The 72089-nt window shown below is 32.7% G+C and overlaps 9 protein-coding genes across 9 annotated transcripts in view; 2 read left to right on the top strand and 7 right to left on the bottom strand.

The window, feature by feature from the left end:
• HELRODRAFT_190880 (hypothetical protein) overlaps positions 1-1305 on the bottom strand; it is a gene marked incomplete at both ends in the record, with an annotated part of 6685 nt that extends 5380 nt beyond the window's left edge. The window contains one exon of the mRNA XM_009015627.1: positions 1-1305. This exon is cut by the window's left edge and continues 378 nt beyond it. Coding sequence (XP_009013875.1) covers positions 1-1305 — 1305 coding nt within the window.
• A 10036-nt stretch (positions 1306-11341) lies between these two features.
• On the bottom strand, positions 11342-14185 carry HELRODRAFT_169815 (hypothetical protein; the record flags this gene model as incomplete). Its single annotated transcript, XM_009015626.1, has 9 exons — positions 11342-11401; positions 11644-11838; positions 11999-12154; positions 12302-12306; positions 12555-12631; positions 12882-13000; positions 13211-13510; positions 13910-14017; positions 14159-14185. The coding sequence occupies 9 exons, from the start codon at positions 14183-14185 to the stop codon at positions 11342-11344; spliced, it is 1047 nt and encodes a 348-aa protein (XP_009013874.1).
• Positions 14186-23397: 9212 nt separating this feature from the next.
• HELRODRAFT_110329 (hypothetical protein) lies at positions 23398-26698 on the bottom strand. Its single transcript, XM_009015625.1, has 6 exons — positions 26567-26698; positions 26186-26336; positions 25696-25889; positions 25099-25467; positions 24648-24934; positions 23398-24218 (listed from the first exon to the last, which is right to left on the bottom strand). Exons 2-6 carry the CDS (start codon positions 26313-26315, stop codon positions 24011-24013), a joined length of 1188 nt encoding a protein of 395 aa, XP_009013873.1. The 5' UTR covers positions 26316-26336; positions 26567-26698; the 3' UTR covers positions 23398-24010.
• Positions 26699-29066: 2368 nt separating this feature from the next.
• Positions 29067-32576, bottom strand: HELRODRAFT_185424 (hypothetical protein). Its single transcript, XM_009015624.1, is given in 6 exon segments — positions 29067-29667; positions 29683-30038; positions 30296-30391; positions 30632-30795; positions 31065-31185; positions 32157-32576. 5 exon segments carry the CDS (start codon positions 32454-32456, stop codon positions 29979-29981), a joined length of 741 nt encoding a protein of 246 aa, XP_009013872.1. The 5' UTR covers positions 32457-32576; the 3' UTR covers positions 29067-29667; positions 29683-29978.
• A 1007-nt stretch (positions 32577-33583) lies between these two features.
• HELRODRAFT_110322 (hypothetical protein) lies at positions 33584-35647 on the bottom strand (the record flags this gene model as incomplete). Its single annotated transcript, XM_009015623.1, has 4 exons — positions 33584-34566; positions 34758-34965; positions 35133-35281; positions 35375-35647. 4 exons carry the CDS (start codon positions 35645-35647, stop codon positions 34303-34305), a joined length of 894 nt encoding a protein of 297 aa, XP_009013871.1. The 3' UTR covers positions 33584-34302.
• A 569-nt stretch (positions 35648-36216) lies between these two features.
• On the bottom strand, positions 36217-44523 carry HELRODRAFT_110320 (hypothetical protein; the record flags this gene model as incomplete). Its single annotated transcript, XM_009015622.1, has 27 exons — positions 36217-36513; positions 36701-36738; positions 37032-37124; positions 37342-37476; positions 37646-37815; positions 37994-38101; positions 38229-38277; positions 38386-38433; positions 38595-38785; positions 39005-39116; positions 39207-39281; positions 39471-39572; positions 39873-39986; positions 40240-40373; positions 40495-40621; positions 40743-40860; positions 41037-41173; positions 41399-41497; positions 41614-41707; positions 41947-42080; positions 42361-42450; positions 42603-42717; positions 43003-43064; positions 43191-43313; positions 43407-43578; positions 43972-44063; positions 44413-44523. The coding sequence occupies 27 exons, from the start codon at positions 44521-44523 to the stop codon at positions 36405-36407; spliced, it is 2952 nt and encodes a 983-aa protein (XP_009013870.1). The 3' UTR covers positions 36217-36404.
• A 165-nt stretch (positions 44524-44688) lies between these two features.
• On the top strand, positions 44689-49263 carry HELRODRAFT_190875 (hypothetical protein). Its single transcript, XM_009015621.1, has 10 exons — positions 44689-44989; positions 45149-45266; positions 45411-45538; positions 45720-45802; positions 46719-46781; positions 46944-47041; positions 47150-47261; positions 47475-47670; positions 48104-48301; positions 48677-49263. Exons 1-10 carry the CDS (start codon positions 44752-44754, stop codon positions 49204-49206), a joined length of 1764 nt encoding a protein of 587 aa, XP_009013869.1. The 5' UTR covers positions 44689-44751; the 3' UTR covers positions 49207-49263.
• A 586-nt stretch (positions 49264-49849) lies between these two features.
• On the top strand, positions 49850-57345 carry HELRODRAFT_190874 (hypothetical protein; the record flags this gene model as incomplete). The annotated part of the gene is made up of 12 exons (XM_009015620.1): positions 49850-49895; positions 50276-50635; positions 52138-52925; positions 53022-53333; positions 53660-53737; positions 54099-54284; positions 54419-54535; positions 54754-54846; positions 55918-56142; positions 56541-56629; positions 56808-57133; positions 57269-57345. Coding segments are annotated over exons 2-12 (2628 nt in total), but the record flags the coding sequence as incomplete, so codon positions are not given.
• An 8311-nt stretch (positions 57346-65656) lies between these two features.
• Positions 65657-70991, bottom strand: HELRODRAFT_156647 (hypothetical protein; the record flags this gene model as incomplete). The annotated part of the gene is made up of 13 exons (XM_009015619.1): positions 65657-65719; positions 66023-66169; positions 66359-66672; positions 66915-66987; positions 67203-67330; positions 67454-67547; positions 68093-68208; positions 68446-68536; positions 68757-68882; positions 69136-69231; positions 69448-69567; positions 69816-69905; positions 70908-70991. The coding sequence occupies 13 exons, from the start codon at positions 70989-70991 to the stop codon at positions 65657-65659; spliced, it is 1542 nt and encodes a 513-aa protein (XP_009013867.1).
• Positions 70992-72089: the final 1098 nt, after the last annotated feature.

Raw genomic sequence — 72089 nt, 5'->3', positions numbered from 1 at the left:
ACAATTAATGTTAGCACCCAGTGAATCGAAGTAAATGTTACTGTTGTGTGCTGTTACATGCTTGTGTGTTGTTGCAGTATTTGGATCATAAATGTCGCATACGTGTTTGCTTTGATGAAATGTGTTGCTGCTGTTGTTGTTGTTGATGATGTTGTTGTTGATGCAGGTTCCATTGTTGTTGGACGGTGCAATGGTACTGTTTGAATAGAAAACTTGGTCAGATGAATTCATAACATCGAACTGAGATGGACGGCGTTGTATCTCATGTTGTTGCGGCTGCTGATCTTGATGTTGGTAGTAATGTTGTTGTTGTTGTTGCTGTTGACAATGTAAATTTTGTGGCGGTTGACAATAATTTTGTTGCCGTGGTTGTTGCTGCTGTGGCTGTCGTTGTTGCGGTTGCATCAGTTGCTGCACATAGCTCGAAGCTGCATTCAGCTGCTGGTAATAGTTGCTGCCATTTATGTTTTCAATTTTGATACTGCTGCTGTTGGTTAAGCTGTTGATGTTGTTGAGGTTTTCGTTGATGTAATTGTTGTTAGCATCAATGTAGTTGTTGTTGTCGGGACAGAAATCAGTCAACAACTGCTGATCCGTAGGGTTTATTATCACGTAACCTCCTGTGAAGTTGTTTGCCGTTTTGTTGTAATCATTTACGGTAACTGGAGTTTGGTATACGCACGAAGAGTAGTAGTAGTTGTTGTTGTTTTTATGTTGCGTGCTTTGTTGTTGATGATGTTGTTGTTCGTACTGATGCATTGGCTGCTGCCACTGCTGCTGCTGTTGTTGTTGGTAATCTCGCTGCTGAAGTTGTTGCAGACGTTGTTGCTGCTGTTGCGGTCTAATTTCTTGATTTTGAAATTCAACTTTACCATCATCAACTTTGTCGTATGGCTTGTTTGAATTTTTATTACTCTTCTTATTATCCTTACCCCTGGCCAACAAATCGTCACCTTTGACCTCTGACCCGTCGAAACTTTCTTGAGAAAACTCACCCCTGGTACTACTCTCTCGCCTGCATGAAGCTTTTCTTTTCACATTTTGTGTAGCTTTGTTGCTCTGCTGAATGTCAGGTTTCTCAATATAAATTGCTATAACATTATCATTGATCCTCTCCTGGTTTTCCGCATGTTCCTTATCGGTTTCGAACTTCAGATCGCTTGCGCCCGTATCGGTATAATCGTCGTCGAGGTTTAGACGGTTTAACGACTCTTCGATGAGAACGACGTCTGAGATTTTATGGACATGGACGTTTCGAAATCCACGGTCGTCGGAGTATTTTCTATTTTCAACTAACAAACTCATCGTTGATTGTGATTACGCTGTGGTTCTTGGGTTGTTAGTACTGATGATTTTGAATTTATTTTTTGGTAACAGTTTTAAAAAAAATAATTTTTACATTTTTTCTTCGAAAAACGTAATGCCAGTTTAGTCTATTTGTTATTTTCCTACTTCCCTGATTTCATTCAAGCAACATTTTACATGAACTTTCTTCAAATATTTATCGAAAGTTTTCAAAATTTTCACGATAAATTAAAAAAGGACAATCGCGTCCGCACAAAAAAATAGTTTCAGTCATGATCGAACGAAAAATTAAATTTATATATGGAGTAAATAATGAAAAAAAAAACAACTCCACTTAGCAAACGAAATAATAATTTTCCTAACAATCTATTAATAAATAGCAAAAGATCATAAATTGCAATATTCAATGTAACCCAACAATGCACTATTCATCTATTAAAATGTGCAATTATATATTATAATTATATTATAATTATATATATATATATATATATATATATATCCTTTTCTCTCTCTCTCTCCTTTCTCTCATTCTTTCTTTCTCTCTCTCTCTCTATATATATATTTAAACATAATTTATTGAACGTCTATTGAAAATAACATTACCATTTCGGTTGCTATCAATATTAATTTTGTTGTCGTTTGTCTTGTTGTTGGTGATATTATTATTAATATTATTATTATTATTATTATTGTTATTGTTATTGTTATTATTGTTATTATTATTATTATTATTATTATTATTATTATTATTATTATTATTATTATTATATTTATCTGCTCAATTATAGAAGATTAATTGTGGGTAAGACGTAATAGGTTCTGTTTTGTACGAATGACATTTAGTTGTGTAAGGTACATGTGACATTTTTAAAATTGAAAAAATACAACAATAATAATAACTAAAATAATTATAATTAATATTATTTTCATCGTTACTATTGTTATTGTTGTTGTTTTTGTTGTTGTTTTTGTTGTTGTTGCTGTATCTATATAGATAGTATTTCGTCTTAATGGGATAAACTTGATAAAAATAATTAGTGTTTTCGTCTTAATGAGGAAAAAACTCTTAATCAAAATAATTTGTGTTTACAAAAATCAACTTGCCATCAAATACATATATGGAGATATATAGAGACACTGACAGAGACACACAAACATACAGAGAAAGAAAGAGATAAACCATTAAAGAGACTGACAGGCAGAAAGAGAGAGAAAAAGAAAAAGGAAATTGAAGAGATTGCTAAAATCAGAAATAAAATAATGGCAAGAATCGTATGCAATAAAACTCCTTACTTGAAAAACTAAATAAAATAAACATTTGATCGCTTCGAGGCGCTAACATAATCAAGTTTGTCAGTTTGGTTGGAGGAGAACGGTCATAGTAACTTGTCGTTTATTACTCTATGTTATTAACAACTTCATAAGTATTTGTTATTGTTATGTGGAGGTGAGCATGGGAACGGGAATTGCTTGAATTCCATGTTTGGCTCATGCTTATTTTTATTCATCGAATGACTGTGCCTGAAACAATTGAAACTTCTAATTTATTAATTTAATCTAATTTATTTATATATCTATTTATAGGTTTGTTAATTAATGCACTGCACCATTTCGACCAAATGTATAATTTAAATATTAAAGTTTTTTTTATTTATGTTTTATGACTTATTTTTAGAACATTTGAATTTTTAAATTGTTTGGTAATGAAGACGTGTTTGTAAGTTTGCTTTTTCGAAAAAAAAATTTGAAAGTTGGAAAAATGGGAAACAATGGAAGGGAAAACGCGGGAATGAGTTTAAAAATAAGGAATGGGAATTTTCAGAGACGTTGTCGTAAAGGGGAAATCGGGAGTGGATCGGGAATGAGAAAATAATATTGGAGGAATCTGAGATTAACTTTCAATTCTCGCTCACCTCCATTGTTGTGTATAGGCACTGTTTATAAATTTCATTGCATGCATGTGCGTGCATATATCTATTGATGTATCTAAATAGATATATATCTATTCTTTTTAATGTACAATATCTCTCCGGCTACGCATCTCGAAACAATATTTAAGGATGTGTCACACATACAAGTATTCAATTATTTATTTATATATTTCTCTCCCATTCTCTTTCTTTCTCTTTCTTTCTTTCTTTCTCTCTCTCTCTCTCTTTCTTTCTCTCTCTCTCTCCCTCTTTTTCTCTTTTTCTCTCTCTCTCTCTTTCTCTTTCAAAATATTTTGAAGATATGTCAAGAGTTAAGAGAGGTTGATACTTGAAATTGATACTACTGCGAAACTATTACTGCTGCAACTACTACTAATGCTGCTACTACAAAACTACTACCACAACTACTGCTGCTGCTGTTGCTACTACTACTACTACTACTGTTAAATAATAATAATAAATAAAACTATAGCCTAAACAATAATGAAGATAAATGAATTTGTGATTTACATTACAACTGTTATCAAAACGAATCCATCGAAGTTTCGAAATATCATAAATGACATATTTCGCTATATGGAGTTTTTCGGTACTTCGATATACCGAATTTGTCGAGACTCTGATATATTGAGACGATAATTTAGCCATCCAATCTTGTAAGCAGCTTAACTTACGTAACTAAATTAGCCTCGACGATCAGTCAGTGAATCAACCAACAACAACCAACAACTGCATTCAGGTAGATAACGTTGTTGACATTGTACAGGTAGGAGTTCTAAAACCTCTCTCCCTCTCTCTCATCCACTTGTTTCTTCAATCGTTCATTCGTTTGTTTGTTTGCTTGTTTGTTCATTCATTCATTCATTCATTCATTCATTCATTCATTCATTCATTCATTCATTCATTCATTCATTCATTCATTCATTCATTCATTCATTCATTCATTCATTCATTCATTCATTCATTCATTCATTCATTCATTCATTCATTCATTCATTCATTCATTCATTCATTCATTCATTCATTCATTCATTCATTCATTCATTCATTCATTCATTCATTCATTCATTCATTCATTCATTCATTCATTCATTCATTCATTCATTCATCCATTCATTTATTCATTCATTCATTCACTCAATCGTTCGTTTGTTCGTTAATTTATCTATTTATTTATTTATTCATTCATTCATTCGTCCGTTTGTTTTTTTGTTGGTAACTTTCAGTTTATTAGCTTGCTTGTTTGTCTGCCTACTCATTCATCCATTCATTCATTCTTTCATTTACTCATTTTTTATTAATTCGTTCAATCGTTCACTTCTTTCCCCTCATCCCAAACGAAAGTTGAGACCAGCCGTTCACAAGCGAGGAAATGGCATTTTAAATGAATTACGTCATTCTATCGAATATGTATATACCAATCGACTGATTGTCTCTCATTGATTATAATGACGTCATTAATAATAATAACAATAATAATAATAATATATTATAGGCATTAATATTACAGCTATAATAGAAAAACGCATCATTGATGATGACGGTGATGTTGTTTATGGAGATGATGATGATGATGATGAGGAGGAGGAGGATGAGGATGCTGATGATGGCCGTAGTGATGATGACGATGATGATGAAAAAAAAATTTGGCAATAAATCAACAATAGCATTGATAAAATTGATTAGTTTAATAAAAAGTTATTATTATTACTATTATTAGTGGTAATAGTAGTAGTAGTTGTAAAAAAGTAGTAGTATTAGTAGTAATTGTAGTAGTAGTAGTAATAGTAGTAGTAGTAGTAGTGTGTAGTTGTAGTAGTAGTAGTAGTAGTAATTGTATTAATGTTGTTATTGTTATACACAATATTTAATGGAAATCAAATTTGTTATCAATTAGCTTTCCCTTGTTGTATGTATACCTGTATGTGTGTGTGGTGTGTGTATTTATGCATGCGTGTGTATCTATGAATGTGTGTATGTGGTGTGTGTGTGTGTGCGCGTGTGTATAATTTTATGAGAATGATCTAATACGATTGTGTGTAATTCAATAGCATAAATAAGCTGTAACTAATCTCTGGAATAAATTTATTAACACGAAAACTACTGATGTGTGTATGTATGTGTGTGTGTATGTATGTGCGTGTGTATGCGCGTTTTTGTGCATGTATGCGTATGTTTGTGTGCCTTTGTCTGTACGTTGGTCTATAATACTCTGTATGTTCATGTTCATGATGTACTCATATTTCAATGATGACGCTGATGGGATAATGATGTTGATGATGTTGCTATTAAATAAAATAAAGTGATGTTGATTATGCTTGGGAAGATGACGACGACGATGATGATGACGATGATGATGATGAAACGTGTTTATACATGAAAGCCCAATATGTTAATTCATCGTCACAGGCCAATCAAACCCTATACATATACATACATATATATATATATATATATATATATATATATATATATATATATATATATATATATATATATATATATATATATATATATATATTGTATATAAGTTTATTTTGAATTTTAATAAAATAAACGTTCACCAAAAAACTGGTGAGAAAAATCGAAAAAACGAACTACAAACATATTAACGCCAAACATTCGGTAGAATTTATAGAATATTGTAAAAATTATGGTCTATTACCAACATATATATATATATATATATATATATATAGAGAGAGAGAGAGAGAGATAGAGAGAGAGAGAGAGAGAGAGAGAGATAGAGCATGCATATATCAAACAAGTAAATTTTTTCAATAGGGACTCTTATAAATAAGAAAGAGGTTAGGCTGTGGATTCGAACTGAGAGAGCAAGTAACACTTCAAATTTTTCTAAGCTAGTATAGGTAAGTGCCTGTATATATATGTCGGAGGTCTGTATGTGTGTGTGTATATGTTTGTGTGTGTGTGTGTGTGAAGTGTGTGTATTAGATGAATGAGTGGGATTGAGTTAGATAAATATTCGTTTTATTGGCCTGATCATGTAGCAATAATCAGCTTTCTTCCGTTAAAATGTTTTTCTACCGTCTAAGTTTTCTCCAAAATGGTTTGTTTTGTGTGTGAAATTTTTTATATTTTATAATTATTAATAGTTCAATATTATAACGTATCGTATTGTTAATAATTCATTTAATTCAACTGATCTAATTGAGTCATTTTTAAATTAACTAAAGAGTTACCTACGCGTACACAGACACACACAAACAAACACGTACACAGACACAAACACGTACACAGACACAAACAAACACGCACACAAACACATACACGCACACAAACACAAACATAAACAGGCACATATGTAATACAGCAGCCTATCAGTACAGGTATATTGAACCCCGATATTACGTTACGTTATTTTGATGGTTGCTTATAGCGAACTTTAAGTCAACGGTGAAAAAATTGATTAAATTGTTCTTTGAAGTGAGTTGAGTTAGATGTTTATTATTTTTTTTTTCATTTTTTTTCATTATTTATTACGATTATTAGTATTTAACATTTGTATTGTATGTCTTTGAAACTGATCGTCTTATAATAATTATTCAAAAAAGTAATTGTTCCACCACGCATACATACACACATACATGCATGCACACACAAACACACTCAGACACACACAGATACCCGAACATAGAAAAATAATTTTTTTGTGTTATTAATTTTCTTTGGTAATAGAAAACTCGTGTTAAGTACTTCCTCTTGATTTTTAATATCTTTGATTTGCCTCCAAGCGTTTAATAATGGATGCCTATATACTATATATAGGCATATATATATATACATATATATATATATATGTATATATATATATATGTGTGTGTGTGTGGTGTGTGTGTGTGTGTCTCCCTTAATAATAATAATAATAATAATAATAATGATAAATAAAAACACGGATGACAATAATGAACATCGCAGTTATCAAAAATAATTAAAATACGTTTAAATGTTTATTCAACTTCAAGATTAAGAGCTCATAAACAAATGGATGTCCTATATAATTATAATTATAGTTATTATTATTATTGTTGTTTGTTATTATTATTTTACAATTATTATGCGTTTACATATGTCTTTATTATGTTGTATTGCACAGTAATGTTTAAGCAAATATATTCCTTTTTTTGTGTTTTCAAGTGAGTTTGTTTGATCATGTCTGTGTGTGTCTGTTTGTATGTTTGTCTGTATGTTTATTTGTCTGTCGATCTATCAATCTATCTGTCTGTATATATGTTTGTCTAAATTTTACTGTGTCTTTTTGTTTAATTGTGTTTTCATATGATATATATTATATAAACAATCTATCTGTGTTTCGCTTTATTTGGGTGTGTGTTTGTGCATATATGTGTGTATATGTTTTGTTGTATAAGTGTGTGTTTTAGATTATGTGTATGTGTGTATATATGTGTGTGTGTTGTTGTGTGTTTGGTTGTTAGCATGAACAATTGAATGAGAAGTAGGAAATTATATCAAAAAAATTGACACGAAGAATTGCGGTAAAATAACATGGCATATGTTTGTGTGTTAGTGTGACTATGACTATTTGATCACATTTATGTGTGTATGTTGTGTGAATTCGTGTGCATATGTGAGTGTATGTGTGTGTTTGTATTTACTATACTGAATATCTTTTAAAGAGTAAATAAGTAATTATATATATGTGAAATTCAATCTTATAAAATATGCATGCTTGTGTGTGTGTGTGTGTGTGTGCGTGTGGGCGTGTGTATATATGTGTGGATGTGTGGATGTGTATATGTGTATGTACGTGTGTGTTTGTCAGGTGTGTACGTGTGTAAAAATACCTGCCTATGTAAGCGTATTTTATTGCATACACTTCAAGTTGTGTGCAATTCTAAATGTGTCAATATTCCCATATACTTGAACCACACGCATACACTGACACTCCCACAAATACAAACACACACAAACACAAACACGCACACAAAGTTACACAAAAACACACACGCACAGTTACACACGTACTGTGTTACGTTATATTCCGTACTTTGTTTCGGCCATACATATATGTGAATTCAATTAATTTATTTTTACTCTTCCTATTGATTTTTGTCTATGCTGTTTTCATTATTGTTATTATTATTATTGTTGTTGTTATTATTATTATTATTATATAATAGATTGATAACAAAATGTGATTTACACAGAGTCATTGGTTCCTTATCTTGTTTTCACCATTCGATAATAATTTAATTTTTATAGCGAGTACCGCACAAGCGGTATATATTTATTTGTATTTGGGTATATGCACGCACGCACACACACGCACACACAAACACACACACGCAAACACGCGCGCGAGCACACACATAAGATTCTAAGAGTCATTGAAATAAAGTTGTGTTGGACTCCGTATGTGATACTTTGCATGTTTTATTGCTCTTGGTATTTTTGTAGTACACAGACACACAGACACACACACACACATGCACACACAAGCGCGCACACACACACATTCACACACAAATAATCAATTATATTGAATAGGATTTTAATATTGATGAAATTTTGTTACTTTATAATAAGAAAGCAATTAACTTTTTAACTCGTAAAGCAATTAAACATTTTTTCATTCTGTCAAATTGTAATAACAGGGTTAATTATTGATAAAGCTTTTGGAAGCATACGTGTTTTTAACTAATCAGTTTCTGTATATAATATGCATAAATACATACATACACACACACACACATACATACATACATACATAAATGCATACATACATACATATATACATACATGCGTTCGTACACACATGCATGCATTCTCAACTCAACTTTGCTTACATCGGGCACTTGAAAATGATCATCCGACCAGCTTCATAAAATGCTTCAACTTTCTGCTAAGTTTAGTTAGTTAGTTTGTCTGTATGTATGTGTGTTGGTTTGTTTGTTTTTTTTTGTATTTTTGTTTGTGTGTATGTATGTATGTGTGTATGCAAGCATGTATGTATGTTTCAAGTTAACTGTATGAATGTATGCATGTTGTATAATGTTTGCACGTTATTGTAATTTTTATAAAAGCTTTCAAAATATGCTTTTAATTTTACATTTCAGATAACAACAACTAGAGTAGCAAACAACAACAACAACAACAACAATGAAACCCTAACAAACCAACAACAAATAGAGATTAAATTAACCTCTACAGTGACGACAACGATGACGTCAATGAATGTAACAACGAAACGACAACATTAATACGAACAGCAATGATAATGACGAGGAAACAACAACAACAACAACAACAGCAGCAGCAATAATAATAATTTTAATATCATTAACAACAACAATGATAACAATAGCAACATTAACAAGACGATTCAAAAAAGGACACTGATGAAATCAATGCTGAAGGGTTTTTTAAATGGATGAATGGATGAGTGAATGGATGAATGGATGAATAAATGAAATATTGAAGGAAGGAGTGAGTGAATGAATGAAGGAGTGAGGGGGTGAGTGAATGAATAAATAAATGGATGTGTAGATGGAACGGACGAACAAACTAACAAATGAATGATCGAATGATTGAAAAATTCATGACCAAACTAATGAATGGATGACTAATGCGTCTAAAAATACATAAATTTGTATTCATTTGCATTGAAACAGATCAAAGAAAAGAAACACAACAAAATATATGGACAAAGAAAATTAAATTAAAACACCAAAGAACAAGAAAAAAAACTCTCTATTTTCGCTATATGCCTGCCAGTACTGTGTCATTTACAGTTGGAGTTAAGCGCTACACAATGACAAACAAACTACCAACGGTGAACAGTAGTAATAGCAGTAGTAGTAAAAAATTACTCATCCACCATTTCTTCTATGGCATTCAAAATACATTGTGGCATACTACATTTCAGTAATTATACTTCTCCAATTAAAACTACCTCAGCCTATTAGTAACTTGTATATAATAATTTAGTAACGTTTGATTAGTAATAAAGTTACCATTACCTCTTTACTACTATTACAATAACTATGTAGTGAGACTACTACTACTATTACTACTACTACTACTACTACTACTACTACCACTACTACTACCACTACTACTACTACTATGTTACTACTACTACTACTATACTACTACTACTATACTACTACTACTACTATACTACTACTACTACCACTACTACTACTATGCTACTACTACTACTACTACTACTACTACTACTACTACTACTACTGCTACAACTACTACTACTACTGCTACAACTACTTTAAAATTGCTGCTACCGCTATTACTACCGTTTTTTTGGTGGTTGTTGTCGTCGTCAATTCAGCTCCAGGTTGTCCATGATTTGTAAATGCATGTTCTGGCAGACATGGAGGGCGAATATTTTCAACGGGATGGACGGAGAGAATTTATGAAAAATTATAAATTTTTTTCCTATTTGTTAGAAAATTGTTTAAATTATTTGTCTAATATGAATAGACACACACGCGTATCGAATAGACACGCACGCACCAAACCATACACATTCTCTCTCCCCTCTGTTTCTCTTTGTCTCTCCTCTCTCTCTCTTTCTCTCTCTCTCACACACACAGACATAACCAAACCAAACACTTACACAAACACAGACATAACCTAACACACATACACCCACACACGTCAAACCAAACACACATACATACACAGTAAAACAAACAAACACACACACACACATTTTGCTGTGTTTACATACTTACGGATCACATTAAATGTTACGAATTTTATAAAGATTTCTTATGGAAAAAAAAACATAAAAAATATACAGATATACAAAAAATATATACAAGCAAACATAAACAAGAAAACGTAAACATAAACCATAAAAAACTTAAACAAAAGAAACCTAAATTATAAAACATGGACCAAAAACTTGAAGAAAAGCAATATCAATATATTGAAATCTCTATCTACGTTTGAAAATGTTTAATCGACAAATTTAATTGTATATCGAATGTCAGGTATAAATTTTATTAGTAGAAGTAGTCATAGTTGTAGTAGTAGTAGTAGTAGTAGTAGCAGTAGTAGTAACAGTAGTTACTACAGCAGTAGTAGAGAAGTAATCGTTATTTCGTCTTCAAGTAGCTTTCTAAATCTTGGTCTTTGTTCGATGCTAGCATGCCGATCTAGATGATGATGAAAAAAATTGTTACGAAATGAGAGAGATTTAAAAACAATAACAATAAATAACAAATTTAACAAATTTAATAACAAATTATGAATTGTTGTTTTCAATTATAATTTGGAATCGTTTGTAAAAAAATAGAAAAATTATTAGTGATAAGTGCAAACAAAAAACATCAAAAACAAACAAGCGAACGGACGGACGAACGAACGAACAAACAAACGAACGAACAACTTCACTTACCGAATAAATGACAAAAACAAGAAAACACAAATTACACGAAATGAAAATCGCCATGATTGTTGCTGCGATCAAAAAATCATTCTTGAAGAACCAGTTTAAGAACGAAACGTCAACTTCATTGAGGTTTAGCAGTATGGTGTTGCAGACAATCAGATTGAAGAAGATGAATATCCATGTAAATGTATGGTATTTGTCCTGGTTGGTTGGTTGGTTGGTTGGTTGGTTGGTTGAATCAATATTTTATAAATCAATCAATCATTCAATGAATTATTCAATCAATCAGCTAACCTATTATTTAATAAACCAATCAATCAGTCAATCAATCAACCAATCAACCAATCAAGCAACTCCTCACCAAAATACTGAACCCAAGCCCTCTAGGTCTGATTGACTTGTACTTAATTTCGGCCACGAACTGCAACATAACCAGTAAATGTTCAGTAAGCAGTCTATAGTCACTGTATGAGCTGTGCATCGCGTAGGGCATCATCGAAAAACAGCATATCGTAAACTGCCGTGTAATTTGGTTTTCTTTTTAAGAAGATTAATTTGATTTTATAAATAAATACTTAACAAATAAATTGACAGCTAGTTGGTTTAATGGTTAAGGCGTTTGGCTCTGTTGTTGCAAAGAAAAGGTTCGAATGTAAAGAAATACCTGCACTGTGTGTGTGTGTATGTTGTTGTTGTTGAATTATGAATTGCAAATGAATTGTGAGTTATGAATGAATTGTGAGTTGTGAATGAATAGTGAATTTTAAATGAATTGCGAATTGTGAATGAATTGTGAGTTGTGAATGAATTGTGAGTCGTGAATGAATTGTGAGTTGTGAATGAATTGTGAGTTGTGAATGAATTGTGAATCATAATACGAACATCGTAAATGAAGTAGCTTAGATAGATAGTCGAACGTCTGAAGATGACCATGCTCAGATCTATCTGCTGCTTTCTCCAGGTTGTGATGCTGTGGTACTTCATATTTCCGATCCTACCCCAGATTGATTTCGAAATAATTTTCATGTATTTTGGAAATAATTTTAAATTATTTGAACAGTATTTTCACTAATTCACTTAGATCACTCTACTAATTCATTAAACAACTGATCTACTGGCAAATTTTTTAAGAGTATTTGTCCTAATTCAAATTCACTTGAATCACTTGTAACCATTGAGCCAGCATTTTACTAAATTACAAAAATTTACAAACATTATTCTTACTAACAAACTCAGATTATTACCTGTATTCATTTGATTCCAGAGAGCTAGTTATGGCTCTAGAGAAGTGGATCACATTATCCTTGACCTTCATGTACACTGGCAAAGATTTTTCGTAAGCCCCAAAAGAAAACACTATTACCTAATTGTGAAAAAAAAGGTGTATGCATGTGTATGTGCTGTGTATTTGCTACGTGATGAAATTTTTCGCAAAATTTTAAATTGGTTTTTTCATCGACGAGGTTGAAGAGCAAAGTTTTTATTGCGGATAACTATCGAGGAAATAAACTAAATAGCAAGAAATAAATACAAAAATAACAAAAAATAAATAGTAGAAAAAACATTTTAAAACCTGACTGTCAAATGGAAATTTACTCCAGTTAGTTTTCTGGGCGAAGTTACCGCGAAACTTTTTCCTTTCGTAAATGTATCTCTCACCAGAATTATTATCATTATCATTATTATCACTATCATTGAAACTATCATAATCATTGTTATCATTATTATTATTATTATCATCATTATTAATATCATTAATAGCCATGTATTTAACATCCCTTTTAGAGGTACCCATACTTGCTACCCAGACCCGTCCAAATGAATTTAAAATCTGAACGTGTGGATTCCAATTGGGCTCGCCACTCTGTAAACTCTTGAATATTTTATTTAGAAGAAGTATTAAAAGTATATTATTATTATTATTACCATTATTATTATTATTATTACCATTATTTTTATTATTATTATTAGTAGTAGTAGTAGTGATAGTAGCAAGAAGTAATAGTAGTAGTAGTAGCTGCAGCAGTAGTAGTAGTATTAGTATTAGTAGTAGTTGTAGTAGTAGTAGTAGTAGCCGTAGTATTAGTAGTATTAGTAGTAGTAGTATATTAGTAGTAGTAATAATAGTGGTATTGGTGGTAGTAGTAGTGGTGGTAGTAGTAATAGTAGTAGTGGTATTGGTAGTAATAGTAGTAGTATAATAGTAGTAGTAGCAGCAGCAGCAGTAGTAGTAGTGGCAGTAGTAGTAGTAGTGGCATTGTTTCATACTAACACTTTTTTCTTTCCACTTCGCCTGAATGATCACTTCGGCCTTCACGATATCATCTCTGTAATGCTTCTGTATTATGTTAACACTTTTTACGACAATCTCTACAACCACCTATTCGAAAAATTATTTGGTTCGTGTAATTTATTTTATAATAAAAAAAATCAATAAATCGACTTCTATTTTAAGCAGTAGTTTTAGTATTTATTATTGTTGGAGGTTTTTACTATTTAGTATTATATATATGTTAATCACCGTGCCAGAGTCATCAGTTTTTTCCATATCTTGCTTATTATTATAGTTTTTATATTTATTTATTTATTATTATTATTATGATTATTATTATTATTGTTGTTGTTATTAATTATTATTATATTTTTTATCTATAAAATGTTTACAAGACCAAAGTGTAACTGAGATATGATATTTGAAATTCAATTGTAAAACCGTTTTAAAACGTGAAATAAACAATAACAGAAAAATAATATAACTCTGACGTCACGTTTTGACAGCACCAAAGATTAATTATAATAATAAAAGATAAACTAGAATGAGTTATTTGATGGATGACGTATCAATGATTGATTGAGTAAACGAATTAATGATAGTATGAATCAATAGATTAATAACTGATATCATTAACTGAGTAAGTGAACGAATGATTGCAGAAAAAAAGGAATGAACTATTAATAACCATACATACAATGAACGAGTGAGTGAAGCTTGAATGACGTCAATGAGCGTTTGAACGAACGAAAGAATGAATGTCCTTATGAAAATGATCAACGCTAAAGTAGGGTGTCTGTGTGTTCTGTTCATCTGACATATCGTTCCTACCTGAACATATGACGCATACTCACGAGCAAATACCTGATAAGATGTAGAGAGAAAGAGAGAGAGATAGAGAGAGAGAGAGAGAGAGAGAAGAAAGAGGAAGAAAGAAAGAAAGAAAGAGAAATATTGATCTGAATAATTATTATTACCCTTATTAAAGATTGATATATACATAAATATGACAAATGCATAAACTAATGATACGAATGAATGATTGAAAAACTAATCTGAAGGAACGAATGAATGAACGAACGAACGGGTGAACGGATGAAAACGATATATCAGCAAACTATGTCCTCGTCAAAATGACTTCTAGTAAACGCTCGCAATTAAAAACCGTGCAACTATATCTACACACAGGTCTTCAACATATTCTTATCTTATCTCTAGATACCATAGTCCAACTGATACATTATATATCTGACTAAATTTGTCTCATAACTAAATCTGATATACTTGAAAATTATTTCTTAAATTAACAAAGAACTGTTGTTTTAGTTTTGTGAGGTTGTAACAAATTTTCAGATTTTCAAAACCGTTTAGTGTAATTTTTTTTAGAAATGTGCGTGAAGGTTGCTACATCTGTACTTTTCGTGGCCAGTAACATTGCTCTTGGGGTAGGATTGATGTCTGATGTGTCGATCATCCACGATCTTAATTTATCCTAAAAATTAATCCTACAAAACCCTAATAAATTTTCACTCTCAATCATTTAAATCATACCCGCTATTTTCAAATCATTTAATTTTTCACAGAAATTGAAATTAAAAGAAATTCACACATGCAGATAATCGGCATTGTCATCCTCATACTGGGAATCTTACTGGCAGTCAATCCAGGAATTTTTTATTACTATGTGGAAGAGACTTTTAATGGAAGCGTATTTAGTATAACTGACATGTTCAACCCGAAGGAATTGGGCACTGAAATGGCAGCTTTTATGATGACCATAGGTGGGATTCTAATTGCTTTGGCCATCCTAGGAGCGTGTTCTGTGATCTGTATCGGCTGTCTGAAAATTTTGGTGAGAGATTTTTGGTTACTGAAAATTTAAAATTCATATTTAGTTTTTATTTATTTTTCTAATTTTAATATAATTCTATTTTTTTGGTTACTGAAAATTTAAAATTCATATTTAGTTTTTATTTATTTTTCTAAAAAATTTCGTGAAATAATCTTTTTAAAGTATGCGATAGTTATGATGGTCCTCATCTTATTCACTATCAGCACCATCATCTACATGGCTTCAGTCAGTGGAAAAGAATCGGTACGCAATTATTATTTATTCATATTATAATAATTATAATTATAATAATTATAATTATAATAATAATTATTTTTTTAAAAAGATCCGCAGTTCTTTGGAAAGTGCCACGAAATATTCCTATGGAAAATACATTGAATACCCTGGTAATCTTTTTAATTTAAATTACATGTCCATGAAATCCCCAAATGACTGCTATACTGGATAATAAACTGTTATATATTATAATATATATATTATAATAAATAATTATGATTTTTATTTTTGTTGTTGCTGTTGCAGTTGTTGTTGTTAAAGAGTAACAATATATTAATTTTTTCATGTTTTTTGTTCTTTTAGAACGTTTTGTAGACAATGGCAAGCGGCTGGAAATTCCGAATGGGAAACACGCAGTGTGGTTTTACTTCCAAACTAAAGTTAACATAAATTATATTATTATCATCATCAACATCGTTTTCATCATCAACATCGTTATCTCTATCATCAACTTATCTTCGTCGTTATCGTCGTCTTCACTGTGTTGCTCTATCTGACAGCGTAGTGATCGGGTTCGAACACAAACATATCCTCGTCTAACATGCACATGTCTGATAAATTTTTTAATTCACTGTTTTTGCAGAAAAACGACATTACGCAACTTTTAAATACTCTCATATTATGACTACACTAAACTTTAATTTTTTAATTTAAATTAAATTTTAATTTAATTTATAATTAATTTAAGTTCCAAAGCTGCGGTATTACATACTTTTAACACTTTATTACAATACAATATTTAATACAATATTTAATTTAATTTATACAGTTTAATACAATATTTAAATACTTTCAGATTATGACTAAATTGAACTTTGATTTTTTTTAATCTAATTTAAATCAAATTTTAATTTATTTTTATATTTTTTATATTGATTTATTTATTTATTTTTATATTTTATATTTAATTTAAGTACCAGTGCTGCGGTATTACAGACTATAAGAGGGAAACTGACAACGTAACTAGAGAAACTCTGCCATCCTGCTGCCAGCTTAAGGACTTTTACAACGCCATGAACAATGATAACCTCATAAATATGACGAAAGATAACTACACCGATGTAGAAGCTTGTCAGAAATCTTATCCACTGAATGGCAATGTCCGAGTATGTATAAAGAACATTTTTTTTCTCGTTAAATTTGCGTCAGCCATTTATCAATAACATTATTATTTATAAATTGATAACTAAACTATGATAATATAACATATATTGTATGATAATAATTGATAACTAAATTATGGCTAAACTAATTAATTGAGATATCAATAATCAAGTTTAACTATAAGTAGTGTAAATGGTAAGATGTCTGGTAGGTAATGTTGTTGTTGTGACGGAATGACCGGGTTCTAATGCTAAAGGATCCTCGGCTATCACATTCACCGTGTTATTATTATTGATACCCCTGAAAAATGTTTAAAGTAATTGTAAACAAATGAATAAATTTATGATAAAATAATAATTTTTTAAAATTTAACCATGTTGGCAGAATTGTATAGATCCATTGTTCTACCATATACTGCAGCTATCAAACATTGGCATCATAGCTCTATCAGTGACACTCATATTCATGGTTAGCTACCTTCAAATATAATTATTTATCTATTTATTATAAAATATTTTTCATTTATTTATTAATTTTAATGAAATCTTTATTGAATTTTACTCAGTTATAATTAATTTTTTTTTTTGAAAGATTTTGTGCCTTACTACATCAACGCTTGGATGAATTGGTTGATTGATTGATTAATTGATTAGTCGATTGTTTATTTAATTGCTTGATTAATTGATTAGTTGATTAATTAATTTATTTATTTATTGATTAATTAACTGACTAAATAAGAATAACAAATTAATGGCATTATATGTATCATATTTACTATAATAATAGTGTTCAGTTTTATGATAATTTTGAATTTATCAAAATTGAGAACCAATATAGAACAGAAATATAATGAAAATTAGAACATTTATTCATTCATTCATTTTTCCGTTCATTCATTTGTTCATTCGTTCGTTCGTTCGATAGTTAATTCATTCTTTTGTTCGTTTGTTCTTACATTCGTTCCTTCCTTCGTTCTTACTTTTGTTCTCAAATAACTTTGCAATTATCTAGCAACACTAAGACGCAGAAAAAAGAAATTTTTTTTTTATATAATGATCTATTTTTGGTCTACTAAAAAGCTCAGTCAGTCAATCGATCCATATTGAAGTATCACGTCCGGTGCTGTTAATACGCGCGAGCCAGGTTCAAATGCTGCCTGTGTACGTATGATACATGCGTACGCACGACTGTTTACAAAATGTAGTGTGGTTTGTATGTTACATTCTCAGTGTGTGTACGTTGTTGTGTGGTGTGTGTAGTAAAGTCCTTGTGACACGAAAGTTTAAATACAAGTGTAGAAAGTAGACTAAAAGAAGTTCTGCGTTTGACAGAGCTGCTTAATAGAGAATATAAAAATTTGCTTAACTAAGTATAGAAAGAAATGCAAGCAGTTTAGCATCTGTCAGAGCCGTATAAACAAAACCCTCAAAAATTAGAGAATTTGTTTAAAATCAGTTGTTTAGGCAATGAATGTTAAATGTTTGGGTTTTCATATATTCAAAATTTTTGGAATCTGTGACTATCAGAGTATTAATGGTTAAATGCACGTGTGAATTTGCTTTTGTAATTGATTTTCTATGTATATGTGTGTGTGCGTGCGTGTGTGTGTTTGTACGTGTCTGTTTGTGGGTGTGTGTGGTGTGTAATAATTTGTCTAAGATATGACGTCATTGATCTATGCTCTTATTGACAGCTATCACATCGTTAAAATGAGTGTTTGTTATATCAGGATGGGACTAGTTGGGACTATGGCTATCCATAATATATCATCACGTTATCTGATGGACGTCACCAATGAGTATTTCAAGATGGGTCTCATGTTCAAGAATATAGATAGGGATAAATATGTTTATGATATGTTTATATGTTTGTGTGTTTGTGTTTGTGTGTGTGTTTGTTTGTATGTGTGGATGCAATTTGTTTATTAACTTTAAGAAGAGAACCAAAACTTTTCTCGAGTTCAAACCAGAAACAGAGCATGAATGCTGTATGTATGTGGGTATATGCGTATGTATGTATATATAATTATATATTTATATGTATGTATGTATGTTTGTATGTATGTATGTATGCGTATATGTGTGTGTGTTTTTTGTGTATGTGTGTATTTTTGTGTTCAATCCTCGTTGATAAGTTATCTCAAGATGACTTCTGTTTAAAATGCGTTGTTGTAACCAAAATTACGCAAGTATGTATGTATGTATGTATGTATGTATGTATGTATGTATGTATGTATGTATGTATGTATGTATGTATGTATGTATGTATGTATGTATGTATGTATGTATGTATGTATGTATGTATGTATGTATGTATGTATGTATGTATGTATGTATGTATGTATGTATGTATGTATGTATGTATGTATGTATGTATGTATGTATGTATGTATGTATGTATGTATGTATGTATGTATGTATGTATGTATGTATGTATGTATGTATGTATGTATGTATATATGTATGTATATATGTATGTATGTTCAAACGATAACATTTCTTAATGATCATTTAAACAGATGAGGCCACAGTTAGAGCCATCACTACATCCAAGAAATTAAAATCTTTAAAAATGTCTTCAGTCAATTTTTGTTAAAAAAATCTTTAAAAAAACATTAAAAAAACGTCACATCCTTTACGGACAGCTCCTATAATAATTTGTTATTAGTACTTTTTACTCTTCAGTAATAATAATAATAATAATAATAATAATAATAATAATAATAATAATAATAATAATAGTAATAATAAATATTTTTTGGTTAAAAATATAGGTAGAAATAATTTTCTAAAATGTGTGTCAAGATAGCTTCGTCAATATTGCTAATAGCATGCAATATCGTTCTTGGGGTAGGAGGAATTTTTTGAGTTTTAAAAATTTATCTTTCATTTATTGCTATATATTTTTATTTATTCATTTAATTTAATATTTATTATTTTATTTAATAAATATTTAAACCTCTAATGTTTTAATCTCATAACGCATCACAACCAGCGTATGTACTACGTATGATAGATAGCTGATGGTCGGAGCCAGTCAAAAACAGTTTCACTCTAACTTACAGACTTTCAACCATTACATTATTACGTTACACAAACCAAAACATATTTATGATTATTACAATTTATATTTTTCGTAGAAAATAAGTTACAAACATATTTTAAAGTATAACTTGATAAAATTTCACAAAAAAAACCAACACAGATATGCGGTGTTGTGATCTTAACACTTGGAATCTTACTGGCTGTGGTTCCGGATACATTTTACAATATAATCGAAGAAGCTCTCGGCGGATTGGAATTATCAGAAGTATTCGATTCGATATCTGTCGGATCGAATGTCAGCATCATTTTAATGAGCGTTGGTGGTGGGTTAATACTTCTGGCCATTATTGGCTCGTGTGCTGCCATCTGCTGTAGCTGTCTTAAGATCGTTGTTAGTATTTTTTGGTATTTTTTGGTTGTACTGCTGCTGTTGGTAGTGTCTTCGGTGACGATGGTGAAAAATATTTTTTAAAATGAATTTTTAAATTTTGAAGTGGATGAGTTCCATATTTTTTTTTATCACGTGAGGATTTAAATTTCGGAGATAATTTATTTTGTAATTTTATGTTAATTATATTTTTATTTTAAATTTTTTCCAAAAAGTATGCGATAGCGCTGGCACTCTTGATCATCTTCAGTGTCGGAACCTTGGTCTACATGGCTTCCGAGAATGGAAAACAATCTGTAAGCTTTATTTTTTAATATGGGTCGTCCCGATATGACCTAACAAATGCATCTAAGTGGAAGTAAAAGAGTGTAAGAATTTTCGTTAAAGGGTGTCACAGGATAGCCTATATGGGTCGGGGTTCATGATTTTTTAGGTAAAACGTTTTTAAGCAAAAGGTAACACATTGAAAAAACTAAATAGAAAAACTGAAAAAAAAAGAATATTACTAAAATTAAAGTTTTCTATGCAGTAAATACGTAAGTATATATTTATATAACATTCTTAAAAGCGAAATTGTGTCTTTTATTCGAGAAAAAAGTGTATTTGGCGTGTAACAACTGAAGATAGAAAATAATTAATTTTGACTTTTTTCAAAAATAAATTATATATTTAAAAAAAATTTCAGATGCGTTACTCGCTGGAGAAGACGACAAAGAGCAGCTACGAACATTATTTACAAAATCGGGGTATAGTACTGTTGTCCTCAACTCAAAACGACTATACACACACGCATTTAGATAGAAAATAATAATTAATAATAAAATTAATTATAATAATTAAATAGATTATTAAAGTAAAAATAACAAATATGTGGAAAAAAATTCAGAAATAATTATTGTTCATTTTAAATACTTCTTAAGAGAACATCAGCTTCGTCAATGGCGGTGAAATCATCATACCTGATAATAGATCAATCCCTTGGGTTCTCTTTCAAACAAAAGTCAGTATTCGCTTTTCGCTTTAGTTCGTTTCTTGCTAACTTTCCGATCATTTGTCATTCGCACCTTAGTTTTGTTTGCGAGTTCAAAAGTTGATCAATTTCATTATCGATATTTCTCATTATCATCTTCATCCAACTCAAAGCCAGCCATACATATATCATGTCATATATCCTTCATAATGTTATTTAACTGGTTTCCAAAGAATTTTTTTTACAAATTTATAGCATATAACTGTCCTGTAATTTTTCATTCGTACGCTGGTTGGTTTAACATCTATAAAGTTGCTAACATACCGAACCCTCAAATTTTTAGTTTTTAACTATTTGATGAGAAACGTTTGCACATCCCACTGCGTATATAATTTAATATCATATAATTTTTCATTTTTTGACAGACCGTATTTGAACCAGATGCACTCGCAATAACAAAGACACACACACACACGCACACACATAGAAGAACATGACTTTGCTACCATCTGAGCTAACCCCCAACAAACAAAAATTAAAACCCACAAATTTATCAAAAAAAAAAAACATGAAATTTTCACCTAAAAAACATCAAATCCATGAAACCAACTCGATATTTTGATCTCGAGACATAAAATTTGAATAAAACGAAATAAAACTTAATCGCATTGACGAATAAACTTTTGTCACTTATTGTAGTATCAGTGCTGTGGTATCTACGACTACGATGTATTTGACAACGGTACCGTCAATACAGGGCCATACAGAAACGTTTCAGAATACGTTAGCATCTCGTGTTGCAAGCTAAAAAATGATTATGCCAAGAATCTAGACACCTCCATACGCATTTTTAAGGATAATTACACGGAACTAGACGCCTGTATGAAATCCTATCCGAACCATGGAAATATACAGGTCGGGATTGAAGAGAAATTTTTTAAGTTTTACAGAAATTTATTTAAGTTTAACACATGAGATGGTGGTTGAATAAGTATATTTATTGATCCATTCATTCATCCATCTATCCATTCATTCATTCATTAATTCATTTATCGATCCATTCATTCATTCATTCATCCATCGATCCATTCATTCATTCATTCATCCATCGATCCATTCATTCATTCATTCAATCACGCACCCACTCACTCAATAGAATTGCATAGACCCGATGTTTTATTTAGTTCTGAAGCAATCGAACTTCGGGATGATAGCACTGTCATTCGCACTTCTATTCATGGTTAAACCCTCTTAACTTTATTATTATTATAGTTGTTGTTATTTTTCTTATTACTATTATTCAAATTTAGTTAATTTATCAATTAATTAATTAATTAATTATTATAAACATTTTTCTTTTTCAAAAAGATCCTCTGCCTAGCAGCATCGCTAATTGGATCGGGAGAGTGTTAGACGGATCAGAAACTTCTCGTGATGATCCGACGCACGGATTAACCTTATCAACAACAACAACAACAATAATAATAAATAACAATCATCAATTGTGCTAATGTTCCATCTATTTTTACGTTTTGGTTTTGGGAAAAGGATAAAAAATGGCTTTTTGAATGACAGGTTGTGTAATGGTTTTGATGTGAGATTTTTTAATTTTTATGAACTTTGTCTGATTAATTTATTAATTAATTGATTGATTAATTGATTACAAACATTTTCCGACTGATTAAACGTTTTATGACTCGCTAACGGTCTCAATAAATTTTTCCAATTATTTAAATTCAAAACAATATTACGAATATGTTGAGTGATCAGGCGTGAAGCCCTAATAAGTTTCCCCGAAACCAACAACAACAACAACAATAATAACGGTTTACTATTATTGTTATTCAATTATTATTATTATTATTCACATTTATTAGTACTATTAATTTATTTTTATTCGTGTAAAAAGATATAAGTTCGATTAATAGCCAAGTTACATGAAAAAATAACGGGACTGAAAATTTGTGAAGGCAGTTCAATTTCTATGAACACGACCAAAGATGTTTTAAATTCATTTCCGGTATTCTTGTGACGTAATCATCCTGCGATCATTCCATCAAACAATCATTTAACCAACCAACCAACCAACCAATCAATCAAACAATCAATCAATCAAACAAACAAACAATCAGTCAAACATTTGTTCATATGCTGTTTATAGAACGAACTCAAATGTCAATCAAAGTATGTACAATTTATAAAAATATAAAAATATATTTAAAAAAAAATAAATTAATATTATTAATATCATTAGTAATTGACTGAAGAAATTCTTAATTTTTCTAAATAATAATACAAATCAAACATAAGAAAACCAACAAACAAACTGACGGACAGACAAATAAATCAACTCAATGCAGATCAACACTAATCAAACCTAATAACAGTAACGTTAATAACAGCAACAACAATATTAACAACAACAACAACAACAATAATAATAACAACAACAACAATATAACGTCATTCAACTATTTGTATCTGTCCTATCGAAATCCCCGAGAACAATTTCAATCCATTGTTTTTTGTTATGCAAGATCAACTCTAGTAAACTTTCAGTCGTCGTGACGTTGTAACCTAATTTATGCAGATGTACGATCTTTTGTTCGTGGGGTTTCCGGCTTTTAGCGAGGCTTGAGCCGATCTTTATGTTGGTTTTTAGCAGAGGAATAAACCTGCCAAGGAGTGCCAATCATTTTTTTTTTGGGTTAGTTGCCATATGATTTTCGAGATATCAAAAAGTTATTAATCAACATTCAGTTCGTTTCATTGAGGAATGAATTATAAATGAATTGTAAATGAATTATTAACGAATTGTTAATGAATTGTAAATGAATTGCAAATGAATTATAAGTGAATTGTAAATGAATTATAAAAATCAAAGACGGCAATGATTTCTTCTACGTTATGCATTAATACTCGAAAGGTATCAACAACTATGATACTGACACGTCATACGAGTATCAGTGTATCACATTAGACAACAACAGCATGTCTGAAGGTAAGTAGAAATCTCTTTAAACTCAAACCCGGCTCCTGTAACACACCTACTAGATAATTAGCACACAACTAAGCAAATAAACTTAGATAGATTAAAAACCAACCAAGTTTCAAAGACAGTATTCAGGGATGATTTCGTTAGGGAGGACGACGATGACGACGGCGAAGAAACAGACGACTTAAATATCTTTGCAGTCGGTGACGACGATGAAGCGATAGGAGAAGGTGAGGAGGAAGACAACACCGATTTGATTGCAGCTAGTGGTTCTGGAAAGTTTTGAATGGCCAGATCGGCATACATATTGGCTTGTTCGAAGTCGTTGTATGAGTAGTAACAGGCAACTATGCCTATTAACAATAGGGCACTGTGTATGCATTTCAATGGGTACACCTGCATGAATGTGTGCATATAGTGTACATTAACATAATTCATTAATTTATTTAAATGCATGGAATTTAATAATCGTAAATTGTTATAAAAACTTCAACAAATCTGCAAACTAGAATTTAAAAAAATATAGAGAACAAAAATGACGTGAAAATAAAATTTCAGACCTTAGCTTGCACCTTCCAAGAAGATATCAGAAGTTCAGCTGCCCTCTCGTAAAGGCCATTTTCAATCAACCTGTACCCTTCAACAACGTCAGCTCCGTACAAAAAGTTCACGAAAATTCTACTGAAACGTAATTTCTTGTGGGAGAAAACGTTGATTAGGAAATTCTCAAATGCCTTGCTCCTTTCCTGCAGTGTAACATTGGTGAAGTTGCCAATTAGTTTCTTGGATGGGAATGAGATGCTTGAGATAAAGTTGCGATCTATGTTCATTAGATCTCGCCGTAAGGTGTTCAGCTGGGAATATCTTTTAACTATTTTTGCAGGCATTGTGTCCAAGCCAACTGTATTCATCAGTAAAATTGTGTATTCCTGTAGAATTAATTAGATCAAATATCTTTTAATTAAAATCAACAATTATTTAGTGTTGATCAGGAATAAATTAAAATTTTAATAATCTGTAAAAGTTGCCATTTACAAATAAACAAAAATAACTAAATTTTTCAACACACCCATCACCAAACTACCACCATAAACTAACTATACAATCCAAGTAATAAATAAGAATAACTCAAATGACAGACAACAGACAATACAAACCACATGCTTAGTTTTATTCTCCCCAACGATGCTAGTGTCAATGACTTCAAATTTGACATCACAGGAACCGGTGGCCGACTTGAAGTTGCCACTACCACTGATGCCTAATCTTGGACTGGCCCCGGATAGGATGACTGGTGTGGTAGGGGGTGATGGGGAGGCAGAAGATGTAGACAGTGATATGCTGTCTTTTACTGGATTAGATTGAAATGGAAAATGATAAATTAATGAATGATTTTTATATTATATACAGTACACATATTTTTTATAGAAAAAAAAATAGAAGTAGTTGTTACTTAGTAGTCATTTAAAAGTTGAATAAAATTACTAGAGTAAGTCATTTAGAGCTTTTGTTTCTTCTAACTTTGCTTTAATAAACAAATAAAAACTGTCAAATAAACTCAACATTCATCAAACAACATAAAAAACCAACAATAGTTAATCAAACAATCAACCAACCAACTAATTAATTAATAATGAATCAACTAACCATCCAGATAACAGGAAATCCCACTACCTGCACTACTATTGTCACTGGCAAAGACCAAGGTACCATTCAAATTTTTGGCCAAGTTTTCATCTTCATCTAATAATAGATTTTCCAGCTTATCACATGCCATATGCAATGGGAAGGAGAAAGCTTTAGATATGAATAAAAGTTATAAAAAAGAGAAATTTTAAAACAAAATAACAATATTTATTTTATATCATACTAATTACTAAAAATAATAAAAATAATCAATTTTATTAATTACTACTAAACAAAAAATGTGTCAAAGCGGTTTTAATTAATTTATTTATATATATATATTTATACTAGACATTCCGAAATTTGTAAAAACCCGGACGACAACTGCTAGAACAGAACTACTAACCTAAACTTGTAATTTTAACTAGCTAGGCTAGGCTCTCTAGCCTGTGCTAACAAATGTCACTTCAATTCAAATCAACAGCTGATACACAGATACACAGCTAGTGCCTGATATCGTTAAACGTTAATTATTAATTAGTCGTTTTTTTCAGAAACAACATTTAATTATTTAGGGATCACTAATTTAGTTTTTAGCTAGTTGTCCGTTACAAAAATTCGTATTTACGTGCAAATATAAATAAATATATCACATGTCATGCCGTTTACATCTGATGGACTTTAGTTTAGATAGATGTTAAGCTATTCTAAATGTATCTGTCACACGTGCATGGCAATGTGCAGTAGAATATCATATGCATGTTATGTATATCAGCATTCTGTTCGATAGTTTTGTCAATCAATCATCAATTCAATCAACCATTCAATCAATCATTAATTCCTTCAACCAATGACACTATCTTAACCTACCTGTCAGATAATGAACATTTTCGTAGTATTTTACTGAATTTGAAGCGATTACTAGAGCCATTAGTCACACTTTCAGCTATGATTTTTTACAAGCTCAGCTTATCAGCTAAAATTTTAATGTCATTTATATCAAATCTTCTAGTATTATAGAAAATTGACTGAAATGAAGAGCTAGATATAGCCTGGTTTAAGTACATTTACACACACACATACACACACACACACACACACTATAGTATAATACAAGATTGCTGAACCAACAAGAAAAAAACGCATACGAATAAACATACACAAAAAAGAATCTTTATTACTATCGCTATCAATTTATCAAAATAATAATTATAATTGTAAAAAAAATACACAAACAACATTTGGGATGCATGATAAACTTGTTCTCATTAAATTAATGTGTATATTGGATGTATGTACGTGGTTAATTAATTAATTGCGAAGAGTAATTAACCAATTAGATTAGTTGAACAATTAGGTATAACCATACATAGGTACATATACATACACACGTATATATATATATATAAATATATGTATGTATAATATATATATATAGCTATGACAATAGTGCATCAAAAATGAATGAAGCAATATTAATAAATAGCAGAAACAAATGGATGAAACGTTGAATACCCATGGAAAACCTTTCATTTCATTCCACCTCTCTATTCCCGTTAGACGTATTAAGTCATATTTCATTCTTCTCCTCCTTGCTACTATAAAACATTAGAGAAACACGCAATAATGGCGAGTATGTGCGTTATGTATGCACACGTGCATCAATGCATATTGCACGCATAATAAACACACGCATATACATACATACATACACACAGACACATGTGCCTAGTAATTTATCAAATCTACCGAATTTCTAGCATTTTAACGCTAGAAATTCGGTAGATTTCATGAATAGCAGCTTTCATTATGGTCTTTTACCGGCGTATATGAATTACTGCCTTAATTATGGTCTTTTACCGACGTATATGTGTGTGTATACGCTGTGTGTGCTAACAATAGTAGGTGAAATAAATGTATAGCAGGAGAGAGAAAAAAAAAGAAATAAAACGCCAAAAATAATAGTCATATTCTTATAAAACACTGAAAAATGAAATAGAAATGAGATTGTAGGACCTTTGAATAATTTTATAAATGGAAAAAACTTCACAATTATATATATTATATATATATATGCCCATATGTATATATATATATATACATAAACATATGATATATATCTACATATATGTATACATATATAAGGTATTTATGCAAGAAAAACAGACAATAAATGTGTATGGCTAATTGGCTTTGAGAAGTTTTGAATTAAGTGCATAAAAATGAATAAGAAGGTCAAAGAATTTATGAACTTCTTCAAACGATAATGAAAATCATAATTTCCAATAATAATTATAGTTACAAATAATAATAATAATAGTAATCATGATAGTCGTCCAATTAGCGAAATTATGTATTTCCCAAGATCGTAAGCACATTTGAGGAGATGGAGTGGGTGCGTGGGTGCAAAGTAATTCTACCATTAATCTTGGTTGAATAGGGATTAAAAAGTCTAGATTTACGAAACTTTCAAATTTGAGAGAGAGAGAGAGAGAGAGAGAGGGAGAGAGAGAGAGGGAGAGAGAGAGAGAGAGAGAGAACCTCAACTTGAAACGTTACAATTTAAAGTGGAAGAAAACAAGAGAAAAATAATACAAATGACACAATGCATATTGACAGAGCTGAAAAAAACCACCACACAAAAAAACAAGACATAGAAGTAATAATACTCTGACAAATATAAAGAACTTATGAAGTATTTTATACTTGAGGGAAGAATTTAAAAAAAAAGAAAAGAAAAACCATTTTCATTTACACCACAGGCTACTTACTATAACTAGAATGATGGAATATTAGGAGTAGAGTATGTATATATAGCATATGATATAGCTTAACCCAACGTTACATACTTATTACAGAGGATACAGGATAAAAACTTTACTTACGGCAAATAAATTTGAAAAAAAAAAAAACATGATCCTCTATCATTTTCATGGTTATGACAAACAAAGATGGCGTTGATATATCATAAGTGTGCTTGTGTAAATTTACACAGATATACATACAGCTTACACACGATCAAACATCCAATATTTTGTATGTATATGAATAGCTAGAATTAGTGAAAAACAGCGTATGGTAGTTGAAAACTCAAATAATTAACTAATATTGTCTATTTTGGTAGAATGAGCATGTGCTTTTATAAACAAATATATATATATATATATAACTTTATGTATAAATACAATCTTTGTATGTATAAATACAAATATATACATATATATTTGTAATTAAAGTTGTGATAAGGTTAATATTAGGAAAATTTTTAGAGTGCAATTTTATATATATATATATATATGTGTGTGCGTGTGTGTGTGTGTGCGTGCATTCCTAAGTATGTCCGTTTGTGTATGCGTGCATACTGCATGTATGTACGTGTGCATGAATATTTGTATAATTACGAACGCAACAAATGTTATTTATATGCATAATGTAATGAAGAAACAACTTTCAAAATTTAATGCAATGAAATTTTATATTGAGAGAGCAAATCGTAATCATGTATATATTATATATATATATATATATTATATATATATATATATATATATATATATATTACTATCAAAAAAATAACCATAATTATTCATTCTGAAAATAATAATACAACATTAAAAATAAGAATTATGATCATAATATAATAATAATAATAGCAACAACAAACAAAATAAACAAAGACATACGTACAGACAGACAGATTAAATATAGCTTACTGATAAATAAATGTATGTATGTATATATATATATATATAATTTTTGTCTTTTTTCTCTTTTTTGGTTGATTGGTTGGCGAGCGAATCAGTCGGCCAATCCATCAATTGCCTTCCCCCTCACCGCGGTCGTCGTCATCTTCCTGGCCGTCTGACGTCCAAAGCTGTTTGAGTATTAATTAACTAATTAATTAATTAATTAACTAACTAATTATATAGAGAGATAATGGAAATCTATTAGTATATTTAATTTTGATTTAAAAAAATAAATTACGCCAAAAATAATTATGAATCTAAAAATAATTATAACTTGATAACAATAAATAAAAAACAAGTGATGATGATTTAGCAATAATACTAAAAATAGAAATACTAAAAAAGAAATGCTAAAAACAGAAATACTAAAAATAGAAATACTGACAGTGAGGTTGTCCCTCAGTAGCTGCATGATGAGGGTACTGTCCTTGTACAAATCTTCATTCAGCGAGTCCAACTCTGACATGGCTGCCTCAAATGACTTTTTAAAATTATATGCCATTTAGTGTTTTTGAAAAATCATGTTCAAAAGTTGAGAGAGTTTATATATACATTTAAATCGAGCAAATTAAAAAAGAAAACTAGTTTATTACAATCACAAATAGCTCATAGACAGGCTATCTGCACAATCAATCATCCAATCATTAACTCTTCTATCAATCACACACACCTGTCATGAGTGAATGAATGAATGAGTGAACAAATGAAAGAATGAGCCCACCTTTTTAGCCAGAGTGCAAGCCTTGTCAGGTGCATTGAGAATTTCATAGAAGAAGACAGAGTAGTTAAGAGCCAAACCGAGCCTGATGGGGTGAGTTGGTTGCATCTCTGCTTGTGCAATCTTCATTGCCTCTTCATAGGCCTTCTCTGAGTCACTCACAGCACCTAGGCAGGTCCATTTAATCATTTATTTATTTGAAGTTTTTAATTTTATTATTGTGAAAATTAAAAAAAAAAATAATCATTCAAAATTCCAATATTGAATCTTAATTCATGAAACAGAAAAAAGGCAGGTACAAAAGTAATTCAAATCCTTCTAACTAGTGAAAACCATCACTAATAATGATGTACTATCTAGTAAAAAAACATAGTTACTAATTTATTTATTAAGGATGGTGAGTGTGAATGAGTGACTCATCTATCTACCATCTCACCTTGCTTTTCATCTCCTCCAATCTCAGCCAGATAGCGATAATAATCACCCTTCATCTTGTAGTAGAAGACCTTGCTCTCCCCTGTTGCTGCCTTTGCTATCAGGTGCTTGTCCAACAGGTCCTGTGGAGTCACACATAATTTTTAAATTTTATGAAAATTTTCAAAATTATGAAAGTCAAAACATCAAAATATAAAACAAATGAATTGACTAATAAAATGTATCATGCTGTAGAGTGCTTCCCAGACAGATGAAGTTAAAAATTCAAGACCTCATAAAAATGTTTCTTTCATTTTTTATAGCTTACATGTTTGAAAAACTGAATCTATATACATATTATGACACCAAATAGTACAAGCATGTCAAAAAAGTTGTACTACAGGTAATAATTTCATTCAGACAATCTCAATTAATTCAAAACAATGCTATTCAATAGTATGTAGACACATACACACACAAATGCATATTTAAACACACACTACATACTTGCACACACATACACACATCAAACTAAGCAGCTAAGTTATTATTAAATTGTTTGAAAATTAACTCATAACAACATCACAGACATTAATACATTCACTAAGGAATGTTCTATTGTCTGGGCTAGCCTGGCTTACTACTGACTGCTCTTAATGTACATAACAAGCCTTCCTACAGTGAATATAATACATGTTACATGTACTGTGTATGTATACCTCAGACCATTTTTCATTATAAAAAAAAACAAAGTTAATTATTCTATTGTAGCATAAATTTAAAGATTTTTTTTTTACAAAAACAAACCCATGTAAAACCCAACACAAGAAAAACAGCTCCAAGCCATAAAGTAAATGTTTCTTATCCTCACTACAATTGAAGTGAATGAATCATTACAAATGTCTATCTACACACACTACTTTAAGTGAGAAAGCATAGGCAGTTTTTAAACATCCAAGTCAGTAGAATCTCTATATAGAATAAAAAATTGTGTATACACCATTCACAGTCAAAAATTGTTCAGATCCACCCTCATTCCTCAAGTAAAAAATTGAAAAAAAACACAGCTGAATAAAATGTTAATTAAAAATGAGAAAATTGATGGACGACTAACAATGACATCTTTACTAATGTTCTTCAGTTCCTTTTCAATGGTAGCTTTGTACTCCTTCACCATGGTGTGCTTCTTCTCGTTGCCCTCTGTCTTCAACTCGATGCTGGAGATGACCCGCCATGCTGATCTTCTGGCCCCAATGACATTTTTGTAGGCCACGGACATTAAATTTCTTTCTTCGTTGCTCAATTCTTTATCCATTTCGGTTACCTCTTTCATGCACGCTGTCATATCGTCGTAACGTTCAGCCTGCTCGGCCAGTTTGGCTTTTTGAACTAATTCTTCTCTTTTGTCGGCCATCTCAACGGACAAAATTTTTATTTAAATTTAAAAAAGTAGTGGAAATAACAGCAAAAACAACAAAACTCGTCAACCAAAGAAACCAGCCAAAAAGCTTGTTATGCAGATTAAGAGTTTCCGGTGAACAAAAACACTGTATAAGAAATGATTACTTCTATATTGTTTTACCTGAATTTGATTATACTACAGCCAGTGCCTCTGAATAATATGAACGTGTATTCTTTATAAATAATTGTTAAATTTCAAATAACTACAACAAAATATTGTATCCCCTTTTATGTTATTGGTAAGCTATGGCCTGCAAAATGCATTGCTCACATACCGACCAATGAAAAAGATGTAATAAAATTAGCATACAATTTTCCATGAATTTTTACGAAGATATGTTTCTATTCTATATACACGACTGTATCTATCTATACCGATGTATATTTATGTATGTATACATGTATTGTAAAATGTATCTATCTATACCACTGTATAAGATCTCTAATCTATACATATATATGTATGATTGATCACTGATATGTATGTGGACATGAGGTCACGTCTTCGAAATTGTATGGATTCAATAATTATTTTATAAAAGTTATGACGCACATTACAACACTACAAGGCATATTTGCATGTGCTAGTGAGTAAATAGATGCGCGTAGAATAATTGTGGAATGAAGAAATCTATGCTAACTATATGCAGTATTTACTTATATAATAGTTTCTGTGTTTGTCGGATTCCGATTTTTTTAATAATAAAAAATATACATACACGCATACGCACACACACGTGTGAGTGTGTGTTTGTATTTGTGAGTGTTTTAAGTCAGTGTTAATAGCACCATTCAAAGATATGTATATCTTTATTGGACTTGATCCATCTTTTACTGTTTTCCAATTTACTTGTTTTAAAATGCCAAGACTGCTGATTGAATTACTTTATTGAATTAAAAATAATCTGATGTCACCTTGCTGCGGCCATTTACTTGAACTCAAGCATCTTGAAACTTTTAAGCTTTTATATTGAAACATATCAAGGACAATTGTTCTGGCTATGTATATGCAAATGTGTGATATGTGTGTGTGATATTGACTAGAGGCTAGCAAAATAAAATATAACTGCTTGTAAATGTCAAAAAACTTTTTCAAACACTTCATCAAAAACTGTAAGAACAGGGAAACACTACTCGTACAGTTGAAAATTGGTTTGTAGTTTGAAAAATTCTCTTCACGAACATGAAATTCATTCTTTTTTTCGATAGCTGCTTATGCTCAGTTTCAATTTTTGTATTTGGCCATTGAAATTGCTGAACAGGCACGTTTCTTTAAATAATTTTTTTCCAGCCTTACAGACAGTCAGTATTTTTTTCCAGATAAATTTATCATATATTCTCTTTCTTCATCTGACGAAAGGAAAGTTTTGTGGTCTCTAAATTACGCCGCAACGTCCCCCTACTACTAAAGTGACATGAGGTGTTGTTAAATGAAGTTTTATCGTTTATCAAGTCGTCTTCAAATTTCAAAGATTCAATCTTCACCTAAATTGTTGCCAAGTTTCCTGGCCTAAATTCTTACCGTTATTATTAGTTCTAGCGAAAAAATCGCTGCTATACGTGTACACCACACGATTCGTCTCGTGGCGATTTCTTGAAAAACTTTTCGTATTTCTATTGTCAGCATCGGTGGTCGTGGAAGAATTGAATTCCACCGCCCCATGCTGAGCAAACGACGAACGTTGCCTCGATTCCGACGACAAATATCCTCCCACACTGCTGCTCGTTTCCTTGCATGTTTTCTTCTTGAATAAACGATAAAAGATCAGACGTAGATGGCCGCAACAAAGCAATCCGTCTCAGCTCGTGTTCACTTTCTCCGCGATGTGGTTCGCCGTTGTGTCGATGGAGTTGAACCTGGCAACGGTGGGAGCCAGCCAGGCGGACTCCTTTATATCCTGAATTGTGTATCTCTTTTCAATGGACGCCTGCAACATCCCGTGAATTAGTTTTTGCAGGTCTTCCGATATTCGTTTGCTCTTGCTGAAGCCCACCTTACGCTCCAGTTGAGTGGCTATCATCTTCTTCACGTTGGAATCGTCGAAGGGCATCGAGCCGCAAGCCTGTGTACGCAAATTAGAAAACATTAATCATTTCAAATGGCGTTGTTCACTTTGAAAATATAATTTTAAAAATGTAATTTGCTTTTTTTAATAGTTGAAGGACAAGTTTCCTAGACGTAATCAGTAACCGATTTCTCACTTTATAAAACTTAATTTAGTATATAAATTGAATTCACTGTTCAGCAACTTACAATGATATACAAGATAACTCCCAGACTCCAAATGTCTCCAGAAGTCCCTTTGTACGGAATTCCTTGCAAAATTTCAGGAGCGGTGTAGGCGGCACTGCCGCAGTAAGTCTTGCTCAGCTGGTCCACCATTTGTCGCCTCGAGAAACCAAAGTCAGATACTTTCACGTTGTTCTCGTTGTCTAGAAGGATGTTTTCGCACTTCAGATCTCTGCAATTTCAATAAAACTAATTTATATACATTTATTTTTCAATTTGATAGAAATAAAAAAAATATTATGACTGAAGAAAAAACTAAAAACTCGACTTGATTAACAATAATAATATGCTTTTATAATTTATACAACTGATAAAATGTTAGAAATAATTTAAGAAGACCTGTGCACAATGTTCCTGGCATGCATGTATTCAATGGCACTGAGGAGTTGGTAGAACATTATCTTCGCCTTCTCTTCAGGCAGAGCTCCTCTCAGCTTGATGTAATTCAGCAGGTCACCTCTGCCTGCAAGCTCCATCACTAAAATTATCTGACAATTTTTATTTTTACGCATTATAATGGGCTATAAATTTGAACGAAATCGTAGAAATAATGACCACCACCGACAGCCGCATGAACTGACCTTGTCGTAAATATCAATGACTTCGTGTAATTTCACGATATTCGGATGGTTCAGCGATTTCAAAGTATCAATTTCTCTCGGCAGAAATTTTGAATAATAATCTTTCGACGGGTGCTTTTTGTTGATAATTTTCAAGGCAACTTTTCCGTAGGTGTTGGACGTGGCCGACATGACCTTCCCATAGCTGCCCTCTCCGAGGACTGAATTCAACTCGTAGCCAAGTTTTTTCAATTCGTCCTCGAGGGAGACTTGGGTTTTTTTTGATGTAGCCATGAGCCATGCGTGAAAAAGTTTCGCGAATTTAACTGCAAAAGGTTTGACTAATTTTTTAGTTTTCAAAGTAAACAACTCAAAGCGGCTCTGCGACGTCGTCTGCTGCTGCGGCTTCTGTTGGTTGTTGTCGTTCTGAGAGGAAGGTCGGAGACGTGGACAGCGACGGAGAGGGAGGTAGGCGTGGAAATGGATCGGTAGAGTAAGAGCCGTTCTTGTAAACTTGAGTCAACGGACTCTAAGCCACACACGACATGCAAACAAATGAGTCGCGAATCTATCTAGCCGTTCTCAATTGGCAGCTTACAACCATTCATTTTGAAACATTTTGAAGCGATGCAACCACCGTCTACGTTGTATCAGAGTGATACTATGTATTAGTACAATACGTTTTAAACGAACAGCCTCCAAATAATAAATGGATAAACAGCTATGTAACGTTACAGTTAAGAACAGATCGTGAAAAAATTGAAAGCGTTGTTACTATTTGTCAGTTTTACTATTTTTATTTAGTATTTTTGATCAGTATTTTGATGTATTTAGTTTTCAAATGAGTGTTTTTACATTTGTTTACATAGTTGCGTCATTCATTTATTACGATAGATAACACAAATACTTTGCTCTGCTTGAGCATTTGCAACCTACTAGGTGATACAGAAAGAAAAATTCAATTCAAAGCAATCATAAGTAAGAAAAAAATAATCACTGTTCAAGAAGACAGAATAAATTTATATTAGATATATATTTCGTACTAATGTAACTATTTCTTCTTAAACTTTTTTGACTTTTTAAAATTGACGTCATTCTTTCTTTTGAAACGTTTCCTGATCTCATCGCCGTAGCTGTCACTCAGTTTCCGCTTGTGCTCCCTGCCATTTTGTGTTGAAAATTAATTTCCAGAATCGAGTAAGCCTAGCTAAGCTAAGCTAAGATTGCAGATAGTTTTGTGGCAATAAAGAAACAAATAAATAAACAATTAAATATATAATAATGTGAAGAAATGAAGTATAAAATATTAGTAAACATAAAAAATGAAATAGTAAAGGTGTCGCTAACGTGATGGCGCGCTGTTTTTCAGACTCGGCTGCTTCCAGCTTGAAAATTTTTAAATTGTGAAAAAAAAAATACAAGAAAGGTTGAAATAATCAAAATTTCTTTAATTAGAAAACAAAATACATACAAACATATGCACGTAATAGATCACACAAACACGTCTACATACATATGAAAAGATTTACATACATACCAACGCATAAAAACCGATACAAACCAAATATATAAACTATCCAACATACAAAAAAGATACAAACAGATACACAGTCATACAAAATTATAAAATCACACACAAACACATACATACAGGACTAAAACAAAACTCATTAATTACCAAATCATCGTCAAGAGATATGTTTACAGGAATCATTTCTTTCAAGTTGGATAGTTGTGAAGCTTCAACATCTCTTAAGATCTGGTGCAATTTCTGAGAAAAACAGACATTACCTTATTACTTCTGCTGTTACTAATCCTACTGCTGATAACTATTACTACAAACCACTACTGCTACTACCACTACTGCTGCTACTACTGCTTCTACTACTATTAATACTTTTATTACTATTACTTACTACAAAACTAAAAAACAACTGAAATTGAAATTAAATAGAACAAATTTGAATTAATTGACGGAAGGAAGAAACCTCCACTATACACTTGACAGTTTGGTTGAGGATTGCAAGCACCTGATTGGCTGGGTACTTTCTATCATTTGGATCTAACTCCTCAGCTAATTGGTCAACGGATTTGCCTTGTAGTCCGACCCCTAACAGAACAGCCTATTAGAATTTAGCAGTTTTTAGATAAGTAATATTATGTAAAACATTGAATTTACGTCACAATCCACTTCATTCTACTCACTACCATCGCCACCACCATCTTCACCCATCATCGTTACTGTCATCAGCACCACCATCTTCACGCGCTTCATCATCCTCATTATCTCACCGATTTGATAGTGGCCAGTTCGAGTTTGATCTTCCCTTGAAAGACGAGAGTGGACAACCTCTGGAGGAGGTCTTTCACCTGTCTGTAGTCGGCCATGTTTTTCGAGTACCTGTCCAGTCTTGTGACGTCATACTGACTGAATAGCAAAAGTATTTCCTCTCTACTCACCTCTGGATGTAGGAGCAAGATTTAAATTCACTTTTAAACATTTTTAATGCTGGCACGTTACAACGCTTATCTTGGCATCAAATGAAACCACAGTTTTCCCTAATTAAAATCGGTTAAACGTTAAAAAATGTTTCAAAACGTTAAAGCTAAAAATTGCTTAATCTAAAAATAGCAACCGACCTTGAACTTTTGAGATGACGTTTTTGTTGTTAAGTGTGGCTAATGATAGTGAAACTTTCCAAGATTGAAAGTCAGATGATGATAGAGAGATGAAACGACGGGTGAAATCTTCAAGAGATAAAAGAGAGCAGTCATAATTTTGTACATAAATGAAGCCATAATTTTTATAATAGTAAACTATAATTATGAATATACAATAAATTTAATTTTCTTAATATAGTATCTCACTACATACCGGCAAATAATTCCGACAGCCAATCAGGTTTCTTCTTTTTTTCATTTTTCTTCTTCCCGCCTTCTTTTATTCCTTCGTCATCATCACCATGAGCGTCACCATCTTCTCTGTCATCATCATCATCATCCTCATCATCAGCAGCATCATCATCATGGACATTGATCCTCTTCAACATTATGCAATTGTGCTCTCCAGTTAAGACGTTCTAATCAGGTGGAATTGTAATAGCAATAACGATAATAACTAATAATAAAAATAATAATAATATTAATAATAATAAACAACCAAGATGATAATAACAATAAAAACAACAACAATAATAATAATAACAATAAAAAGTTTCTTTCTAAAAGGTCAAAATCTCACCCGTTGCTGGCCTACATGAACGGGGACCATGCCAAACTTCTTCCAGAACATTAGGAGGGGGTAGGTAATCCCGTAGCTTACCCCCAGATAGTCCAGGGTTTCGGGTCTCTTCTGATTCAAGGCCATTAATAAGGGCGGGAGTTTTTCCTTCGGCTCGATGCGCTCTTCTAAAAGCTGTTGGCCACTATTGGCTGGCTGTAATCACGTGATAATGTGACGTAATATAAACGATATATATATATATATATATATAAGTATGTATGTATGTATGTATAAGAAGGCTATATAAGTAGAGTGAGTGAGAATGAGTAGTAACCACCCTTTACTAACATTAAAATCGTCATCATTGGTAGTAGCAGCAGCAGCAGCAGTAGGATAATGATTAATGACATCATCATCATCATGATCACCATGGTCCTTCATGGCGTCATCACCGTTTGCGTCATCAATCAGAGATACGTCCAACAACTTGCCCTCGTAGTAATCTTGCAGTAACTGTAACGCCTTCATACCGTAGCCCATCTGACGGAGATGATGATGATGATAATAATAATAGAAATAATAATGTTATAATTATAAATACAATGCAATTAAAGCAGGACGAAAACTCACCCTTTGATGTTCAGGGTTTGTGGCGATGCGTACGATTCGAGCTCCAGACTTTCTAGCGAATTCTCTTTCACCAAACTAATTACAATTAATAATTATAATAATTAATTATAACCAATCATAATAAAAATAGTTTAAAACGATCATAATGATTAATAACGATCGTGATAATTATTAGTAAATATGATAACAAGATAATCAATAATCGTCATCACTATTACTACATTTCTTATCATCATCATCGTCATCATCATCATCATGACCAACTTCCTGTTCGACAATCCAGGGAATCATGTCCCCGTCACCTCTGTGACCTCGTCTCAGGCCATTCAAGATGGTTTCTTTTGAAATTTCACCCTCATAGGCAACCTAGTAAATAATATTAAACGTCTTTAAGATGATTTTTTTCATAATACTCGTACGCGGGCGTCTCTTTGCGTTTGAATCCGGTTATAGCGAAACAAAATTCAAGCATTATACCGCTAGACTATTATACCGAGTTTGTCAATGTTTTCAGGTTCTTTTGTAATGTAATTTATAACGTTTTTTGCAATGGCAATCTTCAAAATGTCCTCAAAAACCCATCAAAATCATCCCATCAACACATGAAATTTATTTCACCCACACATCAGAACCATCCCATCATCGTCCCAATCTTCATCGTGCTACCTGAACGGCACAAAGGATGTCAGGGTTGGGGCTTTTCCGCGCATTCGATCCCATGAGGACGAATATGTGGTGGGCAGGTGCGTCCGAGAGCAGCTGAATGTCGTCTGGACTGTTCTGTAGAGTCGTGATGGTTGGTGGTGATTCGAGTCGTTTTTAATGGTGGTTTCAAATGTGTACAAACTGACGCGCGCGCGCACACACACACACACATGCATAACTAAATGTAAAGAGACGGACACACACGCAAATACAAATATAAATAGACAGACAGACAGTCAGACAGACGGATAGACAGACGGATAGACAGACAGTCAGACCGACGGATAGACAGAGAGACAGACACACAAATACAGGAACTGACACATACCTTATAGTGGGATGATACAAAGATAGAAACGATCTTCTGAAGGAACATCTCCGTCTTTTCATGGAAAGAAAAAAGTGTATCCCTGTTAACTTCAAACAACTCACAGGTACCAACGAATGGAAAACTGGACTTTTCTGAAAAGGGGCGTCCAACATGAAACATAAATAAACACTTAAACACACTCAATAATCAAGAAAAATAATTAATATACGCTCATCACTAATTTTCATTTCGAAAAAAAAACGTTCTCCTAACCTTTTTCAGAGGATCTGCCCCCGGTCTGATTAGTGATGTTCAGGCAGAGGAGTGAAGTTAGCCAGGCTTCTATCGGGTCCTTGTCGGAGTATCGAATTGGAATTTTCAGCTCCATCTCGTGCAGTTTCTTCTCATCTGGGGTACATATAACAGAATAAAAAATTTACTGATGAAAGAAATGAATGAATGTACCAGCACGTACAGTAGCGACAGCAACTACCTGTCGTTAAGGGGTTTTTATCCTGAACTTTTTCCTTTAGAGTTGATGATATCTTGTTGACATCGACTCCGACCTCTGTAAACTTTGACCCCCGACGAAGGTTCTCGACTAATTTCAAGGACAGCGATCTGCCTGTACCCTCGTAACTGAGAATAGTAACGATAATAACAAAACTCCCAAAACCGTAATAACAAACAAGCAACAAACAAGCAACAAACAAACGAGCAAACAAAGAACAAACAAACAAACAAACAAACAAACGAGCAAACAAACAACAAACAAACAACACCACGATATCACCCGGCCCTCAGCAACAACTAACCCATTAACAGTAGAAGACATGAAGACGAGGTAGGGCCCTAGAAGTTTCGTGACGTGTAACAGTGGTATGGCGGCTGCCTCATCGATGCACAGCAGTTCCGCCTGTGATAACATTTGGTGATCTTCCGGCGATATGTACTGCAATGGATGGATAGAAGGATGGATAGAAGAATAGATAGAAGATTGAATGAATTAATGGATAGAAGGATAAATGAATGAATGGATAGATAAATGAATGAATGGATTGATTGATTAATTGGTCGATAATAGGTAAATTAATTGATGAATAGATGGATGAACGAATGAACAGATGAATGAATGAAAAGATTGATAGATGGATGAATGAATGAATGAACCGATTACCTGAATAGTCTGCCTGTGATTTTTGTAGATGTTGATTCTAACTACTGCATTATTAAACTCGAGGTTGGATGAGAACTTCAGCTGATAATCTTGGTGCTCCTATAATTAAAACATTATAACTAATTATAATATAAACAAAATATTAATTATCATAATTAATATTACAATAATAATAAATACTAAAACACTTTTTTTTTACGAAAAACCCAGCAAACCGAATATTTAAGAGCAGTCAGGCCCTTGCATATGTACTCAAACATTGTCTTCAAGTTCTCGGGACTTGGTGCGGTTACAAATATGTTGGAGTAGCTAGTGGGGAATCGTAGAAATTATTTATAATAATAATAATTAAGAACTATAAAAGACAATAAATAAATATATAGAAAAATGAATGAATGAGGGATAACAATGAAGATATTAAAATATCAAAAAATTAGGCATCAAAAACGCATTTAAAATATTATTCATAATAATAATAATAATAACAATAATTAAATAATGAAATAATTTAAAAAAAAAAACAAAATATTTATGAATAGGAACCGAACCCAAAAGCAACCGCAGCTGCCATGCTGAGCCCCAGAGCAGCTGACTTTCCCCTGCCCCTAGCTGCTGTCATGACGACGGTGAAGTGGAAACTTCTGTCCACTATTGCATCAATTAATTTCAAAACTGCTTTGCCCTTTCGGGGTGGGTGGGGATGAATGACAGAGTGAATGAATTGTTGGATGAATGACTGAGTGAATGATTGGATGGGTAGAATGAATTGAATAAATTCATTAATTGACTAATTGAACTAAATAAGGGGTAAAAAAAAAATTCCACGAGCTACAAAAATGAACCATCAATATTTTCATAAAACATGAATGAACACTATCATCACAACTACTACCAGCAGCATCATCATCCCCGCAATCATCATCACCGCCCTCATCATCATCATCGTCGTCATCACCGCTAACCTGGTCAGTGGTGGCACAGCAGCCAACAAGATGGCCAACTAAGGATGTCTCAGCATCCTGCATCAGTTTTGACGTCAAAGATTTCAATTCCTCTTGATCGAGGCTCAATTTTGTATCCTAACAACAAGAGTGACATCATTCAATGATGATTATCATCATCATCCCAACTATCATTCTCCAATGATATCCAGGTAAATATCGTGATGAGATATAAAATGATACTAATTAGGGATATTACTAACTTCAGATATGGGCGGTAGTGCTTTGATGTTGAGTGATGATGACGAGATGGGCAGAATGTTTAGCTGGTCATCGATGACCAAACAACCTGGGCATTTGCCAAGAGATAGTATGAACCTGTTTTGATGTCGTTTGTGGTTGTTGTAAGTGTGGTTATTGTTGTTAGTGTGGTTGTTGTCGGCGTCGTTGTTAATTTATAATGTGAGTTTTTTGTTGATATAAAAATGTTTTTAAACAAAATTACACACACAATAACAAGACAAATAAAAAGCAGCAACAACGTCACAACACAACAACATACAACACAAAGACATGACAACAACACAACAACATACAACACAAAGACATAGCAACAACATGAAATAACTTCAGTAACTTACAACAAAGAAAACAAAGCCCAACCTCTCATTGAATCTTCCAATGATATCTTGGTGGGACTCAGTCCTATATCTTAAATGGACATCCTTATATCGCAAGGATAACAATAAAAAAGCATAATAATAATAATAACAATAAAAACAAAAAAATTTCCTTCAAAACTACTTTCTCCAACAATCGACAAAACAAAGAAAGATATTTAAAAAAACTACCATGGTCATAGTGTAAAGCTGTTTTAGGGATTTTACAGTTCGTAGAAGAATGATGACAAGGCCACCCCCAGACACCGTCTCAATGGTACGAGCCAGGATGTTTGGAGTGATTCCTTCAAAATCCTGGAAAACAATTGATATTATTAATAACTAAATTAATGTTTGATTTGGTAAGAGTTAATTGGAAATAACAAAAATGAAAAAAATTCTAAATACCTGAATGACACACATTCCAAATGTTCTGCCTAATATTTTGTGGGTTTCTTCGTAGTAGCAGTAGCGAATTTTTGTGGTAGAGATGAATATCTCAAATGGATCTTCATCGTTTAAGTCTTTTGTCTTCGACTTTAACTTTTTTGATTTCAGTTGCATTCGTTTTTTCCGATTGCTATTTAATGAAAGCAGAAATAATTTATTAATTTTAATTATATTTTGAAGCAATATGATAGTTTATCAATTTTAACTATATATATTTTATCAATTTAAATTATATAGAATATAGATCGATGAAAATATAATAATTTAACAATTTTAATTATATATTAAAGAAATATAACAAACTAAATTTTTTATCGTCATATTGAGAACTTATTAGCAACAAATTAACAAAAAAATATACGATTGAAAATAAGTGAAAAAACTTAAAATATGGCCTTAAGTTAGATGCTATCAATAATTAATCATAATCAGTGATTGTCGATTTAAAATCACTAAAATTAAAATCTAAACATTTTTAATACATCATAAAAATCTAATTAGTGAATACATAAAGGGAACACACCTGCTGAAACCCAAATCTTTCTTGTAGGCCCAGAGAACTTCCGGCATGGACTGCACAGTGGCCTTTACCATTATGTGATATAAGATGGGGATCTGTTGGGTTGGTGGTACATTAGTATAGTAAATAGTTATAGTAGTATTAGTAGATTAGGATTTCTGAATTACCAGTTAGATTATTGATCACAGATTAGCCACAACTAATAATTATTCATTTATATTTATTTAATAATAATTACTTAAAAATTAACATTAATATTCTTCTAACAATAATAAATAATGAATCTAGAAAATAAATTTATTTCATCAAATATAGAAGTAATAAAATAATTATAATAAGCAAGACAAAATGAGATTCGTATGATGAATATGTATGACCATGTTTGCAAAAAAAAAATCAGGCCAATGGGAAAAAAATAGAAAAATTAAAAAAAACCCAGTTAACCTGATCTCGTCCTTTATCTCCAACGACGACAAACATTGAACGATGATTGGATATAATTCCATTCTCAATTAGTGTTTTAAACCGAATGTCGATTTTTTTTCGAGAGGACATCTTAGCAAATTAGTGGACAACTCGAAGCGATTAGTTTAGTAATGGGCGATATCAAAAATAGTAAACAAGGAACAACATGTGTTTGTTCACTTTTAAGCATAGAAGCCAAACTAAAGATTTGTGGTTTGATATCTTTGTGTTTACTTTGTAAATAGCGCCGCGTGCATTTTTATTGCTCAGTTTTTTAAATTTAATCTAGTTGATTTTGTACTATAATAAAACTTTAAAATGGAGGTCATTGCTGGGACATATTCGCATCTAATTTTCGGTTACGAAGTTAAACCGAACGAGGAAGGAAAGTTAAAATTCTCGACGAGTTTCACTAACGATTCACATGCTGGAGTGGTCAAATGCCTAACTGTGAATCGCAGAGGTTTCCTGGCCTCCGGAAGTGCCGATGAATCTATTCGTCTGTTCAGTTTGAAGGGCAGAAGGTGTGAGATTGGTTCTTTATGCCAACATAATGGTTAGTCTGTCAGGAAGGCAGCAATTTTTTTTTTTTTGAAAATTTAGTTTTTAGTACTTGTTGTAATTAAAAAAATTGTGATATTATTTCATATTATAATATAAAATATATTATATTATAGTTTAAAATAAATAAATTATTTTCATTCATCATATGCAGGTTCAATAGTGAGTTTGAAGTTTTTCAAAAATTCTTACCTTTTTTCTGCCAGTGAAGATGGCACCATTGCAATCTGGAAGGTCAACAGTTGGGACTGTCTGAAAGTTTTGAAACACAAGTCCGTTCCATTATAATTAAAAATTATCATTTTTTTCCAAAATTCTAGTTAATTTAATTAAAAAAATTCATTTCAATAGTTTTATTACATTATAAAAAAAAAAATTAAAATATTTTAATATTTTTCTATTTATGTCCATCTTAGAGAGGCACTGACTGACTTTGCTATCCACCCATCTGGAAAATTGCTATTATCACTCACCAAAGGTCGAACCCTCCAAACATGGAATCTACTGAGTGGCAGACGAGCATTTGTCACTAATCTGAAGCAAGGTTACCGAAGATCTTTTAATTATAATCAAGTTTTATTTTAAATATAATTTATGGTAATTTTAAATGTCATTCATGACGAATTGTAATGGATGGTTATTCAAAGTTTTCTCTTATATGTTAAATAAATTTTTTTCATTTGTTTTTTTTAGGATTTAATTATTTATTATTTTTATTTTTTCAGTTGGTGAGATGATTTGGTTTTCAAATGATGGCAACAGATTCGTAATCGTTATGGGAAACAACATAGATATCTATACAACTGCGGTAAGCTTTTATAATCTTTGTTACTATTTATATATATGTGTATGGGTATTGTGTATAGGATGTCAGAAATGGGTGCATAAGAGATGTAGTGGTGTGAGGGGGGCACTGAAAAAGGTGGAAAGCACGTTCAAATGTAAGAAATGTGTTCATGGTGTGATTAATAGGACGGACGCAAGGACGGGGTTGAGTGGTGGTATTGAAAGAGTGGAAAGCTTTGTTTACTTAGGGGATAAGCTGAATGCGGATGGAGGATGTTTGAGCGCAGTTATGGCTAGAGTTTGTGTGGGATGGATGAAATTTAGGGAACTGGGTGGGGTATTGTGTGGAAAGAAATGGTCAGTGAAGATGAAAGGGAGGGTATATAAAGCATGTGTGAGAGCAGCGATGGTATATGGTGGTGAAACTTGGGTGTTGAGGAGAGAGGAGGAAAGTGTACTGCAGAGGGCTGAAAGAGCTATGGTGAGGATGATGTGTGGGGTTAAAGTGAAGGATAGGAGGAGTAGTACAGAACTGATGTCAATGATGGGACTGAATGAGGACATTGTGACATTGATAAGGAGATCGAGATTGCGGGGGTATGGACATGTGTTGAGAAGGGATGAACGGGTCGGGATTAAGCGAGCGTTGGAGTTCGAGGTTGAAGGAGTGGTAGGAAGGGGTCGTCCGCGATTGGGATGGAGAGAGCAGGTGGAGAAGGACAGGGTGAAAGCGGGGTTGCGTGATACTGAGGCAAGTGACAGATGTGGATGGCGTCGAGGGGTATTTCGGTTTCATCATAGGTAGCCAAACGGCAACCCCCGATCTCGGGGAAAATGCCGTCTAAACGTGTGTTGTTGTTGTTGTTACTATTTATATATTTATTTTGTTTTTGTTTATTTATTCTATTTATTAGTATATTTTTAAATTGTTATCTCAGGATGCATTGATAGCACATTCATACAACCATACATCGAGAATTAGCTCCACAGTCTTTCTAAATGTAAGTTTGTGTACGTGTGTGTGTGTGTGTGTGTGTGTGTGTGTGTGTGTTTGTCTGTTTATGTAAAAATGTATGTATATATATATACAAATATATGTTTATTTTGATTTTATGACAATTAACTAATTATTCTATTGATTAATTAATTAATTAATTACAAAGAATGAAATCTTATTGGTTGGAGATGAAGGAGGCGTGGTCAACTTCCTTGATGTGACAGCGTGTAAATTAACTCACCAGTTAAAAACTAATACTGTCAGGTAGGTGTTATGGAATTATTATTATTATTGTTATTATTAATTATTGTTATTAATTCATAAATATCATCATTTTCATCATCGTCGTCATTGTTGTCATCATCACAACAGAGTAAAGGCAATGCAGTGTATTCAGCAGTCGTCGTCATCTTCACTGTCATCATCTACACTGTTTATATCATCTAGTGACGGTTATGTAAAGCTGTATGACGTCACTATAGAGGTATTAGTTTAGTTGTGATATTATTTTAGTATGGGTTATGTTTGTTTGTGTTTGTGTGCTTGTATGCGTGTGTATGGGTCTTTAACTGTCTTATCGTCTAACTGTCATGTGTGTGTGCGTGCGTGTGTGTGTGTATATAATTTTTTAACATTTAATTTTAATCCTCATTTCAAGTTTAATTTTTTCCACCATTTTGATGCTTCATCTCATCAGAACAAAATAGTGACGACATCATTTGTAACGGGAGTTGTGACACCACATAGATGGTTATGCATGGCGGTTTATGATGCAAACGGTAAAGAAGAGGAGGAGGAGGATGAAGAAGATGAAATTTGTGCTGAATCTTTTAAAAAGTCCAAACAGAGTGGCAAAAGTCCTAAGAAGAAGGCTACTACATCCACCGTGAAAAGTAGTAATTCGTGATTTGACTGTTTTAAATTTTGTTGTTAAAGTTTTCTCTCGTTGTATACTCTACCCTGTTGAAACTAATTCATTCGTTGTGCGCTTTTTTGAAGGTTAATAGAATCTAAGGAGAAATAGCGTTCTTACTGTTTGCTGCTTCAACTAACCTAGATGTCTTTATGAAATTACGTGAAATGGTATTGGATTATATAATTTTAAAAAGGCCTTCAATTAAATGTTCTCACATCTGGAATGTATTGTTATTAGTAATAGTGAACGTTTCACCTGTACGTTCAATAGCATTAAATGTAAGCGTTTTCATCAGTAGCTTTTGTCCTGTATTCAATTCATTGTATTTTTATCCGAAGGGTTAAGGCCAAATTTCGATGATGTATTTATTCAATTTCAAGTATAAAACTAAACTTATCCATACTTGAAAGGTGATGACGAAGAAGGAAATGACGAGGATGGAGAAAATGACGATGAAGATGAGGATGTCGATGATGATGATGATGACGGTAGCGAGTTGGAGGAGGATGATGGTGAAGATTTGGGCACTGGCGATAATGGAGACGACGACGACGCGTGTGGAAGTGATAAAAAGTTATCATCAGGCAAGAGGAAGCAGTCATTCCCTGGTGAGGTCTCTCTCTCTCTCTCTCTCTCTCTCTCTCTCTCTCTCTCTCTCTCTCGTTTTTTCTTTCTTTCTCATATTTTGATTGAATAGATAAATGTTTGTCCTGGCTCTTTCTGTTTTGTTATAGTACCTTTCTCTGTCTCTCTCTTTCTCTCTCTTTCTGTCTTTGTCTCACATTTCGGTACCAAGATTGTCTTATTATTCATTGACCCTGGCGTAGAAAGGTTGGAGATCTCTTGCTTTGTTTTTTATTGAAAGGAGATTAAATTCCATTTTCGTTGGTCGTTGGTACATCATCACGTGATTTTTTTTTTCTAAAAGAATTTAGTTAACCATTTTAATATTATTATATGACGAATACTTTTTCGCATTTTAGATAAGCAGTTGAAGAAAAAACAAAAATTTGCTGGAAAAAATGATGATGAATCTGGAGATGTCAGGTTGAAAAAATCAAACAAAATTGTGAAGAAAAAATCATCTAAAGAGAATGGTTCTAAGAATGATTCTGCTAAAAGAGAGGACTACGTAACTTTTTCCGACGATGATGACGACACTAAAAAGCCCAAGAATAAGAAGTTTCAGTCTAAATATAAATTTAAAAGCCATAAAAAGGCTTTTAACGGTAAAGAGAAATATGTGAGCTTCACCGACGATGATGACAACACTAAGAAGTCCAAGAATAAAAAATTTCAGTCCAAAATTAAATATGAAAACCACAAGAAAGGTTCAAGCAGAAAAGGGAAACACGTTAGTTTTGCCGACGATGATAGCGACTATAGGAAAAACAATAAAAAGTTTCGTCCGCAATATAAGAAAAACAAATCAAAAAATAATAATAGTCCTAAAAAAACGGCTAATAATCGATTTAACAGTAAACGCAGGTTTAATAAGAGGACAAAGAAATGAACATTGTTCTAAAAACTAAATGTATTTCTTTCACGTTTAATAAATTTTATTCTCTTCGTTTTGCGTCCTGTATTAATTATCTCTAAAACAAACAATTTACTTTGTACTCTATCAGTTCCCACACCCGATTTAATGTGTGAGTGTGTGAGTGTTTGTGTAAATATACTATGAAAGTATATACTCCTCGTTATAATGATGGTTCAATAAAACAATTTGCCAAATTCATATAAGAGTATCCAAAAAAATTGTTAAAGAATACAGTTTAACGCTAATTGAAGATCAATGTGTCGTTATCTAAATATATAAATTCTATAGGCGTATATTTACGTATATGTATATATATATATAAATATTCATACTATGTATATAATAATCAAAGTATGTAAATACATATATAATGTATTGTATATAAATGTGTGTGTGTGTGTGTGTAGTATATATAAAATGTTTGAAAAGTTTAGCGCATTAAAATTTTTTTATCATATGTTCGTTTAAAAGTTAAGGTAAGTGTGAGGTACATAGGTACGATTTTTCAGATTTAAAATATGCTTTCTTAAAGTGATCGGATGATATTAAAGTTAACGAATTTTATTTTTTTTGCAATTTTAAATGTATTTATTTTATTTTATTTAAAAAATGTCAAAGGATAAAAAAGACTTAAACTTGATTCCATTGTTCTGTTGTTAACTGTTAGTCTGTTGTTCTGTTCCTCCATCCAATTTCAAATGTATAATATAATAATTGTCAAACTAAAAAATGTGTGTCTCTTCATTTTATAATAAAAAATTATAAAGAAATACTATTGACTATCAATATAATTAATAAATATTATTATTATTTGCTGGTGGGGATAATGTGATATTACTCTAATAATTATTTATTATAATATTATATTAAATTAATTAGAATTAGACTTTAGAGAGTCTAAACTAAATCTTAAAAAAGTTTGTTTTTAAAATTTAAAATCTATCTTCTATACTATATATTATAATTTTATAATATAAATTATTTAGTAGAATTATATTGGATTATATTTTAATTTTTGGCAAAATTGTTATTCCACACTCAGACAAAGAAGAAAAATTCAAAAATATGGCAGGCAACTACACCAACATTGTCACTACTAACACAACCACATCACCAATCCCTAATTTCAGTGAAGAGAATGATGCAGATAATGATAATAACTATGAAAATGTTGAACATGATGACAGCGATTCATCATCGTCAGTCACTCATTCAGATAACAATGATCTAGTCATGAAATCTAACTACAGTTTGAATGACTTAATGGAGGAGTTAGACATAGAAGATGCATCTGATAGCAAGGCTAATGTTGGTGGAGATAGCCAGGGCATATACTGCCTCGAAAAAGAAATGCTAATTTATGAAAATTTAATGATGAATTGGTCTAACTCTAATCAAAATGGTGATTTTATAAATTTAATTTTCCATCTATTTTAATTATCATAATTTATTAATTTATGCATGTGTTACATATGTTTATTTGCCTGTGTGTGTGTGTGTGTGTGTGCGCGCGCGTGTGTGTTGTTTAGTTATATTATGACCTATGTGTGTATTAGTTAAGTGTAATTGTATGTATGTCATGTCTATTTGGAAATAACCTGCAAATTTGTGATGACTTTTATACTATGAATGTATAACTTCATGGAACACAAACCAACCATTCTCGCTTACTACTCAGTAAACCCAATGAATTACATAGTTCCAAAATTAACATATTACTACCTAGAGATGCTAATTAGTAACATCAACTAATTTAATCAAACTAATTTAATCTGTTTTGCTATGTTTGTTAAGCCAATAGTCAGATAGTCACATCACATGTACAGCAACAGTATGCATGAATAGCTTGATTCACTTATTTATTATCTTGTAAGAACATGTTAATATAATTACTCTTAAATAATTATCATTGGAACAGCAACTACTACTATACTAGTATGGCTATTATTATTGCTACTACTGCCACTTACTACTACTACAACAACAACTACTACGACTACTTCTATGACTACTACGACTACTACTACTACGACGACAACGACTACTACTACTACGACTACTTGTATCACTACTAAAACCGCTACTGGTTCTATTGCTGCTACTACCGTTACTACTGAGTTTGATGCTAGTATCACTACTTAATACTGCTACTAGTACAATTAGTAGCATCCTTAAACATCTTGCCTAGGAGGTTTTCTATTGGAATATTTTCACACAATGTATTTATTATTATTATTGCAGCTCTATCAGATGACAATTTTTTTAAGGGTAATTATAACTCATCATTATTGTTATTTATTATTATCATTTATAATTATTGTTATTTATAATTATTTCGTTTAATTACAAATTAATCATGTGATATAATTTTTAATAAAGTCAGCAAGCTTTGGTGGATCAAGATGATCCTTCATTACTTACTATGTATTAACTATAACAATGGTAGAGCTAATTATTAACAATGTTATTGTCGCTACTATCATCATCATTGTCATCATTTTTACTATTTTACTGCTATTAATTGTAGCAATTTTGTATTAGTACTAACAGTGGTAGTAGTAGTAATAGCAGTAGTAGTAGTAGTAGTAGTAGTAGTGTAGTAGTAGTAGTAGTAGTGGTAGTAGTAACAACGGTAGTAGTAGTAGTAGTAGTGGTAGTAGTAGTGGTAGTAGTAACAACAGTAGTAGTAGTAGTAACAGCGACAGCAGCAGTAGTAGTAGCAGCAGCAGTAGTAGTCGGTTTAGTAATTTTGATGTTAGATGCAGTAGTAGGGTTTTAGTAAATATATGGTCGACGTTGTTGTTGGTATCATTTAATAGTAGTTGCGTGGTTGTTGTTGTTGCTATTGTTATTGTTGTTATTATTATTATTATTCACTGATTCATCATCATCACCTCCTTGCAGATGTTTACGAGAATGTAGAATACAACCCATCACCATCTCCAACAACATCAGCCAGTGCAGTTGGTAGGGATGTTGGCGGTGGTGATTCTAATGCATTGAGACGGGCTTTTAATAATCAAAATCTAACAGACAGAACTAGGCTGAATAAAATCTGTCATTTCAATAACAACAACAACAATAATAAAATGAATAATAACAATAATAATAATAATGGTATTTGTATGGAGGAAAATTTAGACTATGAGGTCTGCGCCTATGAAACTGACTTTAATTTCTATTGCAACGATATTAATAACAATAATAATAATAATAATAATAATAATAATAATAATAATAATAATGTTAATAACGTTAAAAATCAGCGACAGTTGAATAGCTTACAAATGAAAAAATCCAACTCGAAAGATAGTGCTAATGACATCTACGAAGAGATCGATGATGATGATGGTGATGGCGGCTGTGGTGCTGATGATGATGATGATGAACAGCGCGGCGGTGATGATGACGATGACGATTATATGAGGGGCGTGATGAGGGATAATGTGGAGAATGAGAAACAGCAAGAGAAATTGAATAAAAATAAGCCCAACAAATCGTTCCTATTGTCATTCATGAAGAGGAAAAACAACAACAACAACAATAATAATAATAATAATAACAATAATAACAACAGTAAGGCTAATATGTCGAAATCTAAAAATTTAAAGTTGAGAATTGATAATAACAATACCAGTATCAATTGTAGTAATGATGGTAGGAGGAAGCCCGAAAGTCAGAACACTTTAGAAGTTAGTACAGGGCTACAGTTGAGTTATTAAAAGTGTATTATTATTATTATTATCCTTTTTTGTCATTATTATTATTATTTTCCACAATTTTCCTAGGCCCCAACCACAAGTACCAGCGTCCTTAACAAGTTAACCCGATTTGGGCATAAATTTTCCGGAAACAACAACAATAACAACACCAACAACCAAAATAATAATAGTAACAACAACATTAACAACAATAATAATAATGATAATAATAATAATAATAATAGTGATGTGCCTAACACGGCGCCCACCGCCGTATCCCATAGTGATAATGTAATACTAGGTGATGGTTCAGATGACCACCACCTTCATTTTGGGACTAGGATGTTCAGTCCTGCTTGCCTGCCCCTTCAAATGCCTATGCATCTGTCTGCTATAAAGGTTTTGTATGTGTGTCAGTGTGTGTGTGTCAGTGTGTGTGTGTGTGTCAGTGTGTGTGTGTGTGTCAGTGTGTGTTGTTTGTGTGTGTATCTTTGTTTTATAGTGTAACTTTAATGAACAATTATTTCGCATTTGCATTAATGAACAATCATGTTATAAAGTACAATAAACAGAAAATTGATAATTAACGTTTAAACAAACAAATTAAAACAAATAAACAGACTAGCATAAACAAATGAACGAGATTGAATACACACACATACACACGTACACACACGCGTACATTCACACGTACACACACAAACACACACACAAACACACAACAGTTGAAAAGAAGATTGATTGTTGAATCCATCATAAGTACAGAGCGATCCTATATATTCTCACTGAAGAGGCTCATTGAAGTATGTATATTCATTTAAATGTATGTGTGTGTGTTTGTTTGTATGTATGTGTGCATGTTTTGTGTATGCGTTGGTGTGTAGTGTATGTACAAGTTAATGTACAAATGTACAAACAAACATCTTGTACACATATGTGCAAACAGACATATACGTAGAAGTATGTAAAAATAATTGTAGATACAAACTCGTGCATACATATAAGCATGCAGGCATACGTACACTCATACATGCATACAAACAAACATTCATACATACAAACAAACAGACAAACAGACAACATAAAAAATATTAAAAATTAATTTAAATAATTCCCAACATAACCACAAACATAGAAATGAAAATAAAAATAAATTAACTACCGACCAAGGACTATCAGTTTCCATTGCTGAACGCCCAACCGTCCATTATCAGTCACAAATTAGTGAAGGTCATATTTTGCAAGGTCAAGGACATTCTTCAATGTCACCTGCTCTTCCATGGCGAGCTTGTTGGCGTAGCCGATACCTGGGACCAACTGGAACTCATCGGCGATGTTTTCACCGCCTCAGTTGGTTGAATGGGGGGTTGAACCATCCAGTTTTTGATTGGTTGATTGAGCGATATTTGACTGACTGGTTGGCTGATTGAGTTATTGATTGGTTGATTGATTGGTGGAATGATTTCTTTTTCATCCAACTCAAGTTTTCCAAGCTGGTAGTGTTTGAGGCCTACAGCGAGTACGTCAACAACTTCCCCATCGCTATGGAGACAGCTAAGAAGCAAGCCAGGGCCAAGTCGAATTTCAATACGTTCTTGAAGGTTTCTAATCATTATTAGCTTGCTTTATTGTTCTAGATCGCGATATTTATTTGTATTTTGGGTACTTGTTTGTACATTTCTATATCTAAATGTGGTGTATTTTGATCTATTTTTATGTTTTGTATTCTAATTGTTTCACTTTGTTGCGCTAAATGGTGGAATTCGATTGTACTAAAAACGGTATTCTTCTTTTTTTAAATTACTCCATCTAAATATAGGAGAGAATGCTATCATCTGATGATAGACTATCTCTGTTTGGACTGATGGTTAAGCCAATACAAAGATTCCCACAGTTCATAATGCTTATCAAGGTATTTCTGGCCGTTTTATATGTGTGTGTATCGGTGTTTTAAGACTTTAAATCTTACGTTTTTTTTTCTGTATTTAATGAAATTGTATTATTTTTGTACGTTGTTGTGTTGTGAAATTGGTGTACTTTGGTGTACTCTGTATGCGTGTATATGTTATCAACAGTTTTCAACAATTAAAAAGCGCTGTATATAAATTTCCGCAATAATAAACAAACAAACAACACATCACACGTTTAGACGGCATTTTCCCCGAGATCGGGGGTTGCCGTTTGGCTACCTATGATGAAACCGAAATACCCCTCGACGCCATCCACATCTGTCACTCGCCTCAGTATCACGCAACCCCGCTTTCATCCTGTCCTTCTCCACCTGCTTTCTCCATCCCAATCGCGGACGACCCCTTCCTACCACTCCTTCAACTTCGAAATCCAACGCTCGCCTAATCCCGACCCTTTCATCCCTTCTCAACACATGTCCATACCACCGCAATCTCGATCTCCTTATCAATGTCACAATGTCCTCATTCAGTCCCATCATCGACATCAGCTCTGTACTACTCCTCCTATCCTTCACTTTAACCTCACACATCATCCTCACCATAGCTCTTTCAGCCCTCTGCAGTACACTTTCCTCCTCTCTCCTCAACACCCAAGTTTCACCACCATATACCATCGCTGCTCTCACACATGCTTTATATACCCTCCCTTTCATCTTCACTGACCATTTCTTTCCACACAATACCCCACCCAGTTCCCTAAATTTCATCCATCCTATACGAACTCTAGCCGTAACTGCGCTCAAACATCCTCCATCCGCATTCAGCTTATCCCCTAAGTAAACAAAGCTTTCCACTCTTTCAATACCACCACTCAACCCCGTCCTTGCGTCCGTCCTATTATTTTTTAAATTTCCGTGATAATAATAATAATAATATATTTTTAGTTGTATCGTTATTAAAATGGTATTGTTTTTGTATTTTGTATCATCATCATCATGAAATGACGTCAACACTACAACAAACAACATCATCATCGAATGACGTCATCACACGACCTACATCATCGTTATCAGGATCTTCTGGGCAGCACCCCAGTGGACCACCCAGATAGGTTGTCCCTTCAACTTGCACTAACTGAACTCGAGATGCTCACTGACAGACTGAACGAAACTAAAAAGGAAAGCGAGAGTAGGATCGAGGCTAAAAAAATCCGGGAAAACTTACCGTTTTCGGTTTCTATAAATAAATCGGAGATGGGCGACTGCAAGTTTATCAGGGAGGATGACGTCTTGCAACATGTTGGTGAAGTTTTTTTTTGGCAATTTTTCAAATTTTGATCTAAGCGTGGTTATGATGATGATACTGATGATGATGATGATGGTGATGTCTATAATGATAACGAGATTGATTATGACTGTTCGTAACGACGATGATGACGACGACGACGACGATGATGATGATGATGATGATGATGATGATGATGACTGTGATTGTACCAATTGACGATGATGATAAGAATGATGATGATGATGGTTATACTGTAGATGATGATGATGTTGGTAATGATGAGGATGATGACGATGATGGTTATAATGTAGATGATGATGATGGTGATGTAGATGATGATGGTGGTGGTGATGATGTAGATGATGATGATGATGATGTAGATGATGATGGTTTATCACCTCCTGTTCAGAAAACGACTCGGCACGGCGAAACGAAGAGCAAGGAGAAGAGGTTGTTCATGCTGAGTGATTACGTCGTTTGCGCCGACATCGTCAGGCAGTTGGTTATGATGACGATGATGATGGTGGCGATGATGATGATGGTGGTTGTGATGACGATGATGAAGAAATGGTGTTATTTGAGACGTGTTAATAGATAACGATCTTAGCTTGCTCGTTTCGATGTTTATCGAATTAATAGTTTTTTGAAATTTTTAAAATTTTTTTGAAAATCTCAGTAAAGAAGCAGCATTTACCGCGGACAACAATAACAACATCAACCCCTCAACAACGGCAACAACAGCAAACAACAGCAACAACACAACATCGCTAGCAACAGCATCATCATCAACAGCAATGACAACAACACCAACAACAAACTCTGGAGCCATTGAAAAATTAATTTTTTCCTGGTTGGCTCTCGTTTCAGATATCGAGGTCTTGGACCCAATTCTGCCGAAAAATTTTCAACAACATCAGCAGCAGCAACAACAACAAATGATGGTAAGCAGAAAACCACCATCTGCGTCACTAGCAACGTCGTTTAGCAATAAGAAAAAGGATGGTTAGTCTCTCTCTTTCTCTCTCTCTCTTTCACTCTCTCTCTCTCTTTCTCTCTCTCTCTTTCTCTCTGCTGTTGTATAATAATGGTGTTGTGTGTTGTTGTTTGAACTTTTCTTTTCGCGTGTATTTCTACTAGATAAGCAAGCCAGCAGCTACAACCCACCATCCCTGAAATCTCTGCCATCACTGGTTATTACGTCACCGTCATCGTTGTCGTCGTCATCGCACCATCAGCCATTCATGAGGGAGCTGGAGGCAATGTTGAAAGATTTGAAGTGTCTCGAGACCATCTATAGTCTGTATCAGACTCTTAACTTGAAATACGAGGTTTGTTTTTTTACTCATTTGTTTGTTCTTTCACTCTGTCAGTCTTTCATTTATTTAATCAGTCGTTCGTTGATTCATTCATTCGCGCATTCATTCAAGCATTGCTTATTCATTTATTCATACATTCATTCATTCATTCTCATTCACCCAATATTTTTTCATTTGTTTACCCACTTATTCTCATATTCACTTAGTCATACATTAACATACATTTTCACAAATTCATTCGTTTGTCCATCAATTTAAATGCTCTTTCATTCACTCGTTCGTTCATTCATTCATTCATGCACTCGTTCATTCATTCATTCACTCACTCCTTTATTCATTCATTCACTCGTTCGTTCATTCAGTCTTTCCCAGCTGATTGCATATTGAACCCCATACAAAGCCTCGAGATGTTGGTCAGGCAGAAATGCAACGTGGATGCTAACACTGTCCATTTGTCGGTCATCATCAAGTTGGTGACGATGATGCTGCTGATGTTGATGATGATAAAGATAATGATGATGATGATGTTGTTGCTGATGATGACGATGATGATATTGTTGTCGATTGTTCTCTATTACGCATATCGCGACTCACATATTATAATTTTATAATTTGTGTATACACACAAATTCTATTTATAACTAATGGACTGCTGCTAAACTAATTAAACATCATTTGTTTGGAGACGCGCACATACACACACACACACATACACATATGCACACACACTTGTGAACTCACGATAATGATTAGTGATAGATAATAATTGTTTTTGTCGTCTTGTTTATATATATCATCACTGATCATGATGGTGATGATGATAATGATAATAATAATAATAATTATTATTATTATTGTTATTATTATTATTATTGTAATTGTAGTAAAGAACGCAAGAATTTGATTCTGGAATTTCCCAGTCTGACCTCGAAACATGATTGGCTGATCGAACTGCAGAACGCTAAACTGGCCACAGGTTATGGTTATGATGACGTTGTCCACGATGATAATGATTATTATTATTATCATTATTATTATTTCTTATTTCTTATTATTATTATTGTTGTTATTATTAATATGAAGATCCATTGAGACATCCATGCTGGCTGCTACCAGAGAATAATCCACTATCATCAAGGAATCCAAAGTTCTCCGATAGGTTGATGATAACTTTGGATAGTGGAATGAAGGAAGAGAGAAAGGTTGGTTGGATGAATGATGGTGGTGGTTATGATGATGATGATGATGTGATCGGTGAGTAATATTTTTAAATATTTTAATATTTTCAGTTGTCTTTGAGGCCAAAGAAGAAAATCGGAGATGAGGTAATATAGTCATTCATTCACTCATTCATTTTTATATTCATTTCTCCATTCATTCATTTATTCAGTCATTCATATTCATTCATTCATTCAGTCAATTATTAATTTATCCATTCATCAAATCTCACACATCTATCCAGTCATTTCGTCCTTCCATTCATTCTTTCATCAATCTCTACAATCTCTACACCCATCAATCCATCTTTAACAGGTGACCTGCGGAACCCTGGTGACCCTGCCGTGCCCCTTCGGACCCGGGGTAGGAATCCAGCACATGTGGGTTTGCTGCGGGGTCAAGGTCGTCGTCGTTTCCGTCCACACCAATCAGCCATTCATCGTTGAGCAGTTTGTATTAAGCAATAGTAATAATAATAACACAAGTGCCGGCGTTTTATTGGCTGAAACTGTGCCCGGTCACGTGAGATCCAATGAGAAAGTGGGTCGTGTCAGGACCAATGAGAAATTAGGACGCGTTAAAGTGGAGGTCAAAGTTGAAAAGGTCAAAGATAATGATGATGATAATGAGAAGCAAATTTCCGATGCTATTGATACGTTTAAAAGTAGACTTAATTACGATGAAGAGGAGGATGAGAATGATGAGGAAGAAGAAGATGATGAAATGAACTTGAAAGAAGGAATGAAGAAAATTGAAGGTGAATCTGTCTGGATGGTGACTGAAGATAATTTGTAAGTCGATTTTTCATTGGTTATTGTATTTGTATTTGAATAAATGACCGTTTCTGGTTGGTTCTTTAAAAGCATTGTACATACATACACACACACACACACACACACACACACACACTTATATTTTCTTATACCCAGGCTCTATATAATGCCAGTAAATCAAGCATCTAGGTCACCTGATAACAGCCAGCCAATCAAAATCGAGGGTAAAGTAGGTCAGTAAACTTTATCATCATTATCATTTATGGTTTATTATTATCATCGTAATTATAGTAACAATTTATTGGCTGGCGTCATTTGAATACGTGTTAATCATTAACACGTGATGGCTGTTTAATAATAATAATCATTATCATCATCGTCGTCGTCATCATCATCAATATCACCATCACCACTATCATCATTATCAACACCACCGTCATCATTATCATCACCATTTTCTTTATTAGCGGGCAAAATCAAATGCATGAAGTATTGCGACAATCGATTGTACCTGGGCAGTGATAGAGGTGAACTGATTACGTACTACAGGTGTCCTCGAACAGGTAAAAATCGGGGTTGTGCTGATTATTCTACAAATTAATTATCAATTAATAATCCTTCCGTTTGTATACGGCTACATTTTTCAAAATTACTCTGCCTAAATCGTTATATTTGTGATTCTTTTTGATAATTTTTTTTTTCATTTATACATTATACATTCTTAGGCCACTGGAATATGAACAATGCGAAAATTGTCAATCTAAACCGTATGAGTTGTAATAATAATAATGATGATAATTATAATAATAATAATAATGTTAATAATAATAAAAATAATAACAATAATGGAAATAATAATATTCCGATTTCGTGTTTCCTGATCGACGAGGACAAATTGTGGATTGCCTCTGGATGTAGAATCATCATCATCTCCGCCGCAGATGATGATGATGATAATGATCATTTCAATAATAATGGTTATGATGACGATCATATATATAGCAATGAACCAACTGAGGAGAAGTTGCCATCATCAGCAGCAGCGAACACAACGACAACAACAACAACAAGCCATTTAAAAATCTTGAAGCAATACAATTTACTAGCCGAAAACAGTAACATGTCATCATCGTCATCATTATCGCTAGCTTCATCCCCATCTTCATCATCATCTTCTTCTTCTTCCGTTTCGTCATCGCCGATAATAGAGTGCATGGTGAAGGCTGGGGCAGGATTGTTAATCTCGTTTAGGAGTCAGTCGGTTATTAAGTTGTACCACGCGGAAAGTTTCAAACACCTTCAGGATATTAACATTGCCTCCGCTGTTGCACATTTTCTAGAAGGTTTGTTGTTGCTGTTGTTGTATTTGTTGTTGTATTTGTTGGTTGTGGCAATCATTAAGGTGTTGTCTACGAAATAATAGGATGTTTGCAAAAACATTTCGTAAATCCAACTCAGGCCACCAGACAACGGATCACCACCCATCGCCATCTTCATCCTCGTCCATCTCAATTACCGCCATGCTGTCTGATAAGGGAGTTCTCTTTATAGGGACCAACTGGGGTTTCATCCTCACCGTCCCTATGCCGAGACTCGAGGGCCTACCTAATTTTAGGCAGAGACCGGCCGTCTCTTATCAAGGACATGCTGGATCAGTTAAGTTTCTATGCTCTATGAGGTGTTCATTTGTTGAGCAACAAGACAAACAACAACATCAGCAGCAGCAACAAACTCAGCAATCTGTTTGCGATCAGCAACCGCAACAGCAGCAGCAGCAACCACATATCAGTGAGCCACATAATGAAGATGTTTGTAGTTCAACATCTAGAACAATGTGCTGTGATACATACTGTTTAGAACGACAACCAGTGCAACAACTACAGCAACAAGATCAAGACGTTTTATCTCAAAATGAGGATTGCAATGCTTATCAAGAAATTATGCCGCAACAGCAACCGAAACTGCAACCGCAACAGCAACAACCGCAACAGCAACCGCAGCAGCAACCGCAGCAACCACAATCGCTGCAGCAACTACAACCACAAAATACTGACAACACTAGCACTACAACAGCCTCACAAAGCGATCAAAACAGCCAAAACATATACTACCCAATGGTTGTAACCAACAAATCATTGCTCAGTAACAACGCTAACATCGTCAAAAACATCGTCAACAACATCAACAACAACAGCATCAACAACAACATCAGAGTCAACAGACATGTAGCTAGAGCTCTGAAATCATCAACAACAATCGCAACGACACCACCAACGTCAACGATATTAAGGAGTGTCGTTACAAATTATAAAAATAGCAATTCTACAGCAGAAACAATGAGGAATGATACGTCAATTTATGTGGAGTCTGACATTAAAAACAACGTCAGCTGCAGTAGCAGTTGCAGTAGCAGCAGCAACAACAACAGCAGCAGCACCACCAACAGCAACAGCGTCGCAACATCATTGTCACTATCATCGTTTTCTGGCAATATTTGGTCATCAACGCCTGATTTGAGGTGTCAGTCTTATCAGTTGCACTCCTTAGAAGATGATGTTCAGATGAATGGTAATGTTTGCCTGTTCGTTTGTTTGTTTGTTGGATCGTTCGTTTGTTTATTGGTTCGTTCGCGTTCGTTTGTTTGTTTGTGTTTCATATAATATATAATCATGATAAAATAATTAAATGTAATTAGAAACTGTTCATTCAACTTTATAAAATTCGATTTTCTAAAAAAAAATTCAACCTAGTGATGTATGAGAGCCTCTTGAAGAGTTTTAACGATGATGACGTCACGTTACTCGATAGATCATTATCATCATCGTCAGCAGCAGCAACATCTACGTCATCAGCCACAACATCGTCATCAACACCTCACAAACAACACCAACACAATTTCGCCGCTAGTCAGTTCGTTTCAAGTTTATCAAAAATTAGAAATTTTGCCGGGAGATTAAACAGCAAAACGTTACAACAGCAACGACGCAATACAACAACGTTGCCGTCATCGACAACCGCAGCAGCAGCTGCTGCAGCAGCAACAACAACTTCCCAAAAATCTGATCTGATGAGAAGCAGTAGTACTAAAGTAGCTAAAAAAGCCAGAGATTTTCGGCAGCAACAGATGCGACACTCTAGCGCCCTAGTCACACAACTACAGCCACTTCTACCACAGCCCCCACAACAATCACAGCCACAATTACTGCAGCCACAACAGCCACAACTTCGGCGAAACTCTCAAAAAATTCTTCCCACTCTTGAGTCAGTTGATGAGGAAAATACTAAACAAGTTGAAACCGTTGGTGAGAGTTTAATAAAAAATAACAATAACAACGACAGCAGCAACAACAACAGCAACAACATTAATGAAACCGTCAACATTAATAGCGATGACATCAATAGCCACAGTGACAGCAATAGCATTTACAGTAAACAGTCAGAAATATTTCATCAGCTGGAGAGTGAAAACCCTCTACCAGTTTATCAGAATATGGGAACATCTGATTTTTCAACAACAACAACAACATCATCATCAATACTAAGAACATCATCATCAATACTAACAACATCATCATCAGTACTAACAACATCATCATCATCAATACTGACAACATCACCAACAACAACATCGTCATCATCATCAACAACAGCAACAACATTATTATCATTAGTACAGCAGTCAACATCTCACTCTTCGTCAAAGCCGCCAACATCACTATCAAAACCTCACTCACCGGCGTCATCATCATCGACGTCATCATCGACGTCATCATCGACGTCATCATCATTCTCATCACCACCATCATCAAAACCACACCAACCCCCGTCGTCGTCATCATCACCATCCTTCCACATAACCATCCCGTCAAACACGGCCATGCTCACATCAAACCTGGCGAACGTTCCTAAGAGTCGAATCGTCGTCTTCATCAGCGGAGGTCAAGGCTACGTAAACTGGAATTCCCAGAATCTTAAAAATAGCGATTCTAAAAATAGCGATTCTAAAAATAGCGATTCTAAAAATAGCGGTCCATCCTTGAATCACGATAAGCCACATTTACTTTTGTGGGTGCTGTGAAGATTATGTTTTTTTTCCTTTAATGACGTCAGCATATATTTATTTTCACAAATTATATTTTTTTAATAAACACCTTTTCTTCAAGTTTCGCTTTTGTTTTTGTGTATTTTTCTGTGTTTTTTTTTACTCACTATTCAGCATATTAATCCTGTGAGAGGCTTATTTTAGTATTAGTATTGTTCGTTTCACTTCTCGTTTTTATCATTTTGTTTTTTGTGTGATGTAATCGTGTGTAATGTAATAATGTGATTATTTAATGTGTTAATGCCATTTATCGATATGTATTCAATCAAATTTCTTTCATTTTTAATCTGCCAAATAAATGTTTATCAAGACTGATTGATGACTGCCTGCTGATTTGAGCCTGCGCGTATTCATTTAGTAATTCGTTCATTCATTCATTCATTCATTCGTTCATTCATTCGTTCATTTACTTGTTCATTCATTCATTCATTCATTCGATTTTCGTTCGTTCATTCATTCATGCAATCACTCATTCATCCATTGGTATTTTAATGCGATCATTCATTCTCCTTTCTCCATTTTGCGTAGGTTTTTAAATTTTAATTGTTTTTTAATTACAAAATTTTTCCTATGTTAAATGCGTAGTATACTCTTTCTCTCTCTCCTCTCTCTCTTCATCTCTATCTTTGTTTATGCGTTAAACAGTTCAAAACAATATTTCCATGACTTTTTTATTCCATTTCTTCAAATAATTTTTTTGATAAAATTGAATTTTCGAAAATTATTTTTGGATGAAGTTTTTTTATATGTAATTTAAATATATTAGTTTATTCGTTTATATTTTTAATTAATTTATTTAATTTTTACTTCAAGATAATTATTTATTTATTATTTTTATACTTTCGTTTTTATACTGTAAAGTTTAACTTGAAGTGCATTACTTGTAGAAGACACAGACACACAAAGAGATAGATATATAGAGACACTAATATTATCGTCTAATAACTTTGAACAAAACAACGTAAACTTTTTTCTACTGGCTGTCTCAATTAATTAACAGTCATCCCTCTCTCTTTCTTTTCCTTATATATATATATATATATATATATATATATATATATATATATATATATATATATATATATGTGTGTGTGTGTGTGTGCGTCTGTGTGTTTATGTGTGTATGTATGTTATTAGTTAATTATCGGCTTATGAATTTCACCGCTTATCTTTATACATCTTTTTGTCTTTTTTAGAATTGTTAATGATAATTAAAGACAGAGCATTTATTGACGTGTGTGTGTATTTTTATACATAAAAATGTATGCAGATGTATGTGAAACTTATTTTTAGAACAACAAAACCCATTATTTCGTGTATTTTTTGTATTATTCTGTTTGTATTTTGTATGCAGTGTTTGCACGTACTGTAATAATGATGTTTATGGCAACTTATTTTTTGATAAAATTTTGATAAATTTTTACGGCAACCTCTCAACTTTTAATGCCGTTTTAAAGAGGTCGTATTTCGAAAAATTAACCTTTAACCTTAACTGATTTCGACGTTCAACTCATTTAAAACGTTCATCTCGTCATTTCAGGCTGTCTTGACAGAACATTCTTTGCCATATAAAATTCGCTCCAATTCTGATCAATTGTCTCCGAGATATTCAGCTCCGAAGTTTCCAACACCATCCCTCCATGTTTCCACTTATTCTCATGCTTTTCTCTATTTTTTTTTTTTTGAATATTTCTTTTAGATTTAAGTTCTTTTCGAGACTAAAAAGCTTTTAATGTGACATTTCGACTTAAAAATGACAAGTTACCATTATAAGACTCAACAAGTTCCTCAAAGATGTTATCTTATGTGCATTTGTCCTACGTACTATTGAAAATTTTTTTTCAAATTGTACGAAATTTCCATGATAATAAATGGAACAACGACATAAATCAATATTAAGCGTTTTATTGCATACATCCATTTGTTCATTTCGTCATTCATTGGTTAGGCTAGAGGCAAAATAAGTTTTGTCAAACTTGTTCGTTTATTTATGCATATATCTATTCATTTCTTTTATTCATAGACTCGTTCATTCATCTATATATTCCTTCATTCATTCGTTCATTTGATTCATCCATCCATCCATTTAACGTTTTATTCATCCATCCCTGAATATCTAATTGATGTTCTTGAGTTCTTCCCTGATGGCAGACACCAATTCAGATCTTGGCACATCTCTCTGTTTGTGAGGACAAATTAACATTTTATATTTGTTCTTCGTATTTTAAAGTAATTAAGTAAATAAGTGAATATACGGTTATTTATTTTAATCATAAAAATGCTAGACAACCAACCATCCAATATAGAATCGAAACTAAAGCTTATTCATGAGTAAGACATGAGAACAAACTTAAATAAACGAACAAAAGAATAAGTGTGAGACAACAGAGGTGAAAAAAACACACAGACAGACAAACTTGGAGACAATCAAACACACTATCAAAGGTACTCAGACAAACAAACAGACAGACAAACAAATGACCTCTTCCCTCGTTTTAACTTTCCTCAACTTGACCACCCCTTTCTCCAGTTCAGCCTCTCCAACGATGACGGCGATGGGTATCTTGTTCTCTTCACAATATTGCAGCTGGTTCAACAGTTTCGGGTTGTATTTGTATGCCTGCTCGGTCTGCAAGGTGTTTGGAGCATGTTTGCTTTGCTATCATGTCATGAAGAATGTATGCAAAGGCTTGCGAGGTCAAGCTCTTTTAAAGGTATTTAATAATAAAAAAATTTCCAAATAAGAAAAGTATTGAAACGTTGGAGGATAAGAGGCACACATACACCGAAACATACAGGCACGACGACACACACATACCTTGATACCAGCATCCCAGAGCATACGACACAGCTCAGCCCTCTTCTCGGCCAGATTCTTCTGCGCAGAGGCGACAAAAACTTCAGTCTCGGTAGTCCTCCTCTCCAACTTTTCCTCCGCTATCTTCTGTTCCATGATGGAGAAGATCCTCTCGATGCCGAAACTGATACCGACGCAAGGGACTTTGCGGCCCTTCGGGTCGAACATACCCACTAAATCGTCGTAGCGCCCTCCGCCGGCTACACTGCCCACGCCCGCGTTCGAACCCGGGTCGTCGCCGCCGTTTGCGGTTGGTTTGGCTATGTGCTGCTTACCTGTTGTGGACGTGGGTGTTGGTGATGTCACTGTTAATGGTGTCATTAGTGTTACTGATGTTATTTTTTGTGTCATTATTGTTATTGATGTTAATGTTATAAGAGGTAAAATCACTTCAACACTTGAATTAATTTATCACTGATATGAAAATTGTTTAATCATTCATTCATGTCCAACATCATCTTCTCCATAATCATCATCATCATTATTATATTATTATTATTATTGTGATCCTGCCCACCTTGAACGACAGCTTCAAAGATGACACCAGTATAATAATCCAGACCCCTCGCCAAACTCAGATCGAACAGAACCTACAAATCATTCATTCATTCAATCCATCAATCAATCGGACATTCAGTCAGCCAATCAAGCAATCAATTAACTATCGATCAATCAATCAATATATATATATACATATATATATATATAAACAATACATATATGTATGCATACACCACAGATACAGATCTAAAAATTGTAAATCATTAAAAAAATAAATAAATAATTTATTGAAATAAAAACGCACCATATCAATGACACCATAAATCTCACAGAACTTCAATAAAACGTTCATATCCTTCAGACCTTCCATAGCTAACTTTTCTTTGGATAACTTCTCGTCTTTCTCTAATTTCTCGATTAATTCTTTGCCACCTTTTTACAATGATGTAACATTTTTGATCGATTGGTTGGATGCTTGATTGATTGATTAATTGATTGATTGATTGACTGATTGATTGATCAGTTAAATGAGTGAGAGATAATTATTATTCTAACCATTTAATCTGACATATTCTCCAACAAGATTAGCACAATGTTCATCCAAGCCTTTCTCTTTCACCATTTCTTCCTTAACTTCCTCCCATGGTGTCTTTTATTGAAATAAAAATTTATTTGCTTATTGATAAATAAATAAATATCAAGCTAATTTGGAACAATATAAAGTTGTAACGACAAAACGTAAATAAAATATAAAAAAAATATAATAATGTATTTCAAGCAATTATCATGGCCAGTGCGTTGGTGTAACGGTAAAGTACCTGGCGCTGCTACTGCAATGACCGGATTCGATTACAATCAGATCCCCACCAAGAGGATGCAATGTGTGATGCCTTCTTTCACAGTGCATTTACTTACATACGCTGTGTGTTTAGTGCTGCTGAAGAGGGGAAGTAAATGAATGAATGAGTGAATGAATGAATGAATGAATTAATTAATTAATTGATAATATTAACAATGAAGTGTAAATTTCGATAAGAAAAAGATAGCTTAACTTCAAGTGGGATATTAGCAAATTAAAGAACAAATAAAAATAAGGAAGAATCAATCAATCAATCGCTCACTCACTCTCTCAATTGACCATCTATTGAATTACTCACTCAATCAATCAATCAACAAATAATTAACCCCACCCACCTTGTCCAGCTTATCAACGGACGAACTGATGGACCTGAACTTCTCTGTAGGTATGCCACAAGCGGCAAACATGCCATCCAACAACTTTCTATGGTTGACCTTTATAATGATCTGACCTATATTTTTCAATGTTTTACGGTAATTATTTGACCTACTTTTTTTAATTGTCTGACTTATATCTACTAACGAAATCAATATTTAACTACGATCTGACCGATATAAATCATCATTCAATTATGATTTGACCTACATTAGATGCTAATAATCTTATTTGCACCTTCAACAAAGCCAGCATTTGACACACTGACCTGACCTATATAATTAATGAGATCAATAATTAATTACGACTTCACCTATATTTAACGAGGTCAAAATTTCTGCAGCCAACTTAACACACTCAGCATCTGGAAGCATTGGATCATACTGGCCTGCTATATCAAAATCCTGGAAACGTGATATATTTTAATGACATACACATTTATATATATATATATATATATATATATATATATATATATATATATATAAGCATTTATATATATATATATATAAATGATAAAACATTATGAATCATAATGACATAATTTAATTGTAAATTGAGTAATTTGTTCTATCATTTTAAATAATTTAATTAATTTTAATTTAAAATTTTTTTTTCACTAACACATTGGTAAAATTCCCTAAATCTGCCTCTGGTCATAGCGGGATTGTCCCTTCTATATACCTTGGCTATGTGGTACCTCTTGATGTTCTGGATCTTATTCATGGCTACGTAACGAGCAAATGGAACCTAAAACAATTTTCAATTATTACTTCTTATTATTTATATTCTTGTTATAATTGAAATATAAAAAAAAAAAACTAAATCATTTTTAAATTCCATGATGTTTTTAATTATGCATATATACACAAACAAAACTAGATTCAAACATAAAAAAATAGCAAAAATTGGGACAAAATCTTAAATGTCAATCAAAAAATAGGGACGTGCAACCAACATCAAAAGTAGGGACGTGAATGAATATAGAGTATAATCTACTTACAGTTAAATCGTATCGTAGGGATAAAACTTCCCCACCCTGATCAGCGAGGTCGTAGATGAGTTTGCTGTCTTCCCCATATTTGCCTGTTAGGGTTTCCTGTTGGAATTTTGTTTTTGGAGCTAATTTATAAAATAATAATAATATATATATAAGAATAAGAAACATTTTCAATGAAACAGCGGGCTTAAACTTGAAAGAAAAAAAATTATTTTTTAGTGTTCATTAAATGAGGTTGCAAGACATTTAACCCAAATTAAAAATATATCAAAATTTTTATAAATAATGAAGAGCGGAATTAAAACAAAAGTTCACTTTTAACTCGAAGACCGGAGTATCAATAGAGACAGCCCCATGCTTTTTGAAGCATTTTATGATCTTACTGAATGCTTCTTCCTTGATGACCATTTGCAGAGGATTGTAATCTCTAGTTCCCTGTAGAAGGAGCAAACAAAAGTGAGATCCTTAAGTTATTTCTTATTTAAATATCAATTATTTTCCATATCTTTTCAAGTTTTTTCTATATTTCCTATCTATCAAGAATATATTTTTAGCTTTTCTATAATTTGGACGATTGTGGTTACAGATTTGGTTTGCTTTAGAGTTTAGTAATTCAAATGTGTTGAGTTGGCAGTGTTAAGTCAACAGTAGTTTAGTAGGAAGGATATATTGAAATGGTCAACCTTAGGGCATTTGAGTACGAATTTCCCGGTTTGTGAGTCATCTCCTAATTCTGCCTTCAGGGCCAGTAACTTTGCTACTTCCTTTTCAATCTTTTTGAAAAAATTTATAAGCACAATGAAATTTTTAAAATTTAAAAATGGTTTTGAGTAAACATAAGAACTATTAGCAACAAATTTAATTTAAAATTTTTTTAATGGGAAAAATTTTAAAAAATTATTTTAAACATCCAAAAAAAATCTACCTGTGATACATATAAAGTGGATTGGAGTTTTGAATGTAAAAATTTCAAAATATTGTTGGAGCACGATGATGACGTTAACAATGTGAACAGTTTCATGTTGGAGTTGTAGCAGTAGTAGTCACAGTTCAAGAAAATTTTTGTGATGATCGGAATATTATGAATGTGATCCAAATAAAATATTTGATGAGTCAAATCAGCCAGTAGCAAATTTATGTTGATTTTTGCAGATGGAGACCATTGAATGTAGTAGTAGTTAGTAGAATAGAGACAGTTGGGTCCAAGTCAATTGAATGATTGAGATCAAAATTATATGTGTCAAATTTTTGCAACTTCAAAGTTCAAACCAATGATTACAGCTATTTCAAATTCAAAATAAACATTACAATCCTATTCTAACTAGCTCTGAACACATTGTTTGTATTTAGTTAGTAAAATGATAGAATAAATGAATGAATTAAATTTAATAATGAATAAATTAAAATATCTTATCTTATAGATTTATATTAACTTAAAAATTTCTAATAATCTACTAATAACTAATCTTATTTTCATTTCAATTTTATAAATAATTTTTTAAATATTTAATTAAAAATATTTTTGTCATTACAAGTAAAATCTGAAAAAGCGTCTAAAAAATTTCACTTGGATGATAGAGTTATGATCGCCATATATATAATTAAATTAAATAATTTTAAATTTAATTGTAAAAAACAACATATGCAACAAAACAGCACAATAGGACACCATGCAACATCAATGATGCAATAGGAATACATACAGTATAAATAACATCGTAAGTAAAACGTGTAAAGTAAGTCACAAACAAAAATCAAGTGACAAAATGATTAACCTCGTCAGATGGAGCTTTATCGCTTTTTAATTTCCTAATTGTCATGCCCAGTTCGGCAATTTTATTCTGTAAATCGTCAGACATGGTCAGGGAGTTTTGCTGAATCCACTTTTAACTAGAGAAGTAAATGACGTTCGAGGTTAGATCAATGTTCAACCTATCTTTTTTATAATATTCTTACCATTGGCTGCTAGGAATAGAATGTACGTGTTTTATATATTATCAGACTAATCAGTTTGAAAACCATTCTGGGTATGTGCTAAACTAAAGTCTTAAAGTAAAACTTGAAGTATTAAAAAGTTTTAAATTCCAGCTAAGGATTTTACAAGTAAATAATACACAACTTTTAGAACAAAATTGTATTTAACGTATAAGTATACATGAGAGATGGTATAAGGTAGGCAAGAGATGAGTTTGACAATCGTAGGTAGACTAGGGCTTAACATTAATTAAAAAGTTTCAAGTAAAATAAAATGTGAGTGAGATGAGTTAATCATCATAGGCAAGCTAGGGCCCTGAGAGAAATTTAATTGTAGGTAGGCGACTGACTACTGTTCCTGCAACATTTTACTATTTTTCTGCTTTGTGTTTGTTTTTGCTTCACAGCAACACACCAACAAAACATACTACATTTTTTTTTCGTCGTCGCCTTAAATTTTACCTTGTTGGACAATCTTTTTAATAATGTCTATTTATTTATTTGTTTGTTAAATGTTGACTGGTTTCTAGTTTTTTATTTCGGTTACATAATTTTTGAATATTTCCTAATTTACTTTGTATATATGTAAGGGGGCATTCTTTGATCACTACTCCTAGCATTTTTAATCACTTTTTCAGTCAAAAACGCATACAATAGTATACTACAGTAACAGTAAAACTATAATTAAACATTAAATAAACAAATGTGACACACACATACACACACACACACACACATACACACACACACACGCATATACATACATACACATACATAGATACAGACAGATATACCTACCTATACCTTCTATGCGTGAAAGTATTTTTTTGCAAACGATAACGTCCATCACTTCAAATTTACTCAAACTTCAAACTAAAGGTATCTTAGTCTCTCTCCCTCTTTCTCTCTCTCTCTCTCTCCCTTCTTTCTCTCTGTGTGCATGTGTGAGTGTGTGTGTGTGTGTGTGTGTGTAGTGCGTGTGT

This window comes from Helobdella robusta (genome assembly GCF_000326865.2).
Source record: "Helobdella robusta unplaced genomic scaffold HELROscaffold_16, whole genome shotgun sequence".
Classification (NCBI taxonomy): Eukaryota; Metazoa; Annelida; class Clitellata; order Rhynchobdellida; family Glossiphoniidae; genus Helobdella; species Helobdella robusta.
Note: the sequence above shows the minus strand (reverse complement) of the source record. Positions and strands in the feature narration are given on the sequence as shown.

Excerpts from the sequence above, each read along its gene's own strand:
- HELRODRAFT_110329 (XM_009015625.1), bottom strand. The coding sequence starts at position 26,315 with ATGGCATGTGATAAGCTGGAAAATCTATTATTAGATGAAGATGAAAAC. Across the intron at positions 25,890-26,185 it reads GATTTCCTGTTATCTGGATG|TAAAAGACAGCATATCACTG; the intron begins GTTAGTTGATTC and ends AATCTAATCCAG. Across the intron at positions 25,468-25,695 it reads AGAATAAAACTAAGCATGTG|GAATACACAATTTTACTGAT; the intron begins GTTTGTATTGTC and ends TTAATTCTACAG.
- HELRODRAFT_185424 (XM_009015624.1), bottom strand. The coding sequence starts at position 32,456 with ATGGCCGACAAAAGAGAAGAATTAGTTCAAAAAGCCAAACTGGCCGAG. Across the intron at positions 31,186-32,156 it reads ACATTAGTAAAGATGTCATT|GACCTGTTGGACAAGCACCT; the intron begins GTTAGTCGTCCA and ends GTGACTCCACAG. Across the intron at positions 30,039-30,295 it reads TACTGAGGGACAACCTCACT|CTTTGGACGTCAGACGGCCA; the intron begins GTCAGTATTTCT and ends ATACTCAAACAG.
- HELRODRAFT_190875 (XM_009015621.1), top strand. The coding sequence starts at position 44,752 with ATGGAGGTCATTGCTGGGACATATTCGCATCTAATTTTCGGTTACGAA. Across the intron at positions 45,803-46,718 it reads TAGATATCTATACAACTGCG|GATGCATTGATAGCACATTC; the intron begins GTAAGCTTTTAT and ends TTGTTATCTCAG. Across the intron at positions 46,782-46,943 it reads GCTCCACAGTCTTTCTAAAT|AATGAAATCTTATTGGTTGG; the intron begins GTAAGTTTGTGT and ends TTAATTACAAAG.